This window comes from Stenella coeruleoalba (genome assembly GCF_951394435.1).
Source record: "Stenella coeruleoalba genome assembly, chromosome: 8".
In the NCBI taxonomy this organism is placed as follows: domain Eukaryota; kingdom Metazoa; phylum Chordata; class Mammalia; order Artiodactyla; family Delphinidae; genus Stenella; species Stenella coeruleoalba.
The window spans coordinates 94,591,962-94,645,201 of record NC_137154.1 but is presented as its reverse complement, the minus strand read 5'-3'; the positions used below and the strand labels follow the sequence as shown (position 1 = coordinate 94,645,201).

Below are 53,240 nucleotides of genomic sequence, written 5' to 3'. Positions count from 1 at the left end.
AAGGTCAAGAACAGAGCCTGGGGAACAGCAACACTATGGGCAGAGGAAAAGAGGAGCCTGCAAAGGAGAATGAGAATCTTCCCTAAAAGAAAAAAAAAGCGCCAGGAGGGAGTGGTGTCCCAGGTACCCAAAGAAGAATACTTTCAGTTTGTTCCGTAGCAAACTGGTGCTCAGGGAAGAAAGAGCCATGACACGTACTCCTTGGATGTGGCAAGTAGGAGTCGTGGAGATTGCTTCAGACTAGGGGAACAGGTGACTGAGCGGGACTGGGCTGGCAAGAGGGTGTTGAAGGCCTGCAGGTCCGGGTGTAGTTGGGCCTGGGATACGGTGAAGGGGTGGGAGACCGGACAGCCTGGGGAGGGCAGGTGTGAAGGCGGAGGACAAGGAAGATGCTCTTCTTCTCACCCCCAGGCAGTTCCTTAGACCCTCTTGGGTCCGGAACCTATGACGGGAACAGGGAAGGAGGGTCAGGAGGGGTGTCCTGGATGTTGGTGGCACGTGGAGGAGATGGTGTGAACTGAAGCGGTACAAGTGAGCTGATCTGGATCAGCCTTCCCTTCAGGCCTGAGGAGGAAGGAGCTCTATCCTCCAATCCCTCTCTACAGGGGTGTGGGGCAGGGACCTGGGATCTCCAGCTTGGTGACAAGGGACGTTTTGCCCCTCTTGGGACCAGCCATCTCTTATACACACATGGACTTCCTGGTTAGGGAGTGGCTCAAGCCAGTCCCCAGAGAGAATGGGGAGCTGTTTCAAAGTAACCAGGTAGCCACTAGGAGGAACAGCAAGGTATGATGGAAGGGTACCAGCATCCTCTCGAATCTCATTGCACCCTCGTAGCGGGGAGGGGTGGTCTTGGCATAAATGCCCAGGCCATAACCCCAACCTCTGCCTTCTCCCACCTCCCCAGGTCCTGTTTAATGATGCATCAGATATGGTGCGCTTTGCAAAACTGTTATTTGTATAGAAGCCTTAGGGAGGGGGAGGGAAGCCACGCCCTCCTCTTCCCCCCTCCAGCCACTTTACTTGCAGAGAAGAGACCTGCAGTCAAATACCAACCCCCAGTCTCTCTGGCTCACTAGCTCAGAGACTTGCAAACCGAGAGCTGCGGGTTCCCCAGCTCCCCACGTGGCCGCGCTGTGTCTCGCAGCATCGCCCGGAAATGGCCTGGCCTCTGAGCTTCCCACACTCCCACGGTCCTCTCCACCTCCGCCCTTCCTCCCCACTCCCCCAGCCCTGAGCTCAGAGCACCCCTTCGCCTCCCACTTAGCCCAGAGTCTGGCCGCTGTGGCGTATTTGCCTCAAGTCTCCCCAACTCTCTGTATCTCTCAGAATAGAATGAGAGCCTCAAACTCGTCCATCCCCCGAAGCCCCAGCCTGCCCCGACCTGTTCCGAGGGCACAGGAAAAAGCCGGGGAATGGGACACAGGCTCTGCCAGGTAGGCAGAGGGCTAGGAGGAGAGGAAACAGCTTTGGAGCAGATGGGCCTGGCTGCACCCCACTCCGGCTGTTGCTCACCAGCTTGGGACCTTGATCTCAGTTTCCTGCCTGTCAGTGGAGGCGATAAACCTACCTCTGAGGGCCGTGCTGAGGACGAAATGAAACAAGTCCTGAGATGCCCAACACAGTGTTTGGCACATAGTAGGTGTTTAAAACAAGTTCCCTCCCCTGTCTTCACTTCGGGGCTCTGATGAAGAGGTAGAATGAAAGAAATTAGGGTTGATGGAGAGAGCTCTCCCAGAGTCAAGGAGGCACACTGGGGTGGGAGTACAGCTCTGCTTCACCCAGGGTGAGGGGAGGAGAGGGAGTGCCAGAGCCCTAGGCCCTCCAGTGCTCTGTCCTCACTGCACTCCTTGGATTGGCCTTGGGACACCCCTGGGAAAGGCATTCCTTGTGGGTGAAGGAGGTCTGGTGGGGAGGACCTGGGGTGGGGGCACTGCCTCTGGGTCTTGAGCAACACCCCTCCCCGCTCCCCCAACTCATAATCCGATTTATATTCCTACTCCCTCCTCTGGACCCGTCGCCATGGCAACAGTTTTCTCAGTTGCACTTCATCAGTTTCTCGGCAAATCTTTTTTTCTTCCCTGTCCGTCTCTCTTTTTCTCCTCTATCAGTCTGCCTTTCTCCATACCCATGGTGCTCACCTTTCCTACTCAACTTCTCTGTTTCTCTCTTGCACTCCCTTTGTCCCTGCCTGCTTCTGTTCAAAGCTCTCTTTCTACACCTTCCCCCCTCATCTCTCCTTTCTGAAGTCCAAGATCGTAGCAACAAGCTAGAGTCTATTGGCTGGACAAGAGCTTGAGTTCCTTCTCACGTCAGGGCAGAAAAGTGGAGAGTCATGGAGGGACACAGTTTGGGTCCCAGTGGGCTCTGCACAGAGGTCAGTGATGCGAGAGTGGATTTAAGGTCTGGTCTATCTATTCAACTCTGATCAGGAAGCAGGGAATGGGGGGCGGAGAGGGAAAGCAGGATTGGGCAGTTTCTTCTCTAGTCCCAAGTCAGAATCAGCATGGCTAGGCTTCCCTGGTGGCGCAGTGGTTAAGAATCTGCCTGCCAATGCAGGGGACATGGGTTCGAGCTCTGGTCCGGGAAGATCCCACATGCCGCGGAGCAACTAAGCCCCTGCGCCACAACTACTGAGCCTGCGCTCTAGATCCCGTGAGCCACAACTCCTGAGCCCACGTGCCACAACTACTGAAGCCCGCATGCCTAGAGCCCGTGCTCCACAACAAGAGAAGCCACCACAATGAAAAGCCTGCGCACCTCAACGAAGAGTAGCCCCTGCTCACTGCAACTAGAGAAAGCCAGTGCGCAGCAACGAAGACCTAACACAGCCAAAATAAATAAATAAAATAAATAATTTTTTTTTAAAAAAAAGAAGAAGAAGGATCAGCATGGCTCTGGGGGGTCCTGCATGGCACTGTCCTTGGTTCACTTCCCAACTCACCCTCAGAGAACTTGCTGCATGCCTACAGCTCCCACTGGCAAACATACATTTGCTCTGACTTCTCTCTCTCCAAATTCCAGTCAAGTCTCTCTACCTCCTCGCTGGTCATAACCATGGGGATGCCTACCATCCTGCCTACTTCAACAACTCTAAACATGAACCCATCTTCCGCAAAGCATCAGCCCTCTTTACAGTACTTCCCTGTCACTACCCAGGGTAAAAACCTCAGTGCCGCCTGTGACTCCTCTCTCTCTGTCATTCTCCATATGTAGCTAGAGTCCAAGGGGTATCAACTCTTCTTCTGAAGAGGAGAATATGCTTATATCCCTTTGCCCTTTCATCTATACCACCTGAGACTGAGTGCCCAGCAAGTCATTCGAGGCTCACACTATAGTCCCATCCTCACCTGGGTCTCCTAGAAAGGTAGTCTCCTCTAAGAAAACAAACCCATCTGAAACATGATTTTCTTCTCACCCTCTTTTTCTACTTGATTTATTGAGCACCCATTGTGTATTAGGCTCTTCATATATGTCATCTCATTTAATTTTCACAGTAATCTATGAAGTAGGTATTACCCCATTTTACAGGAGAAGGAATTGATGCTCAGAGTGGTTAAAGTAAGTTGTCCAAGTTCTACAACTAGTAAGCAATAGAGCTAGGACTCAAGTCCAGATCTGTGGAGTTCCACAGTCAGTGCTTTGTTTTATTTTGTTGCTATACTAGTCTGCTTCCACGTGACTCTTCTACTCAAAAACATTCTGGTTCTGAGCCTTCTGACTTTCTTATTCTTCCACTAGGCTTTTGAGGTCCATTATGATCTGACCCATTCCACCTACAACACCATGTATCTTGCTACTTCTCAATATGCCATGGACTGGTATCAACCAGGAACATTCGTGTGCTTTAGGGTTTGCCCTCATCTCTGTCCTCTTAAATATTTCTATTAATAGTGTATATGAAAATATAGTATCACATTTCACAGATCTAAGCCTGGAGGGTTAGTAAACACTTTGAAAGACAGGGTAAGGATCCAAAAATCAGCTCCATGTATATAGAATGGTAGGAAAACCTAAGAAGATGAAATGGTCAGAGATCTGTGTAAGATCTCAGCAACACACACAGACTAGACATGTCTTAGAAGCAGTTCAGGTAAAATAGAATTGGGGTATTAGTAAGTTCAGTCTGAGTCATCAGCATAACATGGTTGCCAAAAGTGCATCCAATTTTAAGCCATATTACTAGAGATATAGTTTTTGGAATAAAGGAGAGGATTGATAGTCCTGCTTTACTCTAAGTTGGCCACTTGTCTTCGTGGGCATAACTTTAGTGAACGGGGAATGTTTAGGCTAGAGAAGAGGAGAAGAGTCTGGAGTCATTAAAGCCCAGATATGTGAAGGGCCAGGAGGTAGTTTATGGACTAATGAGTAGAGACCACAAGGAGATAAAATTCAGCTCCAAGGAAGGAAAAACAGATGTTCGTAAATGGAGTGAGTTGCCTTGGGAGGTAGGAAGCTCCCCATTACTGGAGGTGTTTGTAAAGATGTTGAAACACTGCTTGCCAGGGATGTTATCAGAGAGTTGAGCATCAGAAAGAATTGGAACTAGGTAGTTGGTCTTTGAGACCCCTTCCCGCCAAGATCTATGACTTCTCCTGTTTCTGCTCCATCTGCGCCCCTCACTGGGGCCTCTGCGCTCCCCTGTACCTGAGGTTAGTTTCCTGTTTCTCCTCCAGGTCTGCCTGAGGATGCAACCTGCACTGGGTGCATCGGCTCCACATCTTTTAATGATTTAGCATCTTTTACTGTTCTTTAATTGTCCCCATTTTATAAGCTCCTTGAGGGCAGGTGCCTTTATTATCTGTTACAGGATTAAAAACTTACTAACCACTGGCTGTTCGCAGCCTCCCTCTGCCTTGCCTCCCCTCAGCCCCAAGATAATTTTATCCCTCACCTGTTGTTGGAAATCTTGTCGTGGCCTGCTCAGTTCCAGGGCTTTCGTAACATGAAACTGGGAGAACAAGAGGTGAGAGATAAGACCTAGAGGCAGGAGACAGGTAACGTTATTTTTGTGTTAGGGAGAATCTGGGTAATGGGTGAAGGAAAAAAGAAAATAATGAAACATAAGAGGCTAAGCTAATCTTTGTAATAAGGAGAAGATGGTGGGCCAAGAGAGACAGAAAAGCTTTCTTGACTACAGAGAACAGAGAGAGGCAGAGAGCGATTTAACTGTTGCAAGGTGCAGCAGAATAGAAGAGGAAAGGGAATTTGAATAAGATGTGCTGTAGGTTAAGAATTGGATCACTTTCAAGAGATACAAGTAAAAATTAGGATTCCTTTTCGAAATTACTTTTGATATTTGGGCTGTGGGACCCCAGAATATATTCAGGTTATACATCCTATAACTTTCATAGGACCCAGCATGGTATCAGGGTGAAGGAACCCCAAGCAGTACCCAGTCCTTGCAGATAGAGCAGACATGGTCCTGAGGCTGTGGAATCCTGCAAAAAGGCAGAAACGTTAAGCTTACTCCCTTACTTCAGAGTTAGAGCTTTTAAAAACACTTCCTAATCTGGGATTTCAAGTTACAAATGCCCCAGGAGTTAGAATCGGTTACGGGTCTTGACAGATGGAGAAAATGAAGCCCGGGGAAGTTAATCAGCTTGCTCAAAGTCACAGAGCAGGTTTTAGGCCTGGTTGGGACTGGGAATATGCCTGGCCCAAGGCTCTGTCCACAATCCAGGGATGCCTTTTTAGGTTGAGCCAGAGACCTACGTGCATGTAAATAAGGTCATGGAAGGAGAGGAAAGGGGGGCTGGGAGACTGGGGGTTCTGAGAACCCCTCCCTCTGTTCAGAGCCCTGCACCAGGCTCTGGGGGACGTCCAGATAAGAAGGCCAAGCCTGCCTTCCCAGATCTTATGGCCTCCCAGGGAAATGAGCCAGACGCAGGAAGAAGTCCAATGGAAATTTGGAAGTGAGTGCTGCAGTGGTGTCGTGGAAAGTGTCTGGACTGGGAATTAGGAGACCTGGCACCTCTTCCAGCCATCACTCACCAGCCATGTGATTTTAGGCCAGTCCTTTCACCACTCTGTGCCTCAGTTTCCTTACCTCTGAACATTCCGTCTCTTCAAAATAAAAGCTTTATAGTGCTACATACAAGAGCAAGTTAATGAAGTTGCATTAATATATTCTGGGGGTGCTGTCCCCCAATGCTCACCCCTCCCAGCAAAATCTCAGAAAGGCTTTTGCCTTCAGTTGACGGCAAGAATTAAATGTTCCCAGGACTCAGAACTGGCAGGCAACCCAGGCAGTGAGGAGTAGGAGGTGACTTGTGTGGCCTTCTCCGGGCCCTGCCTCTGACAGCCTCTCAGGGGCTTATGAACTCTGCCTTCCATCCCCAAGCCAACCAGAGCCATGTGATTGTTTTTCTCTCAACAAACCAAGCCTTCTATTTAATTGCTATCCTCTTGATAAAAAAGAGCCTGGAGATAAACTCATCCAACCCCCTTGTTCTTTAAAGAAACTAAGGCCCAGAGATGAGGCTGACTAGGCCAAGGTCACATACTCTTGGCCAGTCTCCTTTCTTTTTTTCTTTTTCTTTTTAAACAACATTTTTACTTACTTATTTATTTTGGCTGTGCTGGGTCTTAGCTGCGGCATACAGGATGTTCCTTGCGGCATGCGGACTTCTTAGTTGTGGCACGCATGTGGGATCTAGTTCCCTGATCAGGGATTGAACCCAGGCCCCCTGCATTGGGAGCGCAGAGTCTTACCCACTGGACCACCAGGGAAGTCCCCAGTCTCATTTCTTTGGAGACTTGGAGAACTTATTAGATATGGATTGTTTGGGAATGCAGACTTAGCGATCTCTTGTAACATCTGGTGAGACCCCTTGCTGGAATCCTGTTCTATACTTAGACCTCCAGTTAGATGTACTGTCTGCCTGGACAGAACCACACCTTAGGCTGGAATGTCTCAGCTCAGATGGTGCTGACTGCAGGAAACTTTCCCAGACTCCCAAGTCCCAGATAGATGTCTCTCCAAAGTGCTGTGCAAGCCTTCGTGACGCTGAATTGAATTCGCCTGTTCATGTGTCTATCCCCAACTAGAGTGAGGTCAAGTGACCTCTGTGAAGTCAAGAACTACGTCTGTCTCATTCACCAACATATACCTATTGTCTAGTCCAGTGCCTGGTACATAGTAGGTCCTCAATAGATATATTTTTAGTGAATAAGTGGGTGAGGTTGGTCAGACAATGATTCTTGGAGGAGTCAAGGAATCCAAGGACAGGATTGTTCTTGCTTGGGTGAGCTGCTTATGCGAAAGGAAGCCTTAGATAGAAGATAATTGGAAATGGGGAGAGGGAAGGAAGTGAGGCAACTGGGAAAAAAGAGAAAGGAACCCTTGAAGGTCATGGCCTTCGCTAACCTGGGAAGGCTTCTGGGTAGAGGGGAGGAAGGGTCTCAGCCCTGCCTGGGATAGGAGGAAATGGTTGTGAGCACCTAGAATCCCTCAAGAGGCCCTCTTTATGGGGGAGAAACTCAGAAGGCAGCTTGGCTAGAGGGGAGGGAAACTGATGGGGGACCGGGTAGCTGGTAGGAGCGTTGAAGCCTGGCTAGAGGTTTGCATTTGCTGCTGGGGTCTGGAGGGAATGGGAGTTCTGGGAAGGCTGGACACAGAGAGGAAAGAAGGTGAGGGCAGCTTCCTTCTATCGCTCTCCTTCATTCGGTTGAGACCCTGGCAGGATAGAGCCTATATCTTCTATTCCTCCTCCAGGTGTCTGGGCACCTGGGACCCACAAGTAGGGTCCCTAGGACAAAGATCTGGAAGTGACTGTGGCAGCCTGATAAGTGGGGATGGCATGGCAGGGATTGTGGGAGCTCCACCAGCCTCCCCATAGGATTCTCTTTCTCTCCAAAGGTGCTATTCCTGCAGGAGTACTCTAGCTGCCTCCAAAGTTTTTCTTTCACCAATCCCCACCTGAGCCTAGCTTTTGCCAGAGACTGCTAAGCCAGATCTAACCACCAGGGGGCAAAAGAGCAGTCCTGTGGTCGGCGTCCCTCCACTTCCCCACCCGTACACCTGAAGGCCAAGATGGGCGGTGCCTCACCTGGCTCTCACAGGGAGCCTGGGAGCTCCATTAACCCCTTCCTGCCTAGACTGAGGTACTGCCCTCAGGCATAGTCTTTCACGGCCGAACGGGGGGCAAATCTGATGGTGGAGGAAGTGCTGCCTAGGAGAGGGGCTAGGGTGGAAGTGAAGTCAGGGTTTCCGGCTACTCGGGCCCTTGTCCTAGCTGGAGCTGGGGGAGGCTAGCATTCTCTGCCTTGGTTGGGTAGCTACCCCCACAGATGTGTGAAGGAGCCCCCTGGAGGCCAAAGAGGCCCGGGCTGCGGTCACCTGCCCGGGCCTCCCAGGCGGGATGCGGAGGAGAATGCAGAAGCAGCCACAGAACCCAGGTTTCCGGGTTCCCTGCATCCTTCTATCTGTCAGGGCTCTTTGCAGCAACTAGTGGGGGTGGTAGCGGGAGGGTGGCCAAAGGGTGGAGGAAGAGGCACAGAGGGTTGGGGTGACAGGGGAGGGTAGACAGTTAAGATGTGGCAGGAGAGCGGACTGGATTACGCAGCTCTCAGGTGCCGGGTTTTGTGTGTCGTTCTTCGAGCACCAGGCAGCCTTCTAGGGCTCTGACAAGCCCAAGTTCCGAGACTGCGTTCTGGGCCACAAGGTGTTAAACTGTGGGTGGGAGTAAGGTCGGGAGTCCCTCCCTTCTTCCCTCCCTCATAGCGTCACCACCTAGGAGTCCACCGGGCTGGCGCGCAACGAGTTAAGTCTGCCCGCAATCTGCAAGACTGGAGCCGGGGAGGGGGAGGAGGGGGAAAAGGAGGGGGTAGAGAAGGAGAAGGGGGAAGCAGACTGCGGGGAGACAGCGCCAGGAACCCCCTCCCCAGGGACCTGGCCCCAGGGCCCCCAGCCCCAAAAGAGGCCCTGCCCTCCCCGGGGTCGTGCTCTCTCCCCCCGCCCTGCCCCCGCCCTCCAGCTTTGTGTCCCCAGGAGGGTGGGCTGCAGGATTTCCAGCCAAGCCTTGGCTGCCTGCTCAGTTTTTCCAAACCCTCCAGTCGGGGAAGGCGGGAGCCCTGTCAGGATAAGAGTCCCTCCCCCACTGCCCCTGTCGGCCCCCTCTCCCAGCCTCCCTTTTCCTGCCCCCGCATCTTTTCCAAACTCCTTTCGCTGTCCGACCCTGGCCCCTGCGCCCCCTATCCCCACCTCTACTGGCTCCCAAGTTCCAAGTTCAGGTTGGAAGGGGCCAGCTGGGTCCCACAATTCTGGAGAGGCGCTGGTAAAACCATACTCCGCAGGCCAACCCCGAGACCTGCGGGGCGCCGGCCGTACTCCCAGCCTGGCGCCCGCCCCATCCCAGAAAGTGGCCCCAGGGACACCAGGGAGGGTAGCCCCGGGGTCTCCCGCCCTGGAATGGAGCTGGTGCTGGGGGAGCCGGCAGAGCAGCGCGGCAGGCTCTGTGCTGCTGGTGCCAGGCCCTGGGGCAGGCTTCGAGGAGGGGCAAAGTGTTCCGAGGGCTGGCACGGTTCTGTCCAGCAGGTCTATTATGTAATAATCACCATCTATCAGGAAGCCAGGCAGCTGGAGTGAGTGGGGAAGCCAGGATGCCCAGATCCGCTCCTTTTCCAGGGCCCAGGAAGGTGTCTCCGTCAAGATGGGGGGCGTGGCAGCAGCCCAGAAGTGAAATGAAGTGGGGGTCGAGGGGCAAGTGAGGGTCGCTGGGCAGTCCGAAGGCGGCCCCACAAGCCCCGCCGCGAAGCTGACTGACAGTGCCCTGAGCCAATGATTGAAGTCACTGTGAGGCTCAACGTTAACCCTTTCTTGGGTCCTTGTTTGCTTTTGGGGATAGAGTCCCTTCCCAGGAACTGTTCTCTAGTCCTGAATCCCACCTGCACGAGGTCGGTGATGAGTACCAGCCGGAAGATCCTTTCGTCCTAGTCACCCCAGGTAGTAATCTCAGATAATCTGCAGCCCTAGCTCCTCCGACCCCCTACCCCCACCCCAAAAGTAAACTGTATTACAAAATGTGGTTGTGTGTGTACACTCTGTGGTTCCAGAAACAGGCCCACGTAACGCTGGCACACCCACACTGCACCACGAACAGGCTATACCCATGCCCGAACTTCCACCGACACTCGACACTCGCTGACACACCTGTGACACTCCTCGTGACACAGTGACACACAGATACGCGCCAACACACGGTGATTCCCCGAGTTCGCCAGTAGAGGGAGCCACTCCATTCCAGCAATGGGCCACCGGCCTCTCTCCTCTCCCCCTCGCTCACTCCAGCGGTCCACCCAGAACTCGTGGCTGCCCAGAGCTCGGGCTCCGCATCCCAACCTGGGGGAATGAGTCACAGCTCCACCCAGGGGAGTGCTCTACATGGCTGCTCCACAGGACATGCCGAATACACTTGGTTGTGTGCCACAATTAACAGACCTCTTGCAACACAGCCATCACTCACCCCTACAAACATTGTTTTCTGGACCTGCTATGAACTGGGCATCGTGCCAAATGGATCATCACAAGCCCATGCGGTTTGTGTCATGTATGTAACGGGAAACTGACCCACATAACTGGGTGGACCCTTCCTTTCAACAAGCAATCCTGTTTGAGAAATGGCCTTCTTGTCTTGTGGTTCATCTTTTAGCAGGACCCTGGGGAGGGGAGAGGAGATTAAACCCTACTTCCACGGGTCAGGTACTATCCTAGGCTCTGAGATCTTTCACACCAGAGCTCAGCCTCTCTGGGCTTCAGTTTTCTTTTCCTTTAAGTGGGGGCAATACCTATCTCACAGGGTTGTGATGATTCAGTCCCTAACCCAGCTTGGTCTTGGCATAGCAGTTAATAGGCAATTGGGGAAGTTTTGTTGATTGGCTCAAAGCACGATCAAGAGATAGTGTGTATGAAAATGCTTTGTAAACTTCTATGTTAGGCACCCATAGAGGTTGTTATGTTATCTTCTTTCAGGGTTTCTCCCCCTTTTTCACCTGTGCCTCCCCAGACCTTGCCCAGTGCCCAGCTGCAGACACCATCAATCCATCAAGTGAGTATTTACTGAATCCCTACTATGAACCTAGCCCTTGAGTGCTGTGGGGAATATAGAGGCATAGGAGACATGGTTTGGGCCCTCAAGAATCTTTTGGGGCAACCAGACACACGCACAGGAGAATCAAGATAAAACATACAATTAGGTACTCAGTTGGGTGGAATAGATGTAGTAGGTGTCAAAAGAGAGGGAGGTCAGTGAGAGCTAGAGCTATCTGGGGACCATCTGTGAGGAGGGGCAGGGGAAAGCTCAGAGGAACCAAATAGCATGAGCAAAGGGGCTTGCTAGTGCCCTTCAATGGTTGTTACTTGTTGGTATTAATCCTGGGTGGGTGGGGGTAGTGGGATACAGGGAAAGTGCCCTGGGATAAGGAGACCCAAACTCTAGTCCTGGGCTTACCACTTTCTAGCTGTGTAACCCTGAGGAAGTCCTTAACTAGTGCAAGCCTTTGTTTCCTCATCAGTGTCATGGGGCCATAACATCTTTCTCACAGGTTTGTGGCAAACACTGAAATAACATGTGAAATGCTTTTTAAAACACTTTACAATTTTTTTTCCATTGGATCTATTCTCCTATAGGGTCTTGTGTGTGTGTGTGTGTGTGTGTGTGTGTGTGTGTGTGGCACTTTGAGCTTAGGATAGAGTTCTTTTGGGAGAACAAAGGTTTTACTTCCACAAACATTTTCTTAGTATCCACTTTGCGCTGCTGAGGATTGAAGTGAAAAAGTTCAGTCTACATCCTCAGGGTCTACTAGGAAAGAGAGATGAATAAAGTGAATAAAGAGATGTTCAGTGCATAATGAATGTGGGTGGATACAATGAAGAGGGGACCCAGTAGAGAGAGAGAGAGAGAGGGAGAGGGAGAGGGAGAAGGAGAGGGAGAGGGAGAGGGAGAGGGAGAGAGAGAGAGAGAGAGTGAGAGAGAGAGAGAGAGAGGGAGGGAGAGAGAGAGGGAGGGAGAGAGAGAGAGTGTGAGTGAGTGTTGGGGGTTGGGGGGAGTCAACTCCCACTGCTTCCAATCAGCGTAGATAGGAGGGTACGTTTGTCAAACCTCTCCCCAGCCTGAGATGGTGTTAGCCCGTCTCCTCCCCAGTCCTCGGGAATGGGGTGGAGAGTGGCATAGAAGCCCCCTCCCCGCCCCCGGGCCAACCTGCCTCCCGCTAGCCGGCCGGGCGCCTTACCGAGTCAGACCACTGGGAGGCTGGGGGAGCCGGGTTGGGCGAGGAGGCGAGCGAGATGGGGGAGCTCTTATTTTGACAGGGGCCTCTCCGGGCTCTGGTATGAAGGCAGAAGGAGGCAGCCAGAGAGCCCCGATGCTTATTCAGGCTGGGGAGCGGAGCCGAGTGGAGGGGCGAGCGAGGCTCCGGCAGCGCAGGGGACCCCGGGGAGGCGGCGGCGAACGGCGGAGCCAGTGGCCGGACATGCCCCGGACTCGGGGCCGCTGCACCACCGCCGCTGCCCGGAGCCAGCCGGCCGGACGCCCGCACGCCTGGGTCCCCCGGCGCCGCGCCGCCCGGGGACTGCAACCCGGACCCTCGGCGTCCGACCAACAATAAGCGCCCAGACAGCCCCCTCCCCGCCCCGCGCCCACCGTCCCCGCGGGCCTCGGGAAAAGTGAAAGGAGGAGGCGAAGGAAGGAAGGAAGGAAGGAAGGAAGGGAGGAGGAGCAGGAGCCGGAGCCGTGAGGTTCGGGGCTGAGACCCCAGCCCTGAGCCCAAGGCCGGGCGGGTGTGCGCGCTCTCCCGCCGCTGCCCGGCGCCCAAGACCATGCTCCGCGGTTGGAAAGCAGGAACCCAGGCGCCCAGCGACTCCCGGATACCCACTCCCGGGCCGGGCTGGTATTGAGATCAAGGCGTCCAGGATCAAAAGATCACCACCTGCCCGCCCTCCTCCTCACCTCCAACTGGCGAGCAGGAGGACCCCAATCCACCCACCGGCCCTGACCTGGTCATGGCGTCCAACTCCGGCCTGGCGTGAGGACCCCCGACCCGCGCGAGGTGAGGGGAGGGCTGGGGCCGAGGGCGAAAGTCATGCCAGGCCAGCAGAGGCGTGAGGAGGGAGATCCAGTTCGAATTGGGGAGGGGGAACACAATCTGATTGTCTCTGGCCCTCTGGCACGCACCCCCAGGCTGTTTAAGGGGTCGGGGACGCCCCCAGGATTAGTGGAGGCCACTCTTGGGCCCCCAATCAGGTTGGCAGCCCCAGCGCACAGAGGGGAGGGCTTAGGGGCAGCCAGGGGACCCTGCCACCCTAGCACAGAGAACAAGGCCGGCCTTGGGCCAGCTGGAGCAGCAACTCTGCCCTGGGGGCTTCTGGGAGATGTAGTCCCCCTCACAGGCTCACCAACCCCTTGGGTCTCAGCACCCCAGCACTCCTCTCCTGGCTTATAGGAGCTTCCATAAGGAGGTGCGTGGGGACTGGAGATTGCTGGGGGTCACCTCTGCCCCCAAGCACTGCCTAGGAGCAGCGGGGGCTGTGACTGGAGGAGTCTCCCCTGCCTAGGATTCTTAGTGATGTGGGCTTGGCAGGGGGTGGGGGGGTGGGGGGGCAGTCACACAGTTCCTTGGAGGTGTCTCTGCCTTGCTAAGCGGAGACAGCCCCTGCCTTGGTCTGGGGGAGCTCTTGGGGGAGGAATGTGAGGAAGAGAGGGGAGGCTTAGGGCTTCTTGCTTGGCTGGACTATGTCCTGTCCCAGGGCTGCTGGAATTTGGTTTCAGGGGACACCGAGGTCTACTCTCCCCTTCTCCCTCTTGGGAGCTGAGGAGAGTGTCCCTTACAGTCTGGGAGTCTGGAGGGTGTCCCTCTGGAGCAGTGAAGCCAGGATTGGCTTCTGTCTGTCCAGCTTCCTTCCTTCCGGGTTTTTCTGACACCCCCTCCTCCCTCCTCCTTCTGTCTGTCTGCTGCTTGGGGTGTGGGTCTGTGTCTGTGTCTGGGGGCCTCTGCTACAGGGAGGAAAAGTGTTGCTCTGGGAGAGGTGAGCTGGGCATGTGACTGAGCCCCGGGAAAGGGGCTTGGAGGCCCCCTTGATCTTTGGCCTTGGTTTCCTGTTTTACCTAGGAAAGCTGTCTTCGCACAGTATCTGCTGTAACCCTACTGATGCCTCTGGGCAGCTCGCTGAATGAGACCTGCAGGGTGGGTGGGCTTCCACTCCCCTTGCTCTCCTCCCTCCTCAGCCTCTCCAAGGTGCAGCTACTTTTTCTGGGCTGGGGCTGCCTGGCTTGTCTGCTGCCCCCCAGCACTAGCTTGGCTGCCTTCTCTGGGTCAGGACCATGATTTCATGGCCCCAGGGGAAGAGCATGTTCAGGCCCTGTCTTTCTGGTATCAGCTCTGAGGTGCCTGCTGATAGGCGCTTCAGGACAGGATGAGAATGGGAGAGAAAGGAAGGTAAGGGAATGGGGGGGGGGCGGTTCTGGTATCAGGACGGACGGTGCTGCCCTCCCTCAGCTGATCAGGCTCCGTGGCCTTGGAGAACCAGGCTTGGAAGCTCACCCTTCTGGCCACTTGCCTCTGGAGGCGTTCTGCTTACCTGTGTTGCTTCTGATTGGGGTGGGGCAGGGGTTAATGCTGGAAGGGGTGCTCCTGAAGGGGAGAATACCTATATAACCTTGGATCCAGTGTGACTCTTGTGCTCGGGGTAGCAGGGGCCTCACGCTAGAGATGGTTTCTGGAGGTCCGTATGGAGGCTCCGAGTCTCTAATTACTGACGTTGAGGGTCCAGGTGGGAAGAGATTACAGAGTCCTGGAGAAGGATTAGTGTTGGTGGTCCACAATCGATCACAGCAGTGGTAATGTATGACCTAGTGAACTTGCTTATTGAGTCTGTGTTGGGCACCCGTGATTCCCCTTGGGTAGTGTCTGCCTCCCAACTTCTGGGTATTTCAGTTAAGCAGGAGCCCTGGGCCGTAGACTCAACTTCCATGAAGAGGCAGGGCAATAGCCTTCTGGGCAGAGGCCTAGTGGGTGGCAGTGTCGACTCAGCAAGGGCTGGAATGCCTGGCACCTGCTTTAGATTAAAGGAGATGCCTGCAAAGGGGGCTGCCTGCCTGTAGGGGGAGGGGCCGGGATGGAGCTGCGTGGAGCCCAGGAGTGGGGTGGAAGGAAAGGAGCAGGGTTGCAGGCAGCAGCAGCTCTGGCAGGAGTGGAGGGAGCCAGCAGTCCCCCAGCTCAGCAGCCCCTCCTCCAGGGAGTGCAAGACAGGAGCTGGGGGCCGCCACACTGCCTCTGGCGCCGCGGGCTGAAGTTCTGTCCCAGCGCCCTGGGGGGGCAGCTGCGGGGAGCCAGGGTGTCTGAGTGTCCAGTCTGCCCAGGACTGGAGGAGGCCTGCGAGGAGGTAGGGGGCACTTTGGGGTTCCTTTTGGCCTGATGCCATGTTTACTCTTCTGGGGGCTCCTTGGTTGCTGGTAGTGAGGCACTCCAAGAGCCTGGGCACCCAGGGGTGACGGGGAAACGGCATCCTTTCCCTGTGCCAGGAACCCTGGGCACTGCTTGCTTGCTGACCTCGGGGGAGGGGGCAGAGGGGATGGCACCGTGGGAAAGTGGGCAGCCGTGGGAGCCAAGCGGGTACAGGCTGGGTGCCGCGGGCAGGGAGCCTCTGCCAGGCCTGCTCTCCCTGGGGTGGGGCTGGCTGTTCCAGGGACTGGCTCAACCTGTTGAGCACCTGGCTGCTCTAGCTTGGCATCTGTGCCCCTGCCTGCCAGCCCCACCAGCTGCCCACCTGTAAGCCACACTGTGGGGGCTGCCCCCAGGGATCTGGGGCGAGGAGACTCTGACTGGCCAAGGGGCCAGGATGAAGCTGGTAGAGGCTCCTCCAGGGGCGCTAAGTTTCCCCAGGTCCCACCCTCTAACTACCAGAGCTTGGGCTGGAGCCAGTTGGAGGGCCAGGTAGCCAGAGGCTAGGAGCTGAGGGGCAAGGGGAAGAAAACTGCAGCACTAGAGGTGCCGCACGTCACTTGGATGGGCCTCCCTGAAGGCAGCCTGGAGTTAAGGCCTGGCATTTCCTCTGCTGGGTGCCAGGGCCAGGCCTCCAGAGCCCCACCCCCAGCCTGGCTTGACCTCCCCTCCCTGGGAGAGAGCTGCCGACTTTCCCTGGAGGTTGGGGGAGGGGCAGTAAGGGCATCCTGGTGCCCTGGGAGGAGAGGGGTGACTTCCTGGATGTGGGGGTCTGTTGTAGTGCCTCAGCCTCCCGAAGAGCTCCCTTCTCTGGGAACCCAGGTAGGAAGCTCTGGCTTCCCAGGGAGATGTCCCCCACCCTGCCCTGAGTGTGGGTGGTCCTGGGTCCCCTGGAAGGCCCTTGCTGTCCTCCCACACCCTCTGACCCCTAGCTTTAGGCCTGCCTTGGGGCTCTGCTAGCTGGCGGGGAAGGGGAGCCAGCTGCCACTCTGTAGGGGGGAAGGTGGCCACTACCACCCACCCACGGGTCGGGGAAGGGCCCAGGTAGGTTCCTTCGCCTTCTTTCTTCTCTAGTCAGTGGCTGAAGTGGAGGCCTCTCCTTCTCTGCCTCCTTTCCACCCCAGGCCCTCCCTGCTTGGCCCTGGGCCACCTGCCCCTCCTAACCTTGGTGTCTGGCCTAGTCCCCATGCCCAGGGGCTGGGATGCCCTCTGTCCAAGTCCCTCTTCCAATGGGCTGGTGGCCCTGCGCTGGCCTGTCTTCCCCCTCCCCTTCACTCTCCACCCTCCAGCCTCAACTGAGAATGGCCCTGAATCCAGCGTTTCCAGCATTTCGAAACCAGGATTGTTTTGAAATCCCTGAGTACTTCTCCACCCCACTGCTCTGACTCCCCTCCTCCCCACTAGCCCAGAATTTAGTCCTCTAATCTGACTTCATGCTGTGCATTGCGTGTGTGTGTGTGTGTGTGTGTGTGTGTGTGTGTGAGTTTGTGCGCTAGCACATGGCCATGTACATACTACTCTGTGTGTGTGCTCGTGTATCCCAGTGTGGGTCTGTCTTCTGTCTGTCAGTAGTTCTGTGTGACTGGCTGATGTCATTTGTGTTTCTCGAGCTCTCTTTGGCCTTCTCTGAGTATGGGAGCCTCTATGGGTCTTAAGGAGTCATTTTTGGGGAGTTTGGGTTATTTTAAAGAGGTCTCCTGGATGTGTGTCTTTGGGGGTTGTGTCTGTTTCTCTCTCAGGTACACGTCTGGGAGTATCTGAGGAGTATGTGTGCTCGGGATTGTGTCTCTGATGCACGTGCGTGTGTGCGTATGTGCGCACACTCAGTGCGCTCCGCTTCTGTTGCCGCCTCTATCCTCCTCCCTCAGAACATGTCTGGGGTGCGTAGCCACAGGTCTCCCCATAGCTCCCTGGGACATGGAGTCCTCTGTCCTTTGATAGGGAGGTTTCTTGGAGCGAGGCCAAGGCTTCTGGCAGTTCTGTGGTCCTTGGAGAGAAATTGTGCAGTGGGGAGACTTTGGGATAAACTGTCCCCAAGGCTGGGCTCTCTTCCTCTGCCCTTCACGGACACCCGGCACCTTAAGGGATCCCAGTACTCCCAGTCCATCCTCTTCTTGTCCTAGTGATATCGTGGGGGCTGTCACAGGGCAGCCCAGTGCTCTCCAGAAAGGGCTGGGGAAAGGGAGTTAACCCTCTACCCTTGGGGTCACTTGCTTCATTGGGGACAAGAAACAGCCAGCCACATCAGACCTGGGAGCTTGGTGGCTAAAGTTCAGAAAAATTGACTTTGCTAGCTAGGGGCAGACAGCAAAACAAGACAAGACACTCGTATTTCCAGCCTGAGCAGAAGACAGAGGGGCCTGGAACGCTGGGGCGGGGGGGTGGTGATGTGCCACCCCAGAAATATGAAGCGTTGGATGCGAGGCCGGCTACCATTGTAGCCTTGACCCTGGGAAGTCCTTCTTGATGTCTGACCTTAATCGTGTTTTACAGGAGGGGCGTGGGGATTGCTAAGGGGAGCTTTCTTTCTTTTTTTGCCAAAGCAAGAGTTGTGTTAGTAGAGTTATGTCTGCATGCGATGCGGGCCCTTGGAATCCCTGATGCCTCGCTGTGACTCAGTTTCCCATCCTGGGATCTCAGGCTATAATTGAATACTTGAAGCACTTGTAGCAAATCAGTGAAGAAGAGGGTTGGGGCAGGGGCTGTTTGTCGGAGTCAAGGGCCTATGGAGACAGCAGCATGAGGTGGGCAGACAGAAAAGTTGTCTGTTTATAAACCCCCTTCCCATGGCCTCTGGTCCCAGGACTCAGTGGGAGGAAGGGAGGGGTAGAGGCACAGGTTGGTACAGTGCTCAGTGACCCAGCAGGGGGAGGGCCTTGGCAAGGAATTTTCAGTTTGTTTCTCAATCTCTGTCTCTGAGACACGCACACACACATCACTGCAGACACCTTCAGGAGATGAGCCCAGAAAAGTCACCCAGGTGGCGGCAGGGCGGGGCAGTACCAGATGGGGCCAAGTGGTACCGTGTTCTGGCAGACACCCTGTGCTTGCCCCCTAGAACTGGAAGTTGAGCCCAGCGGGACCTTCCCCAACTCCCCTGTCATGTGCCTGGGAGCACCACAGGCTGGAGAGGGTTAAGTCTGGTTGGCAGGGACACCCCCCCACCCAGTGCAGTGAGAGAGAGGGAGGGGTGGTTAGCAGCTTGCTCTAGTTGGCGTCTCTCCCAGAATTCTTCGGAAAAGAACTCCCCTTTGACCCCCAGTACAAACTGAGCCCAGCCACCAGCCTCCCTCCCGCCTGCCTGTGGGAGCTTCACCCAGCCCCCTCCTACTGAACTGCTAAGCCTGATTCTCTCACCCTAGGCCCTCCCAGCCAAGCCCGGTCCCCAGGGGCATCTTCAGGGGACAAGAGAGACCACATGGGGACACAGGACCCACACCATTCTTCTCCTGGACACAGGATAACCCCGGGGTGGCTGGGGCTGGAAGCTGGGGTCCTCAGGCCTCCCCATCCATCCCTCCACCCGGGTCCTCAGGCCGGGCCGTGGGAGTCCTCCCCCCTCTCCCTGTGGGCTGAGCTCTGAGGGAGCTCTAAGGCATCTCCAGCGCCTTCTCCTTTCCTGCTTGCAGGGGAGGGAGGGGGAGCTGTGCGGTGGGGCCGCTGGGTCAGGCCTGGCTCCCAGCCAATCCACAGAAGTCGTGGAGGGGGGGTGGTGTCCAAGTAGCTCAGGGACTTCCTGGAGCTGCAGGCCCGTCTGTGTGTACAAGCTTAGTGTGTGCGTGCTGGGGGTGGGGCTGGGGCTCTGGGAGGAGCAGGGGTAGAGATTGCTGGCCTGGGGCTTCTAGCTGTGACCCTCTCTCCACAGGGAGCCCCAGCCCAGATCACACCCTTGAGCCTGAGCCCGACACGCATTATCCTGAGGTGAGAGGTCTGTGTGCTTATGTGTGTCCTCACAGCCTCCTCGCTCAGCTCTGTCTGCCTCTGCCGTTGCCTCCTGCTTGGCTTTTTGTCTCCGGCGCCCTCCTCCTGGCTCTCTGCCCCCACTTCTCCTTTCATTCTCCTCCCCCCCGGAGGAGAGGGTGCTGACTGCCTACGACCTGGAACCCGGTAGGGGATGGGGGCGGGGCCGGGGCAGGAAGGGTTAAAGCGCCACAGCTGCTGCCCCAGTGAAAGTCCCAGCCGGGGTGGGTGGTGGGGAGCCCCAGCCTGGTCACCCCTGGAGGGCAAGGTACGGTTTCCTTCCCGGGCATCCCAAGTTCTTGCTCCCCTTCGCCTGCTGGCTTTGGCCTCAGCTGGCTGAGTCAAAGCCAGGGTGGCTACCGGCCACAGTAATGTGGTTTCTGCCCTGGCCCCTAGACACACATACACACACACACACACACACACACACGCACACACACACGCACACACAGAGGCACACACAGAGACACACACGCTTTCTCCCTACTGCCACCCCCACCCCCTCCCTCCCTCCCTCCCTGCCCCCCCTCCTTCCTTACTTAGCAACAACTCCCTGAATTCACAACAAACACGCCTGCCTGTAGGCTCCTGGTCTGACTAGGGAAAGCTGGAGAAAGCGGAGGACTGCGAGGAGGCCCTTCTCCTAGACTGTCCCCAGGAGGGAGGGGCTTCGAGTCCCCCCACCCTCCCTGCTGGAGGCCACCACCCCTCAGGGACACAGAGGAAGTGGTCCTGCTCCCAACTCAGGCAATGAAAAAAGTGGGGGGCAGTGCCAGGTGTGGCTGAGCAGGTGCGGGGTGGGGGGGGGCAGGGCTGGGACTCCACTCGTCACTAGTGAGTCCCACTTGACCTTTGACCCCCACCTGCGGAGACTCTTCCTGCCTCTGGGCCTCTCAGCAGGGGCCTGTGCTGTTGTCATGGTAACTTGCCTTGCTCCTTCCCCAGACTCTTAGGGACCAGGATGGGTGACGATGTAACAGATTGCGGGTAGATGGGGCTGGGGTGGCCCAAGAACTCTGCTCTCAGAACCCCAGTGGGCCAGGCACCTGTGTTGAGGGGGTGGGGAGTGGTGGCCTCTCTTTGATCTCTTCCCTGGGCAGGAACTGTGGCCTCTACCTAGGACCTGGTGTGCATTGGGGTTGGAAGGAGTATGGAATGAGGGGGTGAGGCACCAATTCTTTCATCATAGCACAGAGGGCTGCTACCAGGGTGAACATGTATTGTGAAATGGTTAATAGCCCTGCTGCTGGAGTGTCTGAGTTCAAATCCTGACTCTCCTAATTTTGGACTGTGTGCCTCAGGCAAATTACTCAACTTCCCTGGGCCTCCGTTTTCTTATCTGTAAAGTGGGGATAACAAGAGAACTTTCTTGTAGAGTACTAAATTAGAGGATTAAATTAAATAATGCATGTGAAGCCTTCAGGACAGCTTGATGTTACAGAGTAAATGCTCAATAAACGTTAGAGCTCCTCCTCGTTGTTATTATTAGTCATAGCTCTTCACAGGAACTCATGGTCCACCCCGGGGGCTTTAGCAGGGGAAGAATTGATGGGGGTGGGGAGAGTATGGACGGTGGGAAAGAGACAGCCTTTCCAACACTTCAGACTCCTAGATTCTAATACCCATCCAGACCCACCTTCTTGCTGCCTCAGTTTCCCCACTGAGGGGAAACTAACATCTTGGTTGCAAGTTTGCCGAATAGCCATGCGCCTGGAGAGGGGTCTGAGGTCTTAGGGCCTGTCTCCCTCCACATCTCCCAGCACTTCTCAGGGCTGAGCCCTCCCTCCCCCATGCTATTAGCTCAGATCAGCTTCAACACCCCTCCCACCATCCCATCCCCTGATGCTCTGTTCCTTCACCAGGCTGAACAGCCATTAAGACACTCTGTTCTTAAATGGCTTAGATGGCCGCCTCCTCTCTTTCCTGGCCTAAGGGGTCAGGGACCTTCTTTGGGGAGAAAAGTAGCAGTGTGGGGCTGTTATATGGATGGCAGCTGTTAGGTCTGCCTTGGGGCCCAGGGTCCACTGGATTCCCTGTACCCTGCCTGGGCATCTTCTCTGAGCGTGGCAGGGCAGTACCCAGGCCTGTGATATGTATAGAAGCCCAGATGGGCATGCCTGGCACCTGCTGCACACAGATGGGCAGAAGCCCATCCTGAAGCCCAGAGGAGGGGTGGGGTCATACCAGCATCCAGAGGACACCCCCAGAATCCTTTCCTCTGCGGCGTGGGTGAGTGTGGGCAGGGCTGGGTAAAGTTCTGTTTCAACCCTGTGTTACCTGGGGCAGGCCAGGGGAGAATGCTGAGTGACTCTGGGTGAGCAAGGCTCCGAAGGGCCCCGGGATGAGAGTCGGATGATGGAGGGGGTAAGGCTTGGGAACTTCTGGGTGAGGAACCCAGCACTGGGCAGCAGGGATGGTGTGCCCACAAAGAGGGACGCTCTGCAGATAAGTGGTTTGGTCTTCTGGGAAGTGCGTGTCCAAATCTCTGGAGAAAGTGGATTCAGATGTGGCAGAGTGCCTGGGATACCAGGGCTCTTGGGTACCTTCTCTGGCCTGGTACCAAGGTGGGTGGGCTGGAGCCCCTGGGTCTACTGACCACCTCCTTCTGGGAACAGAGGGAACACCTCCCTTCCATGGGCCTGGGAGTGAGGGCTCAGTGTTGGCCTGGGCCATGCCTCACTGCTGGGCTGGCCATGCCGCTTTTGCCCAGCCCCTGGGGCCTGTTCCTTGGGCAGGCTGGGGCTATTTTTGGGATCGGGCTGGGGCTCTGGGGCTGGTTTCAGATGTTCCAATGTGAACAGGAGAAAATGGGAACAGATGGCTGGAGGGTTCCAATCAGCAGGTCCTGCTGGGAGCAGGTTATTTTTAGGGCCTTGTTAACCCTTTGGGGGCTGTGGAGCCACCCTGAGAGGGACAGCCCTCTCTAGTTGAGAAGAGCACAGGTCTTCTCTCTGGACCTCTACTTTCAGAACTGCTTGTCCCCGTTGCTCTTCTTTTCCTCTCAGACCCTCCACTCTTTAAAGAGGCCCAGGGCAAGAAAGTAGGCTCCAGCTTCCTCCCAGCCCAGACCCTGCACGGAGACTGCCAAGGAGTAGGTCGGGGAGAGGGGTGGCTGGTGGAGGGGATGGGACTTGGGCCACTGTTGAAAGGAAACTCCCCTTTGCTTTTCTCCTGGGCTTTTGAGACAGCCCTGAGGCTAAGAGAGTGGATAACTGCTCTCTGGGTTCATGCTCTGGGTTTGAGTGTATGTCGATAAACCCAGTCATGCCCAGGGGAGTGCTAGCGGAGGGAGCTGGCCTCTGTGAGGACAGAGAAAAAGCCAAGTTTTTGTACTTGATACCACTGGGATGATGCCCCTGGGCCCCGATCCCTTGGATACTCAAGAGCAAATATCTCGAGAGTGCCCATCTTTACCAAATGCCCACGGATTTGGGTGCCATGTAGGGTGTAAAGAAGGGGACATCATGGCCAGAGGTGGTTTGTTGAGGGCCGAGTATGTCACAGGCATTCTGTTGGATGGTTTCACTATTAGTATCTCACTCGATGTATTGATCCTCATTTTGCAGATGAGGAAACTGAGGCTCAGAGGGCTGAAGGGATGGACAAGGTCCCGTCGCTCAGAAGGGGTGGGATGTGATTGGCATCCTTGTTGGCCTGACTGCAAACCCGGTTCCCATTCCACTGCATCACTCACACTGCCAGTGTCCCAGCCCCAGAGGGCGAGGCTGACAGAACTGGGCCTCCTCAGGGAGCAGGTCTATGCAATGAGTGTAGGAACGGAGGCCTGGGGTCAGGGGACCCTGCCTGTCACTGCTCTCACAATCCCTTAAGCCCTTCTTGCCTGAGGGTGCCAGGACTGACACCAGAAACCCCATTTGGCCTTCCTGTCTTCCCTGCGGGAGGATCACAGGCATACATCCTGTCTCATCAGCCCCCACCCCCACCCGTCCTGGCCCACATGCCCCTGCTTCCTGTAGGGTCACAGCAGTCTGGATGTCAATGTGGGCAGAGCCCGAGGGCCCTCCAGCTGCTGCTGGTGCCAAGAGTTTGGGCCAGGCCTGCGAGGTGAGGGCTGGGAGGATGCCTCTGACGCTGGCAGTACCTGGGGGAGAGAGCAGAGCGGGCAGGCGGGCTCTGGGTGAGGTCCCGCGCCCCATGGTGCACTGCCTGTGCCAGCAGTCTGCCCGCACTCGCAACTCCCACAATGGCCCCATTGTTCCCAGCCGCCAGGCAGTCAGGCAGTTTGGAGGAGGTTCCTGGGCCACCCCTAATCCCCCCCCCCAAAAAAAGGGCCAGATTAACCCCTTGGAGGATAGAGGCCAGGTGAGGGCCCACAGGGAGCTACCCTGCCCATTCCTCCCTTCTGGGAATCCAGGCTTGGGACGCCACCTCCCAACACGTGTACCCAGCGACAGGGCATCTGGGGAGATCGGGGTTTCCCACAGGGTGGGGAGTAGCACCTAGCCCCTCTCCCACCCCCAGGGTGGTGTAGGTGCCAGGGGGCAGGAAGTGCCAGTGGGGTGGCAGGCGGAGACCAGATATATTTGGGCCGGTGGGGCTAATTCCAGCCACCGCCGCCTGCCCTGCTGGCTCCTGAGCTCCTTTCCTTCCTGTGAAACCAGAGCTGGGTTGGGCCTAGCTCAGGATTTCGGTGGATTTAAAGAGGCAGCGCCACCTCTGCCAGCCTGGCTTCCTCTCCCCTTCCCGAGGTGGGGTCTGGGGCAGAGAGAGGACTGGAGAACTGCTTGCTCCTCCCTTGCCCCAGGCTAACCCCTAGCCCTTGCCCCTGCAGGGGTACCAGGCTTTTGGCACTCCCTTCTCCCAGAGCTTTGGGTGGGTGGGGTGGGCGGGGGTGGGCTGTGGTTTCCTGTGTTGGCTGTTTGTGCCTGGCCCAGAGTGCCCGCTGCCTGCCTGGGCTTCCTGCCCTGTCTTGTTTCCTTGTGCCCCCCTCCCCCTCCCCCCCTCCCCCCCTCCCCCTCCCCCCCTCCCCCCCCCTCCCCCCGGGGAAGGCAGCAGCCAGAGATTGGGCAGTAGCATTTGGGGGCACCCTACTGCCAGGCCGTGACTGCTTCCCAAGGCCTGGCCACTTGGGCACTGGCTACGGGAGCCAAGTGAGGTGACCTCCGGCTTGTCTAGGCAATGCCACTTAGTCTGGTGGTTTCCAGAAGGGCAGAATCCCCACCAGAAGCACCCTGTTCCAAGACCCCAGACTGCAAGGTCTGGGGCCAGGAGTTTCCATGTCCCAGCAGGGTTAGGGTTGCCTTGACATCACCCTGGGGCTGCAGGTGGGGTAGGGCTGGAAACTCCCAGACAAAATGGTTGATTTGCATGGTCTCCTTTGGCAGGAGGTGGGCGGAAGTGGGGAGAGCTGCTAGGAACCAGGGTGAGGGGAAGGCCCCCCAAGCCTGGAAGTCCCCACACAGAGGGTCCCAGAGCAATACCTTGGTTCTTGAGCATATTTCCTGCTGGGCTCTGAATCCTTGACCTCCCCACCCGGCTGAGTCACCACCTCAGGAAGAGGAAGTGACCTGGGTGGTAGAGGAGAGCTTCTAGGGACCAAGGAGTCCTGACACCCAAGAGAAAGGGGACTTGGGACCTTGTTGTCTTGAGCGCTGCCTCTCCCTGAGTCAGTGGCTGAGGACCCCACCACTAACACTCCCAGCAGGTTCCTGTTCTTTCAGCTACCGCAGGGTCCTAGCAGCCCATTTCCTCTCTAGAGGTGTCTGCCCACTGCGTGTGGAAGCATGGACCCTCCAAGCATGTTCTCACTGCCTCTTTGGATGGTTCTGAGCTGGGCAATAAGACTGGTGGGCTGGCTGGTGAACCAAGGAGAGGCTCCCAAGGTGGGGGCAGCTGGAAATAGGCAGGTTGCCCCGTCGAAGCCTTCCTGGTCTCCCTCCCCCAGCTGAGGTCAGGCGCACTTTAACCCTTAGGTCACTGCCCCCCACCCTCCACCCCGCACCCCACGTTGCACGAGGAGGGCCATATCTCAGGCAGGCTTCGTCTCAGCAGCCTCCTGGGCTCCATTCTCATAGGTCTGCCCCTGGCCTCTTCACTCAGGTGACTGGCACCTGCTCCCTGTTTGTGAGCACATGTCACTGCTCCCCACCCTACCCCCTAAGAGGCAACCACAGCGCTGTGTTCCCAGAGCTCCATCCCTGTCCTTTCACCCATCTCGGGGGCTCCTGGCCTGGTGCCTGGAAGCCCCTTCACTGTTTGTTTAAAAACTGCACCCACCAGGAATCAGTTTTCCTGCCTCCCATCCCCAAGGTTTTCCAGGTCTCTTCCGGGGACTGTGAGTGCTAGAGGAGGATGGGGATCTCTGGGATCTGGGGCAGACCCCTGAGGGGCAAAGGGGGGAGGTGTGAGATGGGAAAGTCCTGACTCATCTGTACTTGACTCAGCTCGTCCTGCTGCTGGGTGGGAGCGAGAGGGTGGAGTCCTAGAGGGGAGGGCAACTCCAAGATTCTTCTAGAGAGGAGGCTCGCCTGACGGGGTACCCTGGAGAGGACTAATTTTCTAACAGCCCCTTCCCAAATTATTAGATGTCCTGATATTTGAAGCTGTAAACAGAGGAAAGTGGGTGGCCTTTGCCCTGCCCCAACCCCGGGAGGCTGGGTCCGGTGACCTGCGGCGTGTGGGAAGCCCATCTGTCTGGTGCAGGCTCAGATGAGCTGTCATGACTTGAGGGGAGGACACTGCAGTGTAGAGGAAACACCAGGGGAATGGGGTCTTGGTGCTGCCATGTAACGGCCATGTGACCCAGGGGCCTGTCACTTCCTTTTCCCCGATCTCAGTTTCCTCACAGTGAAATGGGGATAATAATGCTGTCGTGGCAGATGATTGGCAGATGATTTGAGGATCAGCAAGGTGGTGAAGGTGGAAGCCTGGGACCCAGGTCAGCCCCATAGGCCTGCCCCTAAGCCCAGGTGCCCTCCAGCTCTCCCCACCTCAGTCCCCCCAACCCCCCCCCCCCCCACCGCACCCGACCCCGCGTGATGCAGGAGATGGGGGCTGGCAGCAGGCTGCTTCCCAGCCAGGCCCTGGACTTTGGAATCTTCCCCTGAGGAGCCTCCCTCCCTAGAGACAGAGCTGGGGTGGGGAAGGCCAATGTGCCCTGGGGTTAAGTTAGGGTTAGACTCCCACAGGGTCACTGGTGTGCCCCCCACCCCCAGGTCCCAGCCCAGCCTCCGGCAGCTCGGCAGGGAATGTGGGCAGGGAATGTGGGCCGGTGTCTGACTGGGCCTGTCACCGGGACAAAGCTTCTGGCCCAAGACTCCTCCTCTCCCCCCACCCCTTTCTGGGGGCGGTCGTGTGAGGCGTCTGTGTTTGTGTAAGTCTGTTTGTTGGTGTATCTATGGCCCCGTGTGTGTGTTTCTTTGTGACTACCGGGCTCAACTTTCTATGGCTCCCTTGTGGCCGGGCCTCAGTCTTTTCATCTGTTCAGTGAGTCGATGCGCTCCCTCTCTGCCCTCTGGCCCCCTCTGGAAACATGCCCTAGGCTGCTTCTGTGCTCCTGCTTCGGCCAGCGCCTCCCTCGCCCTCCCGCACACCTCCGCGGGCCGGCGTGAGCGCGCCTCTAGTTTCCTGGGCTCCGTGCGTGTCTTTGTCTCCCCGTCCACGTGTGAGCTGCGAGGGTGTGTGAGTCAGAGTTTGGGTGCTGGTGGGTCCCAGCGCCCCTGCCTGGCGGCGCCTAGCACTGGACCGAACCTCGGCCCCGCCGTGGCGCGCGCCAGGCCCCTCGCCGCACTTGGCCGTGGGTCTGTCCGGGCGGCGCGTGCGGGGCCGGGAGAGGCACGCTGCAGTCCTGCCCGTCGCCCGCTCCCCGGCTCGCTGGCTCGCTCGCTCGCTCGCTCGCTCGCTCGGCCTCTCCGCTCTGGCTCTGCCGAAGGGGGCGGGGTGGGGTGCTGGGGCGGGGGGAGGGGAGGCTCCTGCATTCTTGCGGTCGGGGAGGAATCTGAGCCAGCGTTACTGGTCTCCAGAAGAGCCCAGCTGCAGCCCCGGGGCCCCGCCAGGCCTCTCGCTGCCCGCCCGGGCCTGCTGGGATGGGCACGGGCTAGGCCTCGAGCTGGGGGCGGGGCATCGCCCCTACCCGCGGCCCCCTTCCCGCCTGGGCGCCCAGGGGCAGGGCTCAGAGCTGGGGGCGGGGCGCCAGGGGGTCCCCTGCCCCCCGGGTGAGGGGCGTGCCTGGGGGCGGGAGTCCCCCCCCAACCCCCTGGGGCCTGACAGACCTCGCGGCCGCCCCAAGTGGGCACTTTTGCAACCCATCCTTTTAGTGAATTCTGCCCCTGTGGCCCGGGGTGGGGAGACCTCGCTAGAGACTGCAAGCTCCCTGAGGGTAAGGTGCGGGAGGAATGGGGATAGGAGCGGCCACTAGGATCCAGACCCCGACTAGTAATCCTTCCTTGCCATTCACACCCTACCCTACCCAGTTCCCTAGTCCCAGGGCTGTTGGGTCCTCCCGTCTCCCCTCCCCTTCTCACACCCCCTCCCCAAGTCACAAGTTTTCTCTTTGGGGCTTGTTGCTGCAGTCCCTGCTCCAGTACCGAGTACCTGGCTGGGCCCTGGGCACGCACAGGGGCCGTAGCCCCACTGTGTGTGGGAACCATGAGGATCCTGGCTAACAAGACAAGGTGTGTGGGTGTCGCGGAGGGCGGGATATGTGTGTGGAGTGAGGGGAAGGGAAGGGCCCAGTGGTGATGGGACTGAACTGTGCAGGCTTGGAGAGCGAGACCCCCTGAGTACCTGCCTTCCAGGCCACCGGCGGGCTAAAGGGGGGTCAGAATGGGAAGGCCTGCCCCGAGGCAGGAGCCCACAGCTTTAGTGCCTGGGCCCAGGGGACAGAGGGGAATGGCAACCAGCTAAGCCTGCTGTTCTAGTCCCTTCCAGCCCTTTCCTCTTAAAAACGGTTTGAGCAGACCCCTGCCCACCCCACTGTCGGGTCCGATGGCGCCCTCTGGCCTCAGTCTAGCTGGGGGTGGGAGCTGGAGGGAGGGGCGGTGCCTGCCTCCCTCCCCTTCTCCAGGAGAAGCCGGCAGACAGGGCCAGGCGGCAGCAGCAGGACAGCAGAGCTGAAATAAATCTGAGCTGGTGTGGAATGAGGGGGGATAAATATCCTCTCCCGTGATGTGATCTTTCCAGCGGCTATTAATAGGTCTCCGGGGAGGGGGAGGCGGTGGGGGGAGCGGGCTGGAGCTTAAAGGGCCCGCAGCCTAGGCTGCAGGAATCCTTGGCTTCAGTCTGCTTTGCACACCAGTCCCCTCCCCATTTTTTTTCCTGCTCCTGCCTGCCGGCCAGGCGTACTAGTACACCCCCTTGAGGCATTCCCCTCCTGCTCTGGGGAGCTGTCTGGACCAGTGGGTACCACTCTCTGGTGTGCTTTTCCCCACTTCCCCAGGGGAATGGGGCTGGGGCAGGAGCAGTGACCCTCAGGTCCTGTGCCCCTTCCATGCTGGTGTTGGGACACATGGCAGTTGAGGTTGGGGACCTTGGAAAGAGTCTGAAGACAGCAAACCCTTGACAAGAGGATGCTTAAGTGTTGGCCAGGTGCTAGTGGAGGGGGGTTGCCATGGAGGCTTGCAGTCTGTTGGATGCCGGGGGCTGGGGGTGGGTTGGATTCTGCCAATGTGAGGCCCTGGTTTTTGTTTGAATTGTGGGGATTGGAGGGTGGAGGGGGTTGCCCCATCTTCACTGCCCAAGGTGGAGAGGGGAATCAGCCCTTCTCTGAGGAGCCATGGAGGGGGGTAGGGGATAGCTGGTGGTCTTAAGATGCCACTCAGCCCCCACCTCCCCTACCACTAGGTGAGGCAGGATGGGGCGATTAAAATCCAGGCGTGCTACACCCCTAGCAGGATTAACTTTTCATGTCTCTTCCACCTTCTCCAGGTTACCCCACCCTAGGAGGAGAGAAGCTCCAGGGAGCCCGCCGCTGTCCCCCCGCGGCCACTGCCCCCCTGCCCCAGCCAAGCCAATGCACCCAGAAAATAAGTTGACCAATCATGGCAAGACAGGGAATGGCGGGGCCCAATCCCAGCACCAGAATGTGAACCAAGGACCCACCTGCAACCTGGGCTCGAAGGGCGTGGGGGCGGGGAACCATGGGGCCAAGGCCAACCAGATCTCACCTAGCAACTCAAGTCTGAAGAACCCCCAGGCAGGGGTGCCCCCTTTCAGCTCGCTCAAGGGCAAAGTGAAGAGGGAGCGGAGCGTGTCTGTGGACTCCGGAGAGCAGCGAGAGGCTGGGACACCGTCCCTGGATGCGGAGGCCAAAGGTATCCCATTTCCTGATCCCCAAGACCCCAGCATCTTCCACAGCCCTAGACTCACACTTGCTGGGAGACCATCTTTCTAGCCCCCTTGCCTAATCCTCAAGCCCCACTCCTCTCCAGCATTTATGCCGGGGACACGTTTCTCTTACCCCCATTATACCCACCCATCTGGTCATTCTCTCAGGGTTGGATGGAGATGTCTCATCCTTAGGTGCCACCCATGGAGGGGCCACACAGAGTGATGGGGCCTCTGGTCGGTCAGTCTCATGCCTCTCCTGCTTTCCCACCAGAGCCCCCAGAGCGGGAGAGGGAGGTGCTCTGGGGTGAGGAGCAGACCCTCACGCTTCCCAGGAACCTCCTGGTATCCTGGCTGGTGGGAGCTATGGTGTAGGCACTGGGGCCTGGAAGAGTAGCAGCAGTTTCCCCCTCCCCCCCCAGCCCTAATTAGAACCAGTTGTGGTTGGGGATTATGCTGGGCTTGGTGCTGGGTGGGGGAGGGGAGGCAGGCAGCAGGGCTGTAGAGAGAAATCAGAAACAAATGGTGTCGTGGTGGGGGCCAAGGGCTGGCAAAGTGCCCACCATGGCCGGGGCAGTGCCCCCTGGGGTGGGGCATCTGGGAGACGGGGCTTGGGAAGGATCCCGGGGCCTCTGGGTACTCACTCTGACCCCTGCCTGCCTGGGCAGAAGTGGCACCCCGGAGTAAGCGGCGTTGTGTGCTGGAGCGGAAGCAGCCATACAGTGGAGACGAATGGTGCTCAGGACCGGACAGCGAGGAGGATGACAAGCCCATTGGGGCCACCCACAGTGAGTGCCCATCACTGCCACGATGCTGTGGCCCCTGGTGCCCCCAGAGGATAGCTGCCCTAAGGGAACTTCCCTCTCATCTAGGGCTTCAGAAGGCCCAGCCTGGGAAGAGGGAGCAAAGGGTCAGGGGCCCAGGCTCCTCCTCTCCCATCTCACATCTCTGACTCAGTCCCTCCCTGCACTGTGACAGCTCAGTTGCTGCCTTCCAGGTGCTCGGTGGCCCCCTCTCCCTGGGGACCAGGGTGGGGTAGGTTGAACCTCAGGTGGCCTCTCCTGGCCACATCTACACCTCCTCCCGTGAATTCCTGGCCTATGCTGCCACCTACTGGTTATTAGAGGGAGGGTGGTGAGGGTCCAGCATCACTGGGAGCTGGACAGCTGGCTCGGCTGCGCAAAGCTGTGCTAAGCCTGGGTGTGAGCTGACATTGCCTGTGTGTCTGGTGCCCTTCCCTACCCTCTAATTGACTCCTGGCAAGTGCCCAGAGCACATCACCAGGACAAGGAGTGGGTGTGGGTGGACGCCCACCCCTCTCATTCTTGTATTGATCAGCATTTATTTGGGCCTGGCACTAGTGTTGGGGGAGAAACGGACATACTCCTGCCCTTGGGAAGCCCATATACATTGATTTGATGCTTTCCCTCCAAGCTTATGTCTGTGTGTGGGGAGAAACAACTTAATGCGTAAGAAACTAACCAGAGAATGTTAAATTGTGAACTTGTCGAAAACCAGACTGTAGAAAGAAGGAAGAAAAAAATATGCAGGATACTTTTTGCTACTTTGTTTTATTTAATCCTTATAACAGCCTTGTGAGGTAGGTGTTACTATGATGCAGAGGAGGAAACAGACTCAGCAGATGTTTGTGGAAAGGGCAGATCATGTCCGTGGAGGTGGTGTATGGATCAAATACTGAAGCCTCTGCAGCTGGCGGCACTTTAAAGGTCATCTGGTCCCAGCCACCCCCCACCCCCACCCCAGGGGATTCACTGGTGGTCCACAAGCCCCTGGCCAAACCCTTCAGTGATAGATGGGGGTGGTCACTGCTTCCCAGGGCAGACCCTCCTCAATTCACTTTTATAACACTAGACTGTACCGTTGTAGAAACATGAAAACACAGGGAAATCAAAGAAGAAATTGTTAACACCCCATACCCGATACCAAGGCAAGCACTTACCGTTTTAGTTATATTGCCATTAGATTCTCGAAGGGTTCTTGATGGTAGGGCAGTATAATGTAGAGGTTAAGAGCACAGACTCTGCAATCAGACTGCCTGGGTTTATATCCTGGGTCTTCCACTTATTATCTGTGTCAATTTGGGAAAGGGCCTCAGTTTCCTCATCTATAAAAATAATCTTTTTCTCTTAGCGTTGTTGTGAGGAGTCAATGAGTTGAGACATGTAGCACACTTAGAACAGTGTTAGCTTTTTTTTTTTTCTGGCTGCAGTGGGTCTTTGTTGCTGCACGTGGGCTTTCTCTAGTTGAGGTGAGCAGGGGGGGCTACTGTTCGCTGCAGTGCACGGGCTTCTCATTGTGGTGGCTTCTCTTCTTGCGGAGCATGGGCTCTAGGCTCATGGGCTTCAGTAGTTGTGGCTCGCGGGCTCTAGAGCACAGGCTCAGTCGTTGTGGTGCACGGGCTCAGTTGCTCCGCGGCATGTGGGATCTTCCCGGACCAGGGCTCGAACCCGTGTCCCCTGCATTGGCAGGCAGATTCTTAACCACTGCGCCACCAGGGAAGTCCCCAGTGTTTAGCTTTTATTGTTATCATTGTACTAGAAGTTATTTTATTGAAATAAAGCCTGCCTCTGCCCATAACTCATCCCCAGGAGTCCTAGTTCTGTGTATTGAATGTGCACCTTCCTCTTCCCTGGGGCAGCCCTCACACATTGAAATCAGCTCTCAAGTTCCCCTCCCCCCCCAAACTTCTGGCTTTGTTATTCTATGTAAAACTGGAGAGACAGGGTCCAGAGCAGGGCCCTTAACGAGGTAGGAGTGTTAGAGAAGATTTCTTCAAGAAGAGGAGCCTGCCAGTGGGCCTGCGGGAAGGTGGCTGCTGCCCCAGCTCAAGGGAGACAACTTGGGGCAGTAGGTGCTCTCACTTACTGTCTGCAGGCCAGGCACTTGATGGTGGCAAAGTTCCACCCACTCGCTAGACCCATGAATGACCAAGCGTAGATCTTTTGTAGGCGAGGACTTACAGTCAGGGCTGTGACCATGGAACAAAACCTCGCTCGGTGCCGAGGATGGCCAGTCTACCCTGGCAGTGAACCCAGTATGTCAGGCTTTTGTAACTCTCTGTTTTCTAAACAGTTTTTTAGTTTGTGACATGGTTGTGAACTTGCTGTAAAAATAGATTTCTTTGACCAGCCCCTCCCCCTCCTGCAGGGCTGGAGTTAGTGTTTCCATTTTACAGATGAAGGAACTGAGGCTTAGAAGGAGGAAACATCTTGTCATAGGTTGCAGAACAGTTAGTGGTAGGGCTAGAATGAAAACCATTCAGCGTTTGAATCATCAGCTGTACAAGCTCTTTGCCTTCTCCCCTCACCTGGCCAACGTGCATACACACGCACAGACCACGGCGAGGGGTCGGAGCAGGGCCACGCTCGGGGCTCTGCAGCCCCTGCCTGGTGCAGACCCTGGCTCTGCACTGCCTGGCTGTGTCACCTTGGGTGAGTAACGTCATCCCTCTGAGGCTGTCAAGTGGAGTATACGACAAGTGGAGTGTACGACGGCTTCCTCCCAGGGATGTGACGATTAGATGGAATCACATCCGTAAGCATCCGTCAGGGTGCCGAGCATGCGCGAGCCTATTCATAAGGGTCACATTTTCCCTCTCCCTCCTCTCCACATGGTCTGCACAATTTCCATCCTTTTCAAAGATCTAGGGCAAGTATAGAAACTAGACTAGTGAAAATGCCCGATTGGGGCCCCAGATGACCCTGTGGACACGAGCTATGAAGCAGTGAGCCTCTCTGTCCCTGGGCATCTCTGGGATCGTACGGTAGCGGCAGGGGGGTGGGCGGCTGTCCCCCCACTGGATCTCCTCTCTAAATCTGGGCCTCTTTCCCTCTCCTCTCCTGTGCAGATTGTAATGTAGCAGACCCAGCCATGGCGGCCCCACAGCTGGGTCCTGGCCAAGCCGCCCAACTGCCCCTCAGTGAGAGCAGCGCACCAGGCCCCCCGCATGGGCCCCCGCCAGGCCTCCGGCCCGACGCCCCCGGGGGTGGAGGCGGGGGTGTCCCGGGAAAGCCTCCCTCACAGTTTGTGTATGTCTTCACCACCCACCTGGCCAACACGTAAGTGCCTCAGCCCTTGTTTGCCTAGCACCCCTCAGCCTGGGGTCCTGAGTGAGTGCCTGCAGGGGGCCAGGGTTGGCTTGGGTTGGGCTGGGTGAGGTTGAGGGCTCCTTCCTGCCCGCCTCTCTGAGCTGTCTGTGCCCGACCCTCCTGTGTAGGGCTGCGGAGGCAGTGCTGCAGGGCCGGGCCGACTCCATCCTCGCCTACCACCAGCAGAACGTGCCCCGTGCCAAGCTGGACCAGGTGAGTGTGTCACCTGGTCTGGGCGTGGTGCTCTGTGAGCAGCGGATTGGCCAGTGCATCCCCTTACCTGTCATGTGCTCTGCCTTTGTCCTCTTGCAGGCCCCCAAAGTGCCACCCACCCCAGAACCGCTACCCCTGAGCACACCATCAACAGGCACCCCTCAGTCCCAGCCTCCTCCACTGCCGCCACCGCCACCCCCAGCCCCAGGCAGCGCCCCCGCTGCTCTGCCTTCCGAGGGGCCTCCTGAGGACACCAGTCAGGACCTGACACCCAACTCGGTGGGAGCTGCCAGCACGGGTGGTGGCACTGGGGGTACCCACCCTAATACCCCTACAGCTTCCACCGCCAACAACCCGCTGCCTCCTGGAGGAGAGCCCAGCAGCGCTCCCGGCCCTGCCCTGCTTGGGGAGGCCCCCACTGGCAATGGGCAGCGGAGCCTGGTGGGCTCAGAGGGCCTGTCCAAGGAGCAGCTGGAGCATCGGGAGCGCTCCCTCCAGACGCTGCGAGACATTGAACGGCTGCTGCTCCGCAGCGGGGAGACTGAGCCCTTCCTCAAGGGGCCCCCTGGAGGAGCGGGCGAGGGGGGACCACCAGCACAAGCCCCTCCCACCCCCCAGCAGCCACCCACAGCCCCGACCAGCGGGCTGAAGAAGTACGAGGAGCCCTTGCAGTCCATGATTTCGCAGACACAGAGCCTCGGGGGCCCCCCGCTGGAGCATGAAGTGCCTGGGCACCCCCCGGGTGGGGACATGGGGCAGCAGATGAACATGATGATGCAGAGGCTGGGCCAGGACAGCTTGACACCTGAGCAGGTGGCCTGGCGCAAGCTGCAGGAAGAGTACTACGAGGAGAAACGGCGGAAGGAGGAGCAGATCGGGCTGCATGGGGGCCGCCCACTGCAGGACATGATGGGCATGGGGGGCATGATGGTGAGGGGACCACCGCCTCCCTACCACAGCAAGCCTGGCGATCAGTGGCCCCCCGGGATGGGAGCCCAGCTGCGGGGGCCCATGGATGTCCAAGATCCCATGCAGCTCCGGGGTGGACCACCCTTCCCCGGTCCCCGTTTCCCAGGCAACCAGATGCAACGGGTGTCTGGGTTTGGGGGCATACAGGGTATGCCCATGGAGGTGCCCATGAATGCCATGCAGAGGCCTGTGAGGCCGGGTATGGGCTGGACTGAAGACTTGCCCCCTATGGGGGGGCCTGGCAATTTTGCCCAGAACGCGGTGCCCTACCCAGGCGGGCAGGGTGAAGCCGAGCGATTTATGACCCCTCGGGTTCGTGAGGAGCTGCTGCGACACCAACTGCTGGAGAAGCGGTCGATGGGCATGCAGCGCCCCCTGGGCATGGCCGGCAGCGGCATGGGGCAGGGCATGGAGGTGGAACGGATGATGCAGGCGCACCGGCAGATGGATCCGGCCATGTTTCCCGGGCAGATAGCTGGCGGCGAGGGCCTGGCGGGCACTCCCATGGGCATGGAGTTTGGTGGAGGTCGGGGCCTCCTGAGTCCCCCCATGGGGCAGTCTGGGCTGAGGGAGGTGGACCCACCCATGGGGCCAGGCAACCTCAACATGAACATGAATGTGAACATGAACATGAACATGAACCTGAATGTGCAGATGACCCCACAGCAGCAGATGCTGATGTCGCAGAAGATGCGGGGCCCCGGGGACATGATGGGGCCGCAGGGCCTCAGTCCCGAGGAGATGGCCCGGGTGCGGGCCCAGAGCGGCAGCGGCATGATGGGCGGCCCGCAGAAGATGCTGATGCCCTCGCAGTTTCCCAGCCAGGGCCAGCAGGGGTTCTCTGGGGGCCAGGGACCCTACCAAGCCATGCCCCAGGAAATGGGCAATACTCAAGACATGTTCAGCCCCGACCAGAGCTCAATGCCCATGGCCAACGTGGGTACCACCCGGCTCAGCCACATGCCCCTGCCTCCTGCGTCCAATCCTCCCGGCTCTGTGCATTCAGCCCCAAACCGGGGGCTGGGCAGACGGCCTTCAGACCTCACCATCAGTATTAATCAGATGGGCTCGCCGGGCATGGGGCATCTGAAGTCACCCACCCTTAGCCAGGTACACTCACCCCTGGTCACCTCGCCCTCCGCCAACCTCAAGTCACCCCAGACTCCCTCACAGATGGTGCCCTTGCCTTCGGCCAACCCGCCAGGACCTCTCAAGTCACCCCAGGTCCTCAGCTCCTCTCTCAGCGTCCGTTCGCCCACCGGCTCGCCCAGCAGGCTTAAGTCTCCCTCCATGGCGGTGCCTTCTCCAGGCTGGGTCGCCTCGCCCAAGACAGCCATGCCCAGCCCCGGAGTCCCCCAGAACAAGCAGCCGCCTCTGAACATGAACTCTTCCAGCACCCTGGGCAACGTGGAACAGAGTGAGTCAACGGGGCCGGGCAAGTGGGCCCTGGCCTCTGGCACAGGGAGCCTCCCCGGTGGGGGTATTCTTGCTGGGCCAGGGGAGTGAGTTAAGGCATCTGTGCCAGGGCCCAGGGGTAGACGGCTCTGCTCGAGGGGCAGACGCTGGCAGCTGTGTGTGCGCTTTCACAGGGAGCACCACGTTCATCTCCCAGGCATGTCAAGGGGGTCATATTTGGGATCTCCCCACTGCCTGGGGCCATGAGGCTGCAGGAACTTCTTGGAGACAGGTGGGCTGTAGTGACAGTGGGGGCCTGTGTTGAGTGGGACATCTGTGCCTGGAGGGGTCAGGTGGAGATTTGGGAGCTGACCTCTTCCTAAGCCCCCGGTGTGAGCAGCCAAATTCATCTTCCCCTCCCCAGTCACCCCCTGCTCTTTCTGTCTCCGCGCTTCTGTAGGTGCCCTCCCGCCTAGCGGCCCCCGGAGCAGCTCCTCAGCGCCTCCCGCCAACCCTCCCAGCGGCCTCATGAACCCCAGCCTGCCATTCACTTCCTCCCCAGACCCCACGCCTTCCCAGAACCCCCTGTCACTGATGATGTCCCAGATGTCCAAGTACGCCATGCCCAGCTCCACCCCGCTCTACCACAATGCCATCAAGACCATCGCCACCTCAGACGACGAGCTGCTGCCCGACCGGCCCCTGCTCCCCCCGCCACCACCACCGCAGGGCTCTGGGCCAGGTGCGGGGACCGGGAGGGGCCACGGGGAGAAGAGCTGATGCAGGCACTGGGAGTGGGAAGAGTTGCCATGGCCAGCGGCTGCCCCTGCGGTCCTGCTGGCTTTTTTGTGCTTCCAAAGAGCCCTGGGCGTCGGGGCGGGGGGGGGGGGTGTCCCAGGACACAGTTCCCATTCGTTGTCGCTCAGTGAAGCCAAGCCCAGAAAGCTGGAGTGGTCTTTCCACCTACTGATGTGTCCCTGGCCGGCTGGGCCAGAGCTTGGGCCTCTTGGCTTCTCACGTAAGTGCCTGGAGTCCCTTCCCTCACAGCTAGGGCAGGCCAACGGTGAAAGCCCTCAGCCCTGGTACCAAGCCTGGCTGGGGAGTGGGGAAGGACTGAGTTCTGCACCCTCCCCCAGCTGGGTGCACACGGTTCCTGACCCCCGTTTCTCTTTCCCTGCAGGGATCAGCAATAACCAGCCCACCCAGATGCACCTGAACTCAGCCGCTGCCCAGAGCCCCATGGGCATGAACCTGCCAGGCCAGCAGCCCCTGTCCCATGACCCCCCGCCTCCCATGTTGCCCTCCCCCACCCCTCTGGGCTCCAACATTCCACTGCACCCCAATGCACAGGGGGCAGGAGGGCCCCCTCAGAACTCGACGATGATGGCTCCAGGGGGCCCAGACTCCCTGAATGCCCCCTGCGGCCCTGTGCCCAGCTCCTCCCAGATGCTGCCCTTCCCCCCTCGGCTGCAGCAGCCCCACGGTGCCATGGCCCCTAGTGGGGGCGGGGGCGGGGGACCCGGCCTGCAGCAGCACTACCCTTCAGGCATGGCCCTGCCCCCAGAGGACCTGCCCAGCCAGCCGCCAGGCCCCCTGCCCCCCCAGCAGCACCTGATGGGCAAAAGCATGGCCGGCCGCATGGGCGACGCATACCCCCCGGGCGTGCTCCCCGGGGTGGCGTCAGTGCTGAACGACCCTGAGCTGAGCGAGGTGATCCGGCCCACCCCGACGGGGATCCCCGAGTTCGACTTGTCCAGGATCATCCCCTCGGAGAAGCCAAGCAGCACCCTCCAGTACTTCCCCAAGAGCGAGAACCAGCCCCCCAAGGCCCAGCCCCCCAATCTGCATCTCATGAACCTGCAGAACATGATGGCGGAGCAGACCCCCTCCCGGCCCCCCAACCTCCCGGGCCAGCAGGGCGTCCAGCGGGGGCTCAACATGTCCATGTGCCACCCCGGACAGATGTCCTTGCTGGGCAGGACAGGTGTGCCCTCACAGCAGGGCATGGTGCCCCATGGCCTGCACCAGGGGGTCATGGCCCCTCCACAAGGCCTCATGACCCAGCAGAATTTCATGCTGATGAAGCAGCGGGGAGTGGGCGGTGAGGTCTACAGCCAGCCCCCCCACATGCTCCCCCCGCAGGGCTCTCTCATGGGCCCCCCGCCCCAGCAGAACCTCATGGTGTCCCACCCGCTGCGGCAGCGCAGTGTGTCTCTGGACAGCCAGATGGGCTACCTCCCGGCGCCGGGCGGCATGGCCAACCTGCCCTTCTAGCAGTCCCCGTGGGGGGCTGGAGCTGGGGCGATACTGCAAATAGGATAACCTTAAGAAAGTTTCTTCCCCTTCGGTGTTGGGATGGCCTGGGTCAAGGGGTGGGGTGGAGGGGGTGGGAGGGGGCTTGTGTGGGGAGTGGCATTTGTGGAAACCAGATGTGTTGGCAGCTTAGGGGGAAGTGGCAGAGTGGGGTGGGGGATTTGGGATGGGGGTTGGTCCCATTTCGGCCGCCAGGACTGCCCCCCCCCCCCGCCAGTCCTACGGAGCCTCGATTTTCCCTCTTTCTCTGCGTCCGATTTTCCCTCTTTCTCTGCTTCTGCCCTCTTCAGCTTTGCTTTCAGAGCCCTGTATCTAATCCTTGGCAGGGAGTGGAAGGAGAGGAGAGGCCTCTCCCTCTCCCTCCCCTTCCTGCTGCTGTCTCCTCCGGGAGCTTCACTTTCCTCCTCTTGGTTTCTCTGCCCCCACCCCCCCGTTTTTCCTTCTGTCTTCTCCTGCCTCAGTTCCTCTCCCTGATGATGTGTCTGACCCCCTCTCCCACCCCAACCTGCAGGCGGCTGGCCAGGTGGGCAGGCGCCAGCCGTAGCTGTAAATAGAGCGCTGCGCTTTTGTGCCGGTTTGTGTGTGTGCTGTATTTCTGTGTTTTGATAGAAGTCACACAAAAAAAGGATAAAAGAAACCCTTCCCCCCTTTTTCAAATGATTGCCCCTTCCATTCCCCTGGACCCAGGGGCACGCAGTCTGACACACCTGCCCGCTGTGGCAGTGTCTCTGGGTCAATAAAGGATACCATTCCGGTCCCGTCCCCCAGTGGTGAAATGACGTAGCTACACCCACACCTAAACTGAGGTCAGACCACCTAGGCGTCCACCTGGTGAGCCCCAGCAGGGCTGAGACCCCCCAGGGCGGCAGCCTGTCTGCTGCTGAGTGATTCAGGAGAACGCGTGCATGTGCACGTGTGTTTGCCCCACAGAGGTGACACGGGGCCCTGGCTTCCTAGCTGTGGATGTCTGGTGTCCCCTGCTGCTACATCTTAGCCAGAACTTGAAGTCCTTGGTCCCCAGTCCGGGATGAAGGCAAGGAGGACGAGGCGGAGACTGTGTGGCCCCCTCGTGTGGAGCCGTGGAGGGGTGGCCTGGGGAGCCGAATGGTCCTTTGCCCGCTGCAGTGGCTCCGGGCCAGGTAGCCCCCAGGGCCATGACTCTTCCAGAGGCTACCACTTACTTCTTATCACCAAAGGAGGAAAGGAAAAGGGTTTGGCCGAGTCGGTCCGTCTCCCTCCAGCCTCCACCCGCTGAGGATGGAATAGAGAGAGTGTTGGATTCCGAGCAGGAGGGCGTCTTCCCGCTTCTCTCTGCCTGGCCGATCGCTGGCAAGGTCCCTCTGCCCAGAGCTCAGGGCTCTGTGCCCACCCAGGCGCAGCCACTGCCTTCCCCTCAGCCCCCGGCTCTTTCCCATACGAGCTCCCCACCCGCCTCTGGTCAGAGCTGAAGCCATACACGATTGGGTGTTTTGCCCCCCTCAGCCCCAGGAGTAAAACACTTCTCCTTTTCTCACTTCCTTTCCTGCCTTGTGAGGTGGCAGGGCAGCTACCTGGCTGAGGCCTTTTGTACCCCACCTCCAGGGCCAAGGGCCATTTCTAGACAAGGTGTCTTCTGCCGTGGCCCCGTCCCCAGCCTTCCTGACCTGAGGGCCTGGTCTCCCATTGGCAGCTGTGATACAAAGGGAATTTGTCCCCAGTTCTCCCAGTCTGGTGCTGTCCTCAGTACCCCGGTCAGCCAGGTCAAGTGCTTCCTCCGGGGCTGGCTGCGAGCTCCTGCCTCCCCCAGCCCCTCCCAGGGGCCAGGGCCTGGTCCCCCGTGTTCAGGGGCCACCTGTCCTCAGTCCCGCCAGACACGTTCCCACCCTGTCTCAACCCGGGCTTCGTGCCCTTGAGTCCCCCACCCATGACCCAATACTCCCAAACCGACTCTTAAGTGTTTCCTGCGCAGAGGAGAGACGGGTCAGACTGAAAAGGGCCCGATGCCCTCCCCCTCCCCCGCTCCTCCCACCTCTGCCACCAGACTAGCTTTCCAAGGTGAATTCCACAGGCCAGCTACTTCCCTCCATCCATGGCCACACCCCCAGCCATTTTGTACCATTATATAAATATATATATAAATATAAATATATAAATACAATATGTGAAGACATCTTCTTGGTTTTTATTTTGAAACAATTTTTAGGCTTGTTCCGGGGGTCTCTGTGCTGCCTGTACTGTATTGACCTGTTTTATAGGTGCCTTTTTATTAAAAAGAGAAAATTAAAAATCCAGTTTCTTGCTGTCTTGCTTCTGTGTCTGGCTCCTCCGCTGCCCAGCTTACTATTGGGTGCTGGGACGAAAAAGGGGCCCCAGGGATTCCCTGGTGTTCCACGGTGAAGACCTAGTCCCTTGGGTCACAGCTCTGATCTCCCCTGCGGGGGCCTCTTAGGGACCTGGGCTGACTGGCTTGAGTGGGCCTGGGCAACCGACGTGCGCCCTCAGCAGCTGCAGGGGTCCCTGGTGTCCCATTCTAGGCAGACCAGAGGCTGGGGAGGAGGCAGGGAGAGCCCTCCCCGGGCAGGGGGCAGGCAGGCGCGGAGCAGCTTCCTCTGGTTCCATCTGAGTAGTATCCTCTCGGGGCAGGGCCCAGCTTCCTGGAGCCCGGGGACTTCCCTGCCTAGGCCTGCTTGTCACACTGCCCAGCCCAAGGGGATGCCTCGCGGCTCTTGCTGCGGCCCAGAGAGATGGCCTGGCCTGCAGGCAGGGGGCTGGATGAGATGACCCCCAGGGACCCCTTAGGTCTCTTTCCTCGGGAGGTCTCCATCTCTGCTCCGCGGTCAGATTCTCTCTGTGGCTCCAGGAGTTTCTCCTGGCTGTGTAGTTTGCGGGGAGAGGGGAAGGGAAGAACGCATCTGTCCCCTTCCGCATCGGTGCCCAGACCCACCAGGGCCCTGGACCCTGCTGTCCTTGGCCTGCCCTGGGAGCTTTCCACCCTGGGCAGAGAAGACAGCTGGCTTTGGTTAATACTTGTTCATCCTTGGAGCTGGGGAAGGAGAATCTTTCCTTTCCTTGGTTGGGCTCCTCTCTGCTGACCTTAGTCCTTCTCTAGGATGCTGGCTGGTCTCTGAGGGCACCTGGAGTCTGCCTCAGGCTGCAGACCTCCCAGGGCCCAGTGACATGGGGCTGGCCCGGCGCCATTTTGGTCAGAGCCAGGGGCAGCCACCTGGACCGGGTCATCCTGAGCTTCCTGCTTGGTCAAGATGCTGCAGGGCTGGTGACCTGAAAGAATGTCTGTGCTTAGTAGGCACTGAGACATGTTAAGGCCCCGCTCTGCTGCCAGCTGGCCTTTCCTCAGCCTTAACCTCCATCCATGCCCTGGTGCTCAGCTGCTTGTTACTTTTGGCAGGTGAGGTGGGAGGAGAGGTGGGTGGTTGTGGAGGTCGGTGGTCCATAAGATGATGGAGTACGTTCTGGAAGGGGAATGACTTTCCCTATCGACGGGGGCAGAAGGAAAATTTCTTTCTTGAGCTTTGGATGGTTAGGATGAGAGAAGGTAAGTGTGGTCCTCTCAGCCCAAAGTGATGCAGACGAGCACAGGTATCCTTTGCTTTGCCCTTGGCTGCTTTCCCCTCCCTGGACCCCAGCCTAGACCCGGGGCTGGGAGAAGAGCTGGCGGGGTTGTCCTGGAAAGAGGGGTTGGTTCCTCCAGCTGCCCCATATGAGGACACTGGCCAAGGCGAGCTCTTAGGATCCCAGATCCTGTTGGAAGGAGTTCGAGCATCACTGCCTGCCCCAAGGAAAGCAGAAACAAGGGGGTGGGGGGTGGCTAGGACCTAGAAGGTGGTGAGGGAGGTGGCATTCTCTGACTCCGAGAGGCTGCTCTTGCGCCAACTAGGGAAGAACTGGCAAAGAGAGGCAGGGCCGGCACAGCCCAGCTTGGTCAGAAGCCGCGACAGGTCACTGCGGAACTTCACGCCGGCAAACGTGTAGAGCATGGGATTGAGGCAGCAGTGGGCCAGGCCCAGGAACTCACTCATGGTGATGGCCACGGAGAGATAGCCATTGAACTCACAGCTACTGCCCAGGGCTTTCAGCCTCGTCAGGGTGTCCAGGAAGATAACAACGTGGTAGGGTGACCAGCAGAGAAAGAAGACACTTGTCACAAGGATGGCCACCCTGACCGCCTTCTGCCGCTGAGGACGCCGCTGGGCCTGGCACAGCCTGTGCACCACCCCGACATAGCACCAGGTCATCACCAGCATCGGCAGCAGGAATCCTCCGATGTGATAGAGAAAGCGGGAGGCGAACCAGGCGTTGGTTTCGGCCTGGTTCTCCTGGGGGAAGGTGCAGTGTGGCAGAGAGTCGTTGTAATGGGGTTGACTGACCTTGGCGAAAAGGATCTCTGGTAAGGCAAAGAAGACGCCCGCCAGCCAGATGGTTGCACAGGTGATGTGGATGGAGAGGAGGCGGCGGTGGCGGTAGGCGTGGACGGCGTGGACGATGGCCAGGTAGCGGTCCACAGCGATGCAGGCCAGGAGCAGGCTGCTGCAGTAGAAGTTGATCTTGTGCAGAGAAATCACGGTTTTGCAGAGGAAGCTGCCCAGGACCCAGCCCACGGAGCCCTCGGCCACAGCAAAGGGCAGGATGAAGACCAGCAGGAGGTCGGCCACCGCCAGGTGGAACAGGAAGGTCTCGGTTGAGCTGCGCGTTTGCCGGTGCCGCTCCAGGATGACCAGCACCAGGATGTTGCCCATCATACCCAGGAGGAAGATGAGGCCATAGGCCACAGGCACGAACACGGCCTTGAAGGAGGTCAGCAGGGGCCCCTCAGCTGTGGAGCAGAGGTGATTTTCCATTGTGTGGGTCTCCGTACTGTCATTGTAGCTGCCTAATTCCTTGTACTGCAAGGGCAAGGAGACAGGAGGGTGGGAACTGAGAACCAGTCTTTCCTCTCAGAGAGGGACCCAGACCCCCTGGTAGAGTAATCCTATCCCCCCAGGCTAACTGCTTTTGTCCCTGCACTCCCAGTCTGCCCACGGACCAAATCCCAGTTTCCCTTTGTGTTCCTCAAACAAATCCCGTTGTCTTTTCCAACTTCAGTTTTCGTCTGTAAACATCCCTCACTGGGTAGTGACAAAGATGAAAGGAGATATATGGTGTGGATGTGCTTCATAAACTCTGAAGGGCTGGGCACCTGTAAGTCGTTTCTCATTTGCGAGGCCTCAGGTGTGGAAGGATGCAGCTGCAGGGGCTGGAATCAGGGCTTCCATTTGGGGGAATGGATCTGGTTAGGACAAAGAGCCATCTCTTCCGATTCTGAACAGAACAGAGGGCACTCAGACCTAGGATCCTGCTGAAGGGGTGGATGCTGGTATGGCCTGCTGGCTTGCTCTCAGTCTGTCCCCTCGTTCCTTCATTATATCTGAAATTGTAGTAAGAGCCTCTTTTTTGTTTAATCGGCACAGCAAGCCCAAGGCATGTGATACTCCGGTTTCACCCATGTCTCGCCAGAGATCGGGTCTGCTTGAACCCACGCTGATGTAACTCCCACCACGACACAGCACTGCCTGGCTGCCCTGCCTGCTACTCCCTGTCACCAGCAAACGCCTCACTCTGCTCCCTTCTCCGCGAGGGGAGGGGGAGGGGGGAGGGGGGAGGGGGGAGGGGGAGGCTTCCAAGTGAAGGGGATGTGCCCACTCTGTCTCCGGAAGCTCACTCCTCCCTTGCCTCCCTCTCCCTCCCCCAGCCCTCCCCACCCCAGCACTCAGGTTGTTTACCCAGCTAACCGCAAAGGAAGGCAGGGCGCCTGTTTTCATACCTTTCACTCACAGCTGCCCCCCTGCACCTGCTCCTCACCTCCCAGCTCTGTTCTTCCCACACCCTCCCCTAACCATACACCTCTCCACAGCATTTCAAGACCAATTATAACCAGCTTATGTGGCTTCAGAAAGGCACTTCTGGAAACGATGAGCCCCAGGGAGAGAGAGGATGGGAGAGGGTACCGGGCACCCAGGCTCAGGGTGGTCCCACCCTGCCCTCCTTCCTGGAGAGCGAGGGTCCCACACAAGCAGGGGGTGGTTGTACTGTTACCCAGGGCCCCAGCTGTGGGTCATACACTTCTTCTCCATGGTGGGAAGACCCATTCCCCAACCTGGGCCTTTCCTTCCGGTTCCTGAGAGAAGCGGGTGGGAGGATACATTTGTGCCGTGGCAGAGTCATAGGCTGGCCCGACCCCAGCATCCCTCTGCCATAGCCCAAGTGTAGCCCTTCTTCACCCTAATGCTCAGGACTACTGTCTCCCCATGGGTCCCGTTCTCACTGACTTCTCCACTCTTATCCACCTCCTGCACAGAGGACAGGATGAGTTTTTCAACCCACGAATACCATCACATCAGTGTCCTGCTTAAAATCTTTTACTGGTTCCCTGTTACCTCTAAGCAGTGGTTTTCTTTTCTTTTTGTCTTTATCTTTTTTTTTTCAGTTTCATAGAATTAAAAAAAATTATCGCAGTAGAGTTGATTTAAAATGTTGTGTTAGTCATATTTAAAAGCAAAGCCAGTTATAAGGAAAAGTCATGTTTGGGATCAAGTTCGTCAATAGAAGATTGGAGGAAGCCAACCTCAGGGCATTCACACAGCAGAATACAATGCAGTGCTCAAAAAGAAGTGAGGTTTACCTGCGCGTTCTCTTAGGAAGAGATGTTTCCCATACATTACTAAATTTCAGAACTAATTGTGAGGCCTCCCATACAGCATAAGTCCATGAACTTTCTTTGCAGGTTTTACTGGGGTTGGGGGGGCGCGGTGGGAAGGGAGGGAGCCTCTGGTCCTCCCGTCTTTAAACCAGACACCCTTGTCTCATGTGGTGTTTCACACATATGCTTTTGTTTATGAAAATGGTTCTGCTTTCACTGGAAGACCATGGACTTGCAGGGTGAGGTCTAAACTCCTCTACTGGGCCTTTACATGTTTGCAAACTGTATATTCCCCTGACCTTTCAAACCTTCTCTTCCACTTTATCACTTTATCCCTCTCCTTCAGGTTCATCGTTCTCCTGGCTGCCTGCCCCCGTCACGCTGATACAATCCTGTCTCTAAAACTCTTCCTTTCGCCCAGCAGTCCTTTCTTCCCAAGTCTGCCTATTGCTATGCTTCCTTCAAGGCCCCACTCAATCCCACCTTCCTATGTCCTTCCTAACTCTTCTGCTTGGAATTACATTCTCTCTTCTTCCATCACGTGTGCCTTTATTACCTCACTCAGGGTTGGGATGTCGGTGGCCTCATTGGATGGTGAGCTCCCGGGGGAGCTTACAAGGCCATGTGTTTTACACATGCCAGACATGATGCAGATGTGTGCTGCACCGCTTGGAGAGCAGTTTCCCAGATAAGGCCAGGGGACCTCGTATTCTGGGACTCTGGGCAAGTTCCTCCCTGTGCCTCAGCAGACTCAGACACTCCTTCCCACCCTTCTTCAGTTTTTGCCTCTTCCCAATGCTCTTGACAGCCTAGAGCCTATCTTGGGTTCTCTAACCATATTGGGAGTTATTTCCAACATCGTCATTGAATACAACCATTTGATTCATCCTGGAATTCAGCAGGAGTTAAACGGGAAGGCAGTGAGATGAGCTGTTTTCATGCAGAGCAAAGCAATTGAGACAGAAGGAGAAGAGATGCAGGGTTTGGTGCAGTCAGCGGGGCTGGACTCCATCTACCTTGTGGTGGGAGCCTGGCCCTCCCACTGCCCAGCAGAGGGCTTAGGTGCAGCCAGCCTGTCTGGTCCAGAACCACTCAAGTCCTGCCCTCTAGAGCATTCCTGTTGAAGGGTTTGCTGCTCATCTAAAGTCAACACAGTGAGACAAGTCCCTAGGAGCCCAGAGCCCCCGTCTCCTGAGAACCCAGGTTTCGAGGAGGGTTGGGAGTGGGGGACTGTCTTTCCCTTCTTGCCAAGAGGTCATGGTTCGGCAGAGCGCTCAGGCAGAGAGGAGAAGACAGAGGAAGCTGGTGTGAGGAGGGCTGAGAGATGGCGCTGCCTCTCAGCAGGAGGTGTCAAACAGACATCCTGGGGCCTCAGGAGTGGCACGTGTTAAAGCCACTTCCCACGGCCAGGGGATCCCGCACACCCGCCCTTCCTCAGATCATGGAGGTAGGTCATGGAGCAAGATCAGCTCTGGCCCAGTGGGAAGTTAGGAATCAGGAATCCTGAATGCTGCGGGGAGTGGGCGCGGAAGGGAGCCCCCCAAGACTCACACCCAGGGGGAGCTCAGGTGGGCCATCTGGCCGAGCACTCACTCATCCTTCGCTGGGAGAAGCTGCAGGAAGCCACGGCCCTCAGGCACACACACACTCTGATGGCAGCTTGACCCCGTATAGACTCAGACATGTGACTGCTGGGGCCACGACAGCATGCGGCATAAGCAGGTACCCAGTGGACAGTAGCCTAACAGAGGCCAGGGACCCAGGCCTCAAAGAAAGCAAGAAAACACGATGACTGGGGTGAAGCTGTGCAGAGGGCAGGAGTGGGGACTAGAACATTCTGTGTCCTGGTATTGAGGTGCCAGGAGAAGGGAGGATGGAGAGAGAGATCAAAGTGCTTGGAATTACAAAGATTACTCTTCCTACCCCCACTCCACCCCTCTGCCCCTCCCTTCTTTCCTTCCTCAGGAGCCTCTGTAGGACCCAGGCCCCTCCCTGGATAATTAAGTCCTCCAAGCCCCATCTGACTTCAAATAATGAGGCTGTCTCACTGCCCTGCAGTGGCCGGTGTGAAGCTCAGCAAACGTTTGCAGATGGGGCTCTGTGTCAGCAGGTGGGCAGAGGGTGTCTAGGACCTTCCTCAGGGGTCTGTCCTGGATCCTCTCCTCTTTTTCACTCTCAACCCTGTCTTGGGTGATACGGCTGCGGGAGGCTTTCAGACAGTGCAGAGTTCTCTACAACCTGGAACTACAGGCCCAAACTGACCAGATGGAATTGGTAAAGAAAAATGTAGAGACCTAGATGGGGTTTAAAACTTCAACTCTTCAGGGACAGGTTGGAGAAGACCTGACTTAACAACTGTTTATGAGAAAAAGACCTGAGAGCTTGTTGACTGCAATCTTCAGATGAGTCAACAGGGTGGCGTGGCTGCCAGCAGGGCTTTGTTGCCTTATCTAGGTGAACAGAAACCTGTAGGTGGGCACCTGACACCAACCCAGTTTGTTTGGGCTGGACAAGGGTGATCAGTTCTTAAGGGGTCTGGAAATCCCCACCCTGGGGGGAAGTTTCCAGGTCCCGGGCTGTGGTGTCCAGGAAAGAGAAGACTTGAGTCCAGGAGAGCTGGCCCCTTCGAGGACTGGAAAGAGCTCCCATGGCGAGAAGGCAGGATGGGCTTATTGTGTGAGGTCCTAGTGGGTAGAGCAGGAGAAATGGGCAGAGGTTGGGATTGGGGGTGTTTCAGTCAAAGGAGAAAGAACCTTCTAACAGGCAGAACTGTCGAACCATAGGTTGGGGCCCTTGGGAGGAAGAGGAATGTTTGAGGCCAAGTGTGTGGGAAGGGATTCCTGCTCTGGAAAGGAAGCTGGGCCCTGCCCTCAGATGCCCCTTGCTCACAGCTCCTAGATGCTCCGAGTCTCTGGCTGTCATGCCCTGCCCTGCGCTGTTCTGGTTCTCAGTGTCACCTTCATCTAGCTCAGCACCTGGGTGGGAGCCGTTGCTTCTCCAGCCTGTCTGTCCTGCACTGAGCGAATGGCCCAGCCTGACTTGCTTCTCAGCCCCCAGGAGGGAGGCAGGGCTGCTGAGTGCTTGACTCATCCAGGCCCAACTCCAGGGCTCCAGGGGCCTGAGTCATACTCGCTGCAAGAGGCGTCTACACACAGACGCGGTTCATCACTCTGGCTATAGGGGACACACACAGGCTCCGTCTCCTTTTATGTCTCTGGCTGGATATTCCTAACCCAGAGACAGGAGTCGTGAGTAGGACCAGCCAGGGCGTCTCTCATTCCAGCTTTCTGTGGCTTGAGGGGTGCGGGGGTCTGGAAGAAGGAGGCTGGGCTGAGGGGTGAGGGCGGAGGACTTTATCCCTTCCCCACTCTTCCTTTAGAGGGCCCACACCCCCTAAAGACCATCTGAGACTCTGGCTGGCCATTTGTCACATCTCCCCCCTCTCCCCGCCCCCACCCCTCAGGAGCGAGCCCGCCAGGCTCCTCTTCCATCTCCAACCCAAGTGTTTTGGCCATTAGGAACTACTGTGGGTGTGGTTCTGGGGGGAGACTTTAAGCTACCCCTACCTCTGCACTGAGTCTTTAGGTTTCAAGGGGTCCCCCTTGGCACCCCAGATCAATTTGCACTTTGGGGACAGAGCCACGCAGTCCGAGGGACAGGTAGACAGGTCTCTTAGGTGTGTTCGGTAACCTCCTGAAGCCATCTCCCGGGTCAGTACTGATTTGAAATATTTTGTCCCATCGTTCCTGAAAGAATACACATTCTTGTGTCCTGATTCTCAGTCCCAAATTCATGGTCACTTTTTCTGCCATTGTGCCAGAGGAGTGGTTCAGCCACAGTCTGTGTCCTCACTGAAGGCAAGAATTCCTGATGGAGACTGTGGTCTCTGTGCCTGAGCCCAGACTTGCCCCAACACTGACCCCTCCCCAGGCTAGCCCTGGGTCTCTCCCTCATCTCTGACCCTTCCAATCACCCCCAGTTGGGGCTTCTTCCACTGGGGTTCCTCTGGGACTTTTGACCTGGTTTGGGAGGGGGTGAGCCTCCCTTCCCCCAAGGTAAACCCCAGAAACAGCCTGAGCTGGTTTTGGTTCCTCTTCTTCACACCTCCTTGATGAAATGGGACAGTGCATATGAATGGCCTTCCCGTCCTGTGATGCGCTGAAGTCATAGTCTGTGGGGGGTCATCCCTGGGGAAGGGTCAGGGGAAGCCAGGCCCTGGGGCCGGACCACCTTCACCCTGCTCTATAGCAGCTTCTCCTCCTGGCTGGTGTACCGGGTGGGGCTGGAGGTGCAGTTTATGACCGACCGCTGTAGGTACCCCAGGTCCTAGGTCTGTCAAGAGGAGGCGGCATGCATTCAGATCCAGGTTCCTATGGACAGAGGCTTTTCTAGGTCTGCCTAGATCTGCCTTCCCAGCAGGATGGGTCCCTGGAGTGCCCACCCCAGGGACCTGGCTCCTAGTTTCTGGTACTTAGCCGTCTAGAGTTTTTCTGTTTGGATCCACCGTTCATGGGAATTAGCAACCTATCTCAAGAAAATGGACATTTTGAACAGTTGATCTTAGAATGCAAGAGGAGGGAGGGAAGATAGGATGCCCAACACTTGGTTTATGGCCAAGAGCCCCCAGTTCTTAACCCAGCATTGGAGTCTAGAACCCAGTGTTCTAGGACACTGAACTGATACTTGGTTTGGACCAGAAGAGGGAGAGGAATAGGAAGCAAAATAATAGAACTGAGACTAACTCCAGAGAGAAATGGGGAGTTGAGACACTCAGCGGAGCAGCACAAATCAGTACATACTTATTGAGAAGCTACCGCATACAAGACTCTTCTGCCGCCCTGCCACGCCAGGGCCCCTGTGCTGGGAGATACCATCAGGGAGACTGTCAAAACTGCTCGAGGTCCTGCTGTGAGTGGCGGGGCGGGTGGAGAGAGAGGGTCTGGACTTCTGAGGGGGCAACAGCCCTGGAGAGAGAGTGTATGGGAGGTGAGTGCAGATGGGATGAGGTGCTGGGGGCTGGCTTGAAGAAAGGTCCAGGGCCCGGATGGTCCTAGGACTCCTGGCTCCTGGCCCGACCCTGATGGAGGGGGTTCAGGCCTGCAGGGATGCCTGGACTGAGACCACTCATTTGAGGCATGACATGAAGTGAGTCACCGCTCCCTCTCCCCGGGCTGCAGGTTTTCTTTGGTATGTGGGACATGCCCGGCTGTACCCCTGCCGCCACCTGTCTCTAGTAGGTCACGCAGTGGAGTGAGGCGTGCAGTTAGGGGAACTCTTGAGGTTTCTCAGAAGCCAGAACCGGCCAGGTCTCGAGTTGGTTACTGTGATATCCAACTGGGTCAGCGCTCGTGGTCAGCTTGAAGCTTCGGGCAGAGGAAGACGCCCGGTAACCTAGTCAGGTGAGGCCAGGGGCCAGGGCGGGGGGCCAGGGTGGGAGCACATTGCCTTGTCAGGGTTGTGGGGTTTTAGTCTGATTGGACTCAGGGCCAGCTTTATGGGCGTGAGACCGGTACCGTCACGCAGGGCCCAGCACTTAGAAGAGCCCCGTGCTTGGTTTAGCGCTCTGCTGTCTCTATCTTGACATTTTTAACAGAGGCCCTGCATGTTCATTTTGCATTGGGTCCCACAAATTAAGCAGCATGTCTGATTAGCCTGATGGTTCTGGCTCTGCTTTTATCGGAGGGTCGGATTTGAGAAGACAGACTTTGGGTACTTATCCCTTCCCCCACCTCCCCATGCTCTGCTTACGCTTCCAAGTCTTGGGATCTGGGCAAGCGAGAGGCAGACTTTTCCAAGCAAGTCTGGGAACACAGCTGGTGGAGTTACAGTATAGACTCCAGCCAGGGGAGCTAGAGGGAGTCGGAGACCATCTCAGGGTGAGTTTAGGGCCAGGAGAGCTGGCAGGTATAGGAGGAAAAGTTTGGACCTTTAGAAAAGGATCCAGCCCAGAATTTAGCTCAGAGAGAAGTTCTTTTCCTAGCAGTGCCCTTGGCCATGGGGGAAAGGGAGTGAAGACTACAAGGAAGTTTCCCTAAGGTCCTTACAAGCAGCCCTCTGCTGCCCTCACACAGGAGCCTTGGGTCTCTGGTTGAGCTGCTCCTTACATACGCCTTCTGGGGACCCAGTAACAGCCAAGCTCTGCTTCACGGGACAGTCTTGGGTGGGTGGCAGACAGTGACGCTGGGGACTATTTTCTTAGCCCACCGAAAAATACCTAATCTCTAGAGAGCCCAGTCCTCTGAGGGAGGCCACAATGTGCTCAGAGACACTTCTAGGATTAACACCGAGTTCTTCCACTAACTTGATACCAGCTTGGCACCCCCTACTTCCTGACCCCAGCCCACTGGGGTCCTCTCCCCTGCTGACCATCTCCTTGGGTTTAGCACATAATCATTGTCTACGAGCTTCTGGTGAGTAATTTTTTTTTCTTCTTGGCTAGCCCAAGAAGTTCCAAGAACAGGCTCTCACCTTCTCTATCCAAGAGAGAATGTCGTGCCCCGATGACAGAATCGTAGAGCAAGAGATGAATAAACATACACTGATTGGTCAACTAGCAATGCCAGCCTCCTGATATTAAGAAAACCTCCAAAGTACTTTCCCATCTACCCCGTATTCCAGCCGTATGAGATGAGGAGAGGACCCCCTACTGAAGAATGGAGAGGCAAAGTGACTTGTTCTAGGTCCTAGAGCATGTCAGGGAGGATGCAGGACCTGAACCCATACTTCCAATCCCCTCTAAATAAAGGACGTCTATTTAAGGCAGCAGCTCTATTTTCCACGGAATGAGAAATCAAACCTTAAAAGGCAGGCGCCGATGGGCCTGTCTAGATTCTGCTGATCCGCAGTGGGAGAGGACTGCATGTCTTTCCCCTCTTCCTTGGGCCCCGGGCGCAGGATATTTAGAATTCCTGGGCGACCATAAGCTACCTGTCCCTACTCACCAGGTCCTCCAGGTTGTAGTTCATGAGGTCCATGTCCAGGGTTAGGGGGTAGTTCATGGTTGTAGCCGTATGTCACCAGACTGGCCACTGCCTGATGTTGAGAGTTTCTCCGCCTGCTGGCTATAGAGAGGTGGCAGCCGTCAGCTGCAAATTTAAACAAATGAACTGTGTGCTGTCTCCTGGGGCTGCGTAGGACCCAAGGCCTGTCTCACAACTCATCATTTTTTTTTTTTTTTCCACTGGGTCTTTTGTGTTTTTTTGAAGAAAGAGGGAAAATCCCCACAGCATCAGTGCTAGTCAAGCATTTCAGCTTCTTTCCCAGCAATAGTTGTCTCAGTTGGGGCTTGTAACTGGTTTAAAGGCTGCCGCTCGCTTCTTCTCCCTGTAACTCCACCAGCCTCCCAACAGGGAGTTGTGCCTTGTAATGAAAACCACCACATTGGTCGGGGGCCCCTGAGGGAAACTCCACATAGAAGGGGAGCAGGAGGTGAGCTCTTCCAGGCCCTCTCCTCCAAGCTGCCTCCAAACCCTCATCTGTCTCTCCACTAGGGCAACCCAGCCCCCAGTGTGCCCAGGGCTGAAAGTCCCTTGTCCTGGGAAAGCCCTCAGTCCGAGGCAGACTGGGATACCCTACTTGCATTATCCTTTTGCCCAGGCAGGGGCAAAACCCCTTCCCTTTCTAGCTCAAGTTCAGAAGAGATAGGTTAGAAGTTTTCAAAGGGAGCAACACTAAAACATTGCTGGAAGACAAAAACAAAATTACCCAAATCACCAAGCACAAAAATATAGTCACAGAAGAGTCATCTTCTGGCTCAAAAATAATGATGTTCTAGCTATAAATTAACTCGGTTGGCACATAAATGGTTAATGTCATAGACTACCCAGCTAGAGTAGATTTTTACATGGGAGGACCCTGAGGCCCAGAGAGGCAGAGTGACGTCCTCA

At 57.2% G+C, this 53,240-nt stretch overlaps 2 protein-coding genes across 4 annotated transcripts; one reads left to right on the top strand and one right to left on the bottom strand.

Moving 5' to 3' along the window:
* Nucleotides 1-12,238: 12,238 nt before the first annotated feature.
* BCL9L (BCL9 like) lies at nucleotides 12,239-38,723 on the top strand. 2 transcript variants are annotated; one of them, XM_079930730.1, is made up of 10 exons: nucleotides 12,239-13,047; nucleotides 19,304-19,359; nucleotides 27,930-28,031; nucleotides 29,284-29,669; nucleotides 30,351-30,470; nucleotides 33,551-33,761; nucleotides 33,920-34,004; nucleotides 34,104-36,390; nucleotides 36,829-37,110; nucleotides 37,549-38,723. In XM_079930730.1, the coding sequence occupies exons 3-10, from the start codon at nucleotides 28,006-28,008 to the stop codon at nucleotides 38,640-38,642; spliced, it is 4,491 nt and encodes a 1,496-aa protein (XP_079786856.1). In that variant the 5' UTR covers nucleotides 12,239-13,047; nucleotides 19,304-19,359; nucleotides 27,930-28,005; the 3' UTR covers nucleotides 38,643-38,723. The 2 variants fall into 2 exon arrangements, with proteins under 2 accessions (XP_079786856.1, XP_079786855.1); XM_079930729.1 differs by lacking the exons at nucleotides 12,239-13,047; nucleotides 19,304-19,359 and having other exon boundaries at nucleotides 27,898-28,031.
* A 3,653-nt stretch (nucleotides 38,724-42,376) lies between these two features.
* CXCR5 (C-X-C motif chemokine receptor 5) lies at nucleotides 42,377-52,352 on the bottom strand (the record flags this gene model as incomplete). 2 transcript variants are annotated; one of them, XM_079930243.1, is made up of 2 exons in its annotated part: nucleotides 42,377-43,561; nucleotides 52,296-52,352. In XM_079930243.1, the coding sequence occupies 2 exons, from the start codon at nucleotides 52,350-52,352 to the stop codon at nucleotides 42,494-42,496; spliced, it is 1,125 nt and encodes a 374-aa protein (XP_079786369.1). In that variant the 3' UTR covers nucleotides 42,377-42,493. The 2 variants fall into 2 exon arrangements, with proteins under 2 accessions (XP_079786369.1, XP_079786370.1); XM_079930244.1 differs by having other exon boundaries at nucleotides 42,377-43,555.
* Nucleotides 52,353-53,240: the final 888 nt, after the last annotated feature.

What these genes read in the sequence shown, in the direction of transcription:
- BCL9L (XM_079930730.1), top strand. Translation starts at nt 28,006, where the DNA reads ATGAGGATCCTGGCTAACAAGACAAG. An exon ending in CCTGGATGCGGAGGCCAAAG is followed by an intron (nt 29,670 to 30,350) that starts GTATCCCATTTC and finishes CTGCCTGGGCAG; the next exon opens with AAGTGGCACCCCGGAGTAAG. An exon ending in ACCACCCACCTGGCCAACAC is followed by an intron (nt 33,762 to 33,919) that starts GTAAGTGCCTCA and finishes CCTCCTGTGTAG; the next exon opens with GGCTGCGGAGGCAGTGCTGC.